The sequence below is a fragment of the Zingiber officinale genome, chromosome 5B (genome assembly GCF_018446385.1).
Source record: "Zingiber officinale cultivar Zhangliang chromosome 5B, Zo_v1.1, whole genome shotgun sequence".
Classification (NCBI taxonomy): Eukaryota; Viridiplantae; Streptophyta; class Magnoliopsida; order Zingiberales; family Zingiberaceae; genus Zingiber; species Zingiber officinale.
This window is the reverse complement of record NC_055995.1, coordinates 44,118,349-44,190,437: the sequence shown is the minus strand read 5'-3', so window position 1 is coordinate 44,190,437 and position 72,089 is coordinate 44,118,349.

Sequence of the window (72,089 nt, the reverse complement as noted above, 5' to 3'; positions counted from 1 at the left end):
TAGAACTGGTGGAGCTTCCAACCTTCCCTGACGATATAGGGTCCCTCTAGTGCTGCTTCCATGTGATATAACTGTGCAGGCTTGCCTCCATATTGTACTGGCTGTGGCTGAGGTGCTTTGAACTTGTTAGGACATTCCTTAACCATGTGTCCTTCCTGGCCACAGGAATAACATCCAGTCTTACCCAAAAGACAGGCTCCTGGATGCATTCTCCCATATTTGGGACAGGGAGGGAACTTGGTCTGCTTGTTTGCTGGTCCTCCCTTCTGGTTACTTCCTAAGTTCCACTGCTTTCTTTTGTCGCCCTTGCCTTTCCAGTTCTGTTTACTTGACTGGGATTTCTGGCTCCCCACTGTCTTGCCCTCTATCTTCACTGGCTTGTGCTGCGCTCATTGCGCTTTGATGTCGTTCAGGTAGTGCTCAGCAATTAATGCCCTACTGATAAACTCTTCACCAGTCTGGGGCCGGTGAGCTCCACTACTCACATTCAGTGCTATCTGTGGTCTCAGCATTCTGAGCATCAGTCTGACTCTCTCCTTCTCTGTACTTACTAGCTCTGGGCAGAGACGAGCTAGTTTGTTGAACTTCTTGACTGCTTCTTCCACTGTTAGGTCACCTTACTTGAACTCTATAAATTCTTCATAGTGCTTGTTGGTGATCTGTAGGTGGAAGTACTCTTCATAAAACTCTGACTGGAAATCAGCCCAACTCATCTGATTGACTGCCCTCATGGTCTTTATCCTCTCCCACCACATACGAGCATCTCCTGACAGGCAGAAAGAGGCGCACTTGACCTTCTCGACTTCTGGCCAGTCAAGGAGATCCATTGTGCTCTCCAGTGTTTTGAACCAAGCCTGGGCATCCCAGGGCTCAGTAGTGCATGAGAAGCTCTCTGGTTTCAGTTTCAGCCACTGTATGAGGTAAGCTTCTTGTCTCTTAGGTGCTGTGACGACTCCCAGGGTAGCTGCTGGAACTTCGGTTACCACTGGAGTCTCCACAGTTACTGTTGGAGGAGTGGGAGGAACTAGTTGCTGATTTGTCATCAGATTGACAATCACTTGTTGCTGCTCTGCTACCTGTTTCTGGAGTTGAGCAACAACTTCGAAGAGATTGGGCTCAGTTGATCTAAGCTCTTCGTTCTCCTGATCTTAGTTCTCAGTACGAACGGTACGGGGATGTTCTCTTCTTTCCATCTAATTATGCAAAGAAGAAGACTTGATTTTTTTTTCTACCCTTTCTAAACATACATATTGGTATATGAATAAAGAAAAACAAACTTCTATCTTACTTAAGTACTCATAAGCAATTACTCTGTACTACAGTTAATAATAAGGAAAGCAATAAAAGAAAGAATTGAAATACTTTCTTACTTGAAGACGACAAGGATGATGCTGATGTGTGTGTGATGCTGAAGAATGGGATCTGCTCTGATACCAACTGTAACAACCACCCTTCTTACTACTACTCTCTAAGGTGACCGTTACCAAACTACTACTCTACTTACTGGTGTCACTTATGCTATTATTAGCAACACTTAGATTTATCACGGCCCTAGAGGAATTCCTACCGAAAAATTTCGGCAGAATCTCCCCTGTACCGGTGACCAAATCAACAATACAAACAGTGTATACTCAGCCACAAGCGGCTGGAACATATAATTACACAACCACGCAGTAATAAAACCCACTATTACTCAAGGAAAGCTATTCTAGCAATAGTAATCAAACATAACTCCAACAATAAGACGTATCAAACTACGAGTGCGGAATAAAACTTAATTACAATCTCACAAAACTTCATAATAGTATTTAAGAAGAAAACTAGAACATAAACTGAAACTCTAAATAGGTAAGTCATGAACCTTTGCTAGCAAACTCTGGATCTCTCCATAGTCTAGTCATCACACACCTTCATCACCACCACCTTGTCGCCTTCCTTTCATACTTTAGCTTTTCCTTTATCTGCAGTAGGAGGAAAAATAAATCTATAAGCGAAACGCTTAGTAAATACTAATCTATCTCACAAAAACTCGAAATGCATAGAAATAATGCAACAATACTAAAACTGAAATGCTAAAAGAAAAGCTGCATGTACTCATCTAATAGCAAAGTACTCATGGTGTACAGAAATAAAACTGAACACTGGAAATAATACTAAACATGCTCACTAAACTGATAAGAAAATAATGAAACTAATACTGTATATATGCTTAGAATTAAAGGAACTAAACTTCTGTTGATTCTAAACATAAATGGTACTTGTTTCATTTTCTTATAGCCTTATACTAGAAATTAAACTTTTAATTTCTCTTTTACTTTCTTCTTCTTTTTCTTTTTCTTTCTTCTTTTTCTTTGGGCCCAGGCTTAGTACCATCTTATGCGTACTCTCTAATAGTGACTGGGGTAGCGAGCCTTCAGCCCTATGAGGATAAAGACCTCGGTCTTACCAGGGCCAAGACCTCGGAATTGGTCACCTGAATTTGTTTAACGACAACCTCGGAAGTCGGGTACAAGCCTCTTACTTTAAATTACTTGTTATCTTTTCTTCTCTAGACCTTGGTCTTTTCTCACTTATAGATACTCATATCTTCCAAAGGATTTAATAGGACATACTCATTCCACTGGAATACATGACTACTCATGTATGTTAAAATAGTAAAGAAAACTAACTGTATGCTTCAACTTAAAGAGCTATTAAAAGCAAAGGAACACATACATGCATATATATCAAAGGAACTTAAATCTGCATATTAACTTAACAAAAATCCTACTTAAATCTGCATATTAACTAACTGTATGCTTTGGAGGTTGAGTTAAACATTTGTATCAAAGGAACAAAATGTTAGCAGTAAACTACAGCCAAAACTTGTTCTTTCATAAGCACTAAACTGCCCCCTTTTTAGCACAACGTCAACATTAATAAAGGTAGCCAATTCCACAATTTATAGCACTAACTAAAGCATTAAACAAATTATAGAACATGTAAGAAAGAGTTAAACTAGCATGTACAATTGGGAGGAACAAAACTGAACAGAAATCAAATCTGCATTTGCTTAAGGAAACTAAATTAAAAACATAAACGAATCTGCACTTGCTTAAAGAAAAGGCAACTAACTCAAATCTAGCATTACAAATAGCATGTGAAATCTCTAATTTCTCTAGCAATTAAAAGAAAGACTCCTAATAAACTCTTAACAAATTCTTAACAAGAATCCATTTAAATCCTCTAACAAGGTAACAACATGAAGGGAATTACATGCTAATCAACAAGCATATGCTTTCTCATGATCAACTAAATAGCCGAATTGCACAGCAACCCTAAAGAAACTACCCGTGCCCCTTTTCTTTGCCTAACTCAAGTTAAACTTGCTGTAAATTTTATAGCAAGACCTATGTACACCAATTCACAGTTAAAACCTTTGTAGGGCAACCAAAATCTCTAAACTTACTTCCACAGATTTGCAAGAAAAAGAAAACAAAATCTTGAATCTATTCTATTAATCCCTAATATCACAATTAATTCACAGTTAAAACCTTTGTAGTAAGGCTGCCCGTGCCCCTCTCCTAGCACAATTCTACTTGCTGAAATTTTACAATCAAAACCCATGTAACTTATTCAAAACTATACCTTAACAGAATCACAGAAAACAAGCTAAAATACACTACAATACTTATACTTTTACAGCACAACAGGATCTTAAATCTTGCTACAATAGAACTTAAGAGGAAGAAAGCCAAGAACGCATGTTGTACACTACAATCCGAAAGCAAAGAAAACAAATCGAAGCTCGGAGCAACTCCTACCACAGGTGAGTAGTACTTACAGCGCGTTCTTGGATTCAAACCGAGAAGGAAGGGGGTTCTAGGGTTCGGAGGGATGAATATCTCGGCCCCTTCGTGTGCCCGTGCGCTCACCTTGCCGAGAGGAGCTCGGTTATGTGAGGAACCCGCGGAGGAGGGAGCTCGCCGGCCGCCAGAGGCGTGCCCTAGGTTCGCTGCATTTCTGCCCGAGAGGAGAAAATCGCCGCGCCGCGCCGCGCGTGCGTGAGAGGAGAATAGAAAACAGAATTAGGGTTCAGGAAAAAACTTAAACCTTTTCTTATAACTAGGGTTTTTATTATTAAGTATACCTTAAATATAATCCATTCTTTCCTTAATTAACATAACCCGCTGGTACAGCTAGTTATCTGCGTTTCCGCCGAAACCCCTGGTCGCCGGGTCAATCTTCTGCTCGGCCATTTTTCTGCAACCTTTTTAAAACTAAGGTATTTCTGTATCAATTACAACTTAAATATATTTCGTTGTAAATTTAATTAAGAAACAATTGGCTGGTCTGCTGATTAGGCGAGTCTATGCTTAACTTGAGGTTTCTGGTTCAAACCTCGGTTTTGATAATTTTTTATCAAAACTTCTTTCGTTTAGTAAAAATACCAAACGACCTCCAAAAATTGCATAAAAATACTCTAAAAATCTCTAGAATATTTTAAAAGCATTTCTAAATATTTTTAAGGACATTTAGAACTCGAAATAGGGAAAATTGGGTCGTTACACACTAGATCAAATTTCCTTTATGGATGGTTATAGGAAATTATTTAGGAGCGTGTGATCTTCTCCAACTGAAGGGGCACAATCCTATTTAATGGACTAAGTATCAAGTAATGGTATACACTTAGACGCATTCAATAGTATCCTCCCCAACGGACTCACTGCTATTGTTTTGTGTGACCAAAGGAAAACCAACTATTAATTTTATTTGTCATAAAGTTAGGATAACAAGATAATAAAATTAATAGGTAAGACCCTCCTCTTACAATTCTTGAATTTGTATACGTCCACACTAACGTGACATGCAATATTCACGGTGTTTTGAGGTGTTGGTAAAATTAAATAGTATTGTTTAGGAAATCAATATTATTCTAAATTTAGAGTCTTGACCAAAGTTTATTTTGTGATTCTTAGGATGACTTTCAACCCACTGGCCATTATACTGAAAGAGAACAGACTTACTGGTCCAAACTATATAGATTGGAAAAAAACTTGGACATTGTCTTAACTGCTGAAAGCTATAAGTTTGTACTATCAGAGGTATGCCTAGATACACCTAATAGTGATTCTACCCTTGAGGAGATTGAGTATCATAAGAAATGGGTAAAAGCAGATGAGATGGCGCGATGTTACATTTTGGCTTCAATGTCAAATGTATTGCAACATCAACATCAAGATTTACCAACTGCTTATGATATAATGAACAATCTCAAAGAACTCTTTGGGCACCAGAGTCGGACTGCTAGGCAAGAGGTAATGAGAAAGTTAATGACATGCACCATGTCAGAGGGGGCACCCGTAAAGGATCATATCCTCAAAATGATGGCTTATCTGAACGAAATACAAGTCCTTGGAGGAGAAATCGATGGGGAAACCCAGGTTTATATTATTCTCCAAACGCTACCCAGAAGTTTTGAGTAGTTCCGCCTGAACTATAACATGAACAAAAGGGAGTATACGTTGGCGGAACTTCTGACAGAACTATAGGTAGCAGAAGGTATATTTCGTCATAGTTCTTAGATTCACTATGCTGAAAATAGTTCTACTTCTAAGTCGAAAGGCAAGAAGAAGAAGAAATAGGTTGTTTCAGCAAATAAGGTGAATAAACCTCTAGGAACAGGACCAAAAGCTGGAATGAAGAAGCCAAAGGGTAAGTGCTTCATTTGCAAGCAGGCTGGACATTGGAAAGCAGACTGTCCTCATAGGAATCAGAACAATAAAGGTATATCTCATACTCTAGTAGTTGAAACATGTTTAGCGGTGTTATCTACCAGCACCTGGTGTGTAGATACAGGAGCCACTGATCATGTCTGCAACTCTTTGTAGGGGTTCCAGGAAACTCGACGACTATTTGAAGGAGAGATAACCGTCTACATGGGCAATGCTACTAAGGTGGCGGCTGTTGCAGTGGGAAACGTCTACTTATCTTTTGATTGGAATAGAAGTTTGATTTTAAGAAATTGTCTTTATATACCCAGTTTCAGAAAGAATTTAATTTCAGTTTCTAAACTGTATTTGGATGGATATTCTGTTTCTTTCAATAATACTGTAGTTATAAAGAGAAATAGAGTTATTATCTGTTATGGTGCATTGGTTGGCAATTTATATACATTAAATCTAATTTCTCCCATAAAGCAACAAATGGAAATTAATAACACATCTTCTAACTCTAATAGGAGAAAAGAACCTTCGGAAATGAACCAAACATATCTTTGACATCTAAGGCTTGGTCATATTAACTTAAGTAGGATTCAAAGGCTTGTAGCTGATGGACTCTTGGGTTCATTAGAGTTGGAAAATTTTTCAACCTGTGAATCTTGCTTGGAAGGTAAAATGACCAAGAGACCTTTTAAGGCCAAGGGGTATAGAGCCAAAGATGTGTTAGAACTGGTTCATTTTGATTTGTGTGGTCCTATGTCAATCCAGGCAAGAGGTGGTTATGAATACTTTGTCTCTTTTATAGACGATTATTCATGATACAGATACATTTACTTGATGCACCGCAAGTCTGAATGCTTTGATAAGTTCAAAGAATATAGGGCTGATGTGGAGAAACGTCTTGGTAAAAGTATCAAGACACTACGGTCTGACCGTGGTGGCTAATACCTCTTTAGAGAATTTAGGAATTACTTATCAGAAGCCGGGATTCAATCCCAATTGGCCGCACCTGGTACACCCCAACAGAATGGTGTGACAGAACGAAGGAATATGACTCTTATGGAAATGGTTAGATCGATGATGAGTTATTCAGAATTATCAAATTCATTTTGGGGATATGCTCTGGAAACAGCAGTGTACATTCTGAATATGGTACCTTCTAAAACAGTTCCTTCTACTCCCATGGAATTATGGAATGGGCGTAAGCCTAGTCTAAATCATATCCGGATATGGGGTAGTCTAACACATGTGCTGAAGGGAGATACTGACAAGTTGGAATCACGTACAGAAGTATGTCTGTTTGTGGGACATCCTAAGGGAACGAAACGGGGTTTGTTTTATAATCCTAAAAATCAGAAGATCATTGTTAGCACCAATGCTCGATTTTTAGAGGAAGATTATGTAATGAACCATAAGCCCATGAGTGAAATTGTACTAGAAGAAATAAGAAGAGGACACGTCTACTTTAGTACCAACAGTATAAGATGAAGTACCACAAGAGACTGCAACACGTGTCACACATGATACACAACCAGAGATAGTGCCTCATCGTAGTGGGAGGGTTGTGAGGCAACCAGAGAGATTCATATTTTTGGGAGAGTCTTCGGATTTGATCCCGGGTAAACATGAACCTGATCCTCGGATATATGACGAAACACTCCAAGATATAGATCCAGTATCTTGGCAAAAGGCAATGAATTCTGAAATAGAGTCTATGTATTCTAAGAAGGTCTGGGAGCTCGTAGAACCACCAGATAGTGTAAAAGTCATTGGATGCAAGTGGATCTACAAAAGGAAAAGAGGGACAGACTGGAGGGTAGAAACCTTCAAAGCAAGGCTTGTTGCGAAAGGGTATACTCAGAAAGAGGGAATCGATTATGAGGAGACTTTTTCGTCGGTAGCCATGCTAAAGTCTATCCGGATACTCTTATCTATAGCCGCTCATATGGATTATGAGATTTGACAAATTGATGTCAAGACAGTTTTCCTTAATGGAAGTCTTGAAGAAAACATCCATATAAAGTAAGTAGAAGGGTTCATTGAAAAAGGCAAAGAGCATCTAGTGTGCAAGCTCAATCGATCCATTTATGGACTGAAGCAAGCTTCAAGATCTTGGAACATCCAGTTTAATGAAGTAATCCAGTCATATGGATTTATTCAGTGTCCGGATGAGTCTTGTGTATACAAGAAGTGTAACGGAAATATGGTGGTATTTCTTGTACTATATGTAGATGACATTTTGTTAATTGACAACAATGTCAAAGTGTTATCGGACGTAAGGGTATGGTTGTCCAAACAAATCGATATGAAGGACTTAGGAGAATGTGCACACATTCTTGGGATCAAAGTCATAAGGGATCGCAAGAAAAGGATGTTGTGCTTGTCTTAAGCTTCATATATAGATACAATCCTTGCTCGTTTTAGCATGCAGAACTCCAAGAAAGGTTTCTTACCTTTTAGGCATGGAGTATCTTTATCTAAAGAGATGTCTCCGAAGACATCAAAGGAGATAGAGGACATGAAGGCAGTTCCTTATGCTTCGGCTGTGGAAAGCCTAATGTATGCAATGCTGTGTACGAGACTTGATATCTATTTTGTCGTGGGCATGGTTAGCAGATATCAGAGTAACCCTGGACAAGGACATTGGACTACTGTAAAGCATATATTGAAGTACCTGAGAAGGACTAGAGATTATATGCCAGTTTACCAAGCAGACGATTTGCTCCTTATGGGTTACACGGATTCAGACTTCCAATTAGATAGGGACAATAGTAAGTCTACGTCAGGCTATGTGTTTACTTTAGGAGGTGGAGCCATTGCATGGAGGAGTGTTAAGAAGAAATGTGTTTCAAACTCAACTATGGAAGCTGAGTATGTGGCAGCCTCTTAGGCAGCCAAAGAAGCTGTATGGCGCAGGAACTTCCTAATGGACTTAGATGTGATTCCTGGTTTGCCCAAAATCATCAAAATTTATTGTGATAATAGTAGTACAGTTGCAAACTTGAAGGAACCATGAGCTCATAAGGCAAGTAAACATATAGAGCGCAAGTACCACCTGATACGAGACATCGTTAAGCGAGGAGAAGTTGTCGTCGCCAAGATTGCATCAGTAGATAACCTGGCAGATCCTTTCACTAAGGCCCTTCCGGTGAAAGCTTTTGATCAGCATGTGGAGGGATGAGAATCAGATGTATGGCAGCAGATATGATAGCTTAGTCTTTTAGTATAAGTGGGAGATTGTTAGAGTGTATACTAAAAGCCTAGCTTTTGTAAACATTTATTTTTGAAATAAAAGAATTACATTGGTCAAATGTCTACATTTATTTGTTAAGTATAGTTGTTCAATTAATTTATATTGTAGATAACATGGTGTGTGGTGTCACACACAGAAGATCATGCTATTAGTTCTTTATAAATTATAAACAGTTGCTCACGACTAAGATGGAAAGAAACAAACCATTGGAATAGTCATAGTGTAATTAGGTATTAGTTTATCTTGACTAATAAATTACACTAATACACTCTAAGTGTATTGAGTAGGACCATTTAAGGTAAGTTCTTTTTATACTGACTTAATAAAAGAACAAGACCTTAGTTATTATGGAAGTGTGTGCTCTTAATCCTAATATAATAACAAGCACATATATTTAGTATTTATTTCTTTGACTTATCAAAGGGTGAGATTTAGCTCGATAAATCAATAGGCCCGATAAGTTGAGAAATGATATTACTTATAGTGTGTGTTGTTGATTATAGAAAGAAACTGTGTCCTAGTCATCTAGGATGAGAATGTCTCTAAGAGGAGCTCATAAGTATTGTCATGTTACACCCTGCAGGTGGGCTTAGTCCGATATGACAATGAGGTTGAGTGGTACTACTCTTGGACTAAGACATTAATTAAAATGAGTTGTCAGTAACTCAATTAATTAGTGGACATTCAATATCTTAAACATAGGGAGACTAACACACTCATGATAAGAAGGAGCCCATAATGTAATTTGGGATTGGTGCGGTAGTGCAATAATAGCTCTCTAGTGGAATGAGTTATTATTGATAAACTTGAGTTATGTGTTCGGGGCGAACACGGGATACTCAAGCTCGTCGGAAGGACAAAACCAATTTCTCCTCTAGGTCCCTATCGTAGCCTCAATGAAGCCTTAAATTCACTCATGACAAGACTATCTTGGTGTGCAAGAAGGGGCTGACCTATGGCTTGGTGACCAAGCCAATGGGGCCGGCCATAATCTCCTTAAGGTGGCCGACCACTTTTAATTTAAAGGGTGTCGACCACATAATTCAAATCATGAGGGGTGTTTTGAATTTTAAAAATCTTTTCTTTGTAGATATCTACCAGTTTTAAAAGAGAGATTTTAAAATTTAAAATTTTCCTTATTTGAATTAGGCCACATGGTTTATAATAAAATTTAAAAGTTTTAAAACTTTCCTTTTTTAACCATCCTCATGGTTTTTAGAAAAAAGGAAGAGAAGTTTTAAATTTGAAACTTTCTATTTTTGTAACCATGTTAAAAAAGTAAATTTTAGAAGAGAAATTTTAAATTTTAAAACTTGGTTTTAATTTTTAAAGCTTTCCTTTTTTAACATCCACATAAGGAAAGAGAGCTTGTAAAATTTTATAAGAAGATTTCTTCTTTTATAAAATTTTATAAAAAATTATTTCTCTTGATGATGATGTGGCCAACCACCCTTGCTTGGTGTCCAAGCAAGGGGCCGGCCATTAAAAGCATCCAAGTATCCATGATTCAATCAATTGAATCAATGATTGATGATTGAATCAATCAAGAGAAAGGAAAACGAAAATAAAAGGGGAAAAGGAAAAACAAGAGGAAGATTTTAATTTTTGTAAAATGTCTTTCCTTATTTGCCTTGGGCAAGTAATATAAAAGAAGGGGAGAGGAGGCCTCATGGATTATCAATTCGTATTCTCAAGTTGGTGCTCCCTCTTGTGGCCGGCCCTATCCCTCTTCTTTTCCCCTTGCTCTCTTTTGTTCTCTTGTGGTGGTGGCCGGATTTTAGAGAAGGAGAAAGAAGGTTTTTGGGTGGTGTTCATCTTGGAGGATCGCCACCCACACGACATCTAAGGCGAGGCGAGGAATACGGCAGAAGATCTCGAGGTTATTAGCATACAAAGAAAAGGTATAACTAGTAATTATTTTTCGCATCATGCTAGTTATTTTTCTTTGTATGAATTCCATACACAAGAGGCATTAGATTCTAGTTTTTCGAATTTGTAATTCGAGTTGTGTTTTTTTTGTTTTTCGAATTTGTGACTCGATTGTTCTTTTCGGTTAAACCTAATGTTATTTTAGGAAATTAAATATTGAATTTCTATTAAAGGCTTTATCGAGGCAGTGGTGGATGATCCCATACCCAAGAAGGCCTAATGGCTCACCGTTTGACCTGGGAGCCGATTTTAGAAATAAATATTTAATTAACTTTATAACATAGGTTGATTTGGATCAATAGTGTTAAGTTTCGCTTGCGATCCAAATCTAAACCATTAAGAATAGATAAGTTAAATTTGGAATCAATAATGTTAAGTTCCGTTTGCGATTCCTAATTTAACTTCTAAAGAACACAATAGGTTGTTTAGGAAAGGTTCGACACGTGTATAAAATTTTTATACAGTGAAACCGATACGATATTCCTAGGACCAACCAACAATTGGTATCACAGCTAGGGTTTGCCTCTGTGTGTTTTGGTTTTCTGTTAATTATGCACATGTCATACATAATTTAGGCAGGATAATAGTAGGATGTGCTAACTTTGTGGTTGCAGGCTTCAACTATTATGACTTATGATTGTTGTGTGTGATTGGACCCTTGGACATGTCAAAGGTATTTTATTGTGTGTGCATGATTGTAATATTAAATACAGCAGGAGCTGTATTAGTTATTAGGATTTTATATTTTTTTTCGATCTAGATTACATGTACATTCTCTTGTGGAATATAGGATCGATAAATGTAAAATTCTATTTTTGTCGTGGATCGTATCCTTACGAGGCGTGGTACTATTGGAGCATGAGAGACACAGTGAAATAAGAAGCAAGATGGATGCGACGACAGGATCCGATTGCGGTGGCCAAAGATGGCAGCAGCTAGGGTTTGCAGCACACGGAGGACAATGATAGAAAATGCCATAATAGTTGGAAAAATATTTTTTCCATATTTGTTGCTTTATTTGCTGTGATGTGTGCTCGCATAGTTTAAAATTTCTCACCTTAAATAACTAAGTGGGAGAAAGATTTTTAAATAAATTCCACGATCTCCATTGCTGGTTTGTAAGTGATGCAACAAGCTTGCGTGTTGGCTCTGAGTGCCTCCCTCCACAACGGATGGGTTTGTTGCGAATCAATAGATCAAACTTCCTTTAAGGATGGTTATAGAAAATTATTTAGGAGCGTGTGATCTTCTCTAACCGAAGGGGCACAATCCTATTTAATGGACCAAGTATCAAGTAATGGTATACACTTAAACGCATTCAATAGTATCCTCCCCTATGGAGTCACTGCTATTGTTTTGTGTGACCAAAGGAAGACCAACTATTAATTTTATTTGTCATAAAGTTAGGATGACAAGATAATAAAATTAGTGGGTAAGACCCTCCTCTTACAAATGTTGAATTTGTATACGCCCACACTAACATGGCATGCAATATTCATAGTGTTTTAAGGTGTTGGTAAATTTAAATAGTATTATTTGGGGAATCAATATTATTCTAAATTTAGAGTCTTGACCAAAGTTTATTTTTGTGATTCTTAGGATGACTTTCAACCCACTGGCCATTATACTGAAAGAGAACAGACTTACTGGTCCAAACTATATAGATTGGAAAAGAAACTTGGACATTATCTTAACTGCTGAAAGCTATAAGTTTGTACTGTCAGGGGTATGCCCAGATACACCTAACAGTGATTCTACCCCAGAGGAAATTGAGTATCATAAGAAATGGGTAAAAGCTGATAAGATGGTGCGGTGTTACATTTTGACTTCAATGTCAAATGTATTGCAACATCAGCATCAAGATTTACCAACTGCTTATGATATAATGAACAATCTCAAAGAACTCTTTGGGCACCAGAGTCAGACTGCTAGGCAAGAGGCAATGAGAAAGTTAATGACAGCCACCATGTCAGAGGGGACACCCGTAAGGATTCATATCCTCAAAATGATAACTTATCTGAACGAAATATAAGTCCTTGGAGGAGAAATCGATGGGGAAACCCAAGTCGATATTATTCTCCAAATGTTACCCAGAAGTTTTAAGCAGTTCCACCTGAACTATAACATGAACAAAAGGGGGCGACCATTAAAAGCATCCAATCATCCATGATTCAATCAATTGAATCAATGATTGATGATTGAATCAATCAAAAGAAAGGAAACGGAAAATAAAAGGGGAAAAGGAAAACCAAGAGGAAGATTTTAATTTTTGTAAAAAGTCTTTCCTTATTTGCCTTGGGCAAGTAATATAAAAGAAGGGGAGAGGAGGCCTCATGGATTATCAATTCTTATTCTCAAGTTGGTGCTCCCTCTTGTGGCCGGCCCTCTCCCTCTTCTTTTCCCCTTGCTCTCTTTTGTTCTCTTGTGGTGGTGGCCGGATTTTAGAGAAGGAGAAAGAAGGCTTTTGGGTGGTGTTCATCTTGGAGGAGCGTCGCCCACACGACGTCCAAGGCGAGGTGAGGAATATGGCAGAAGATCTCGAGGTTATTAGCATACAAAAAAAAGGTATAACTAGTAATTATTTTCCGCATCATGCTAGTTATTTTTCTGTGTATGAATGTCAAACAAAAGAGGCATTAGATTTTAGGTTTTCGAATTTGTAATTCGAGTTGTGTTTTTTTTTGTTTTTCGAATTTTTGATTCGATTGTTCTTTTCGGTTAAACCTAATGTTATTTTAGGAAATTAAATATTGAATTTCTATTAAAGGCTTTATCGAGGCAGTGGTGGATGATCCCATACCCAAGAAAGCCTAGTGGCTCGCCGTTTGACCTGGGAGCCGATTTTAGAAATAAATATTTAATTAACTTTATAACATAGGTTGATTTAGATCAATAGTGTTAAGTTTCGCTTGCGATTCAAATCTAAATCATTAAGAACAGATAAGTTAAATTTGGATTCAATAATGTTAAGTTCCGTTTGTGATTCCTAATTTAACTTCTAAAGAACACAATAGGTTGTTTAGGAAAGGTTCGACACATGTACAAAATTTTTGTACAGTGAAACCGGTACGATCTTCCTAGGACCAACTAACAACAACGGTAAACTTAGTTCTGATTTTATTATATGAAAAGTATTATTAGTTGAAAATTTAACTTTAACTTACTCAGCATCAGTCAATTATGTGACAGTGGTTTCTCAATAAACTTTACCAAATCTGAGTGTATAGTTAAATATGTTGAGAACCCTGAAATCATTCTTAAGGGCATTAGGAGAAATAACATTTATACAATTAACCTACCAACATCCTCAATAAAGTGTTTTCTGACAAAACAAGAGGAAACTGAGTTCAATTAATCTAACCAAAATCCCAATTCACCACTCAAGAACTAAACATATAGACGTAAAACACCATTTCGTAAGGGATCACGTAGCTAGGGGTGATATTGTACTTAACTATGTTGAGTTCAAATCAAACCTAGCTGACACATTCACAAAGCCCTTACCTGAACTTGAGTTCAGTGCACTTAGAAGACAAATAGAAATGTGCTTAGTAGAATAGACCTTATGTTCCTTATCTTTAATCAGCTTGGTTCTTGTATCCTTCAAAATTTTAGGAAAAATAATGTTCTGAAAATCCTAATTTTATTAGACTTTCAAAATTTGGACTTAGCCTAGGGCTTACCTTTAGAAATCATGTTCCCCTAGTGTCAGCCAAAGCATCTCACAAGCACACTAGGCTTACCTTGTTTGTGGTTGAAGAACTTAGAACGGTGTGAGATGCATAGGATACAGCCTAGACTTCAGAATGCTTATTTCTGTGCATCCCAGTAAGTCTGAGCGTTAAAAACCAACATTACATTAATTAAGTTAAGTTATCCAGACCTAGTCAAATCTAACTAGATCAATTGACTTAACTTGACTAACCAAGTGAAAGATGTTGCTCTCTAGGTAATCAGCTATTAGCTAACTAGTTAGACATGTAGCAACGAAAATTAAGTGCTTAATTTAAGTTACTTATGCTTGGACTTTAGGACTTAACAAATTTTTCTAAAAGTACAAATGACCTTAGTTGCAACTTTACAAGCTTATTTTTTCTTTTCTCAAAAGCTTTTTAAAACTTAGTCTTTTTCAAAGCCTTTTCAAAATCCAGATTTTCAAATTACTTTCAAATCTTAGCTAGATATCCCTCAAAAGGCTTGTTAAAATAAGCTAAGTGCTTTTAGCTCTCTAAAAAATTGATAAATATTAGTTACAAGGTTTCCAAATTTAACTAAGTATTTTAAAGTTCTTTTTCAAAATTCAATTCTTTTTTTCAAAATTCTTTTTAAGAAAATATTTTTAACAAATCCTTTCAAATTTAACTTTTCAAATTAAGGATTTTCAAAATTTACCTAGTTTTTTTTCTAACAGTTAAAAGTTTCACTTAGCTAAAAGTTTTGCAATAATATTAACTCCTAAAAGCTAAGTGTTAATGACTTTATTCTTTCTAAACATTTTTGAAAAGATAAAAACAAGCTAAGGCCATTGATCACTGTTCCTTGTATCCCCCTTGTTTATTTTGATATATGGCAAAGGGGGAGAGTAGGGAAAAATTCAAAATTCAATTCGTAAAATTTAAATTTAAAAGAGCTCTTATTAAGGGGGAACCTTACATCGTTAAAAGTTTAAGTATGTTTCAGCTTAAGTTATGCTTGCACTTAAACTTACTTTCTTAAGCTTGTTTATGTTTCTTACTTAAACTTTGAAGATCATTTATGCATCTATTTTACTTAACTTTGAATTTCAGTTACCATAATAAAAAAGGGGGAGATTGTTGGTGCAGGAAGCATCCGACGATCGAACCCAAGATTTGATAATGGCAAAAGAATCAGAGTTAAGCTTATTTGTGATCTAACATATCTGATGGAGAATGTAGGAAAGTCCTAAGTGTTCTTAGGCAAAAGTCCTAGCTGCGGTTAGGCAAGATGAAAACCCTAGGGGATGGTAACCCTAGGTCCTAGGGGGTGGTAACCCTAGGTGGAGGAAAATCCTAAGGTGTGGTAACCTTAAGTCCTAGGGGGTGGTAACCCTAGGTGGAGGAAAATCCTAAGGGGGGGGGGGTAACCTTAGGCCCTAGGGGGTGGTAACCCTAGGTGGAGAAAAACCCTAGGGGGCGGTAACCCTAGGTCCTAGGGGGTGATAACCCTAGGCAGAAAGTCCAGTCGGTCTGGAGGACTGGACTAGCATCAGGTAATCTCTCCTGAGGGGAGTAGGTGAGGACGCGCTCCCCGCAGATTGAACAGTAGGTGTCGGGTCGACCTAGGGTTTCTTGTCGAAAATCTGAAGTCAGACCCGGACAGTCTGACGACTGTCGATCACTTTATTTATCATGTTTATGTCTGTTCTAACTTTGTCTTGCAGGATATGTTGTTGTTTAGGGACTAACTGTTAGACTGTATACTAAAAGCCTAACTTTTGTATAAACATTTATTTAGAAATAAAGAATCACAATGGTCAAATATCTACATTTATTTGTTAAATGTAATTTGTTCAATTAATTTATATAGTAGACAACATGGTGTGTGGTTTCAAACACAGAAGATTATGTTGTCGGTTCTTTATAAATTATAAACAGTTGCTCGCGACTAAAATGGAAAGGAACAAACCGTTGAAGTAGTCGTAGTGTAATTAAGTATTAGTTTATCTTAACTAATAAATTACACTGATACACTCCAAGTGTATTGAGTAGGACCATTTTAGGTAAGTTCTTTTTGTACTGACTTTATAAAAGAACTAAACCTTAGTTATTATGGAAGTGTGTGCTTTTAATCCTAATATAATAACAAACACATATATTTAGTATTTATTTCTTTGACTTATCAATGGGTGAGATTTAGCTCGATAAATCAATAAGCCCGATAAGTTGGGAAATGATATTACTTATAGTGTGTGTTGTTGATTATAGAAGGAAACTGTGTCCTAGTAATCTAGGTTGAGAATGACCCCAAGAGGAGCTCATAAGGATTGCCATATTAAACCCTGCAGGTGGACTTAGTCCGACATGATGATAAGGTTGAGTGGTACTACTCTTGGATAAAGATATTAATTAAGTGAGTTGTCAGTAACTCATTTAATTAGTGGACATTCATTATCTTAAACACAGGGAGACTAACACACTCATAATAAGAAGGAGCCCAAAATATAATTTGGGATTGGTGCGGTAGTTCAATAATAGTTCTTTAGTGGAATGAATTATTATTGATGAAATTAAGTTATGTGTTCGGGGCGAACACAGGATGCTTAATTTCATTGGGAGACCAAAACCAATTCCTCCTCTCGGTCCCTATCGTAGCCTCTTAATTATAGAGTACTATACCCACCTATACCCACCTTTTTACCCATCCTATAGGGGCCGACCAAGCTAGCTTGGAGTCCAAGCTAGGGCCGGCCAAAGGCATGGTTCATGGGTTCATGAGGTGGCCGGCCCAAGCTTGAACCCAAGCTTAGGTGGCCGGCCCTATTAAAATAAAAAGTAATTTTATTTTTTAAAATTTTCTTATGTGGATTCCATGTTTTTAAAAGAGAGTTTAAAATTTAAATCTTTCCTTTTATAGCTTTCTACAAAAGATTAAGAAAAGATTTGAAATCTTTCCTTATTTGTAGATTGAAAGGTAGATTTTAATTTTGAGAAAACTTTCCTTTTTTAACCATGTTCATGATTTAAAAGTGAGTTTAAAAATTAAATATTCTCTTTTATTAGTTTCTACAAAAGATTAAGAAAAGATTTGATATCTTTCCTTATTTGTAGATTAAAAGGAGATTTTAATTTTTAAAGATAACTTTCCTTTTTGGAAATCATCCACATGTTTAAAAGAAAGATTTTAATTTATAAAATTTCCTTTTTACAAACCACCATGAAGGAAAAAATTATTGGAGAAATTTTTTATAAATTTCCGGAAACAAATTAGGAAGTTTTAATTCTTGTGTAAATTAAATTTTCCTTGATTGGGATTAGAATAGTGGCCGGTCATATGGTTTGAGAAAAGGAAATTGATTTTAAATCAATTTGTAACGCCCGAAAATTCTCAAATTAATTTTAGAAATATTCTATTATTTTTCTAGAATTTTAGAATATTTTTATAGAATTTTTGGAGTAGCAGAAGTAGCAAAAATTAAATAAAAACGTAAAATAGTCTAAGCGGGAATTGAACCCAAGACCTATTAGACTCTACGCCTTATAGATGACTCCAGTAACCAAAGGGCCCCAGCAAGGGTGTGCTGAAAGGAAAGGAGAACAATTATATTTAAGATTGAGTTGGGGTGTATTAATCACTTAATATAAATAAGGGATTTAAGTGGGGATTATTATTTTTGATCGATAATTCCCTCACCCTCAAACCCTCACCGCCGAACCCCTCTTCTTCTCACCCTCTCGACGCCAAGCCCAAGGAAAACCTAGGGTTTCACCCTAGGGCCATACTCACCTTCCGGCGACAATTCTGGCACGAGGACGCTCCCCTTCGCGAGAAGAAAGTATAGACGTGAGAAGATCGTCGAAAAAGATCTTCTTCTCCGGAAAACTAGCGATCAGATTCGTAAGAAAACTAGCGCAGGATGTAAGTAACCCCTCACCTGCAGTATAAGTAGCTAATCGCATGCTTTTATGGTCCTAGTTTGCTTTTATGATCTTAGTGTAGCCATATACGATGTTAGAGCACACCAGGTGCTCGATAAAATGTCTAGTATAGTTATAAGCTCCAGTAGGCACTTTAATAACTTAGTTAAATGCCATAGAGGCATTGTTAAATAGCATATATAGCCTTGCTTCGGTTTATATGGGACTACGATCCAGTGGGTGGGCTCTCATAGTCGCCTCTAGGTTCAGATAACCTAGCTCTAAGTTCAGATAACCTAGTAAGAGCAAGATAAGGTATATTAGCTATGAATCAGTATTTTACTTTATCAGTGGCACTGTACTGGACTTCAGTTGTCCATGGGTTGGGCTTCCATGGTCGTCCCTAGTTTTAGATAACCTAGTAACCCTACTAGATTCGGGACTTGCTACCTCGGGCCTAGTTAGGGATGTACGCACAGCAAGTACAGTTGCCGGGCCCATCAGCAGCATGTTTAGTATTTTTATCTATTTACGAAAATAATTTTCAAACTTCAGAAAAAAGATAAGGGAATTCAACTTAGCTTCAGTTCAGTTTTCTATTGATGTAGCAGATAGCTCTACGTTTAGTTCTTGATTGCCATGATTTATATGCTCATGTGCCATGTTTTAGCATTTCTAGTATGATTCTCAGCTTGCATATCAGCATAGCATCTTTTTAAAAAAAAAACATGATTTCTGCGAATGCATGTTTTTGTGAGGTAGATGGTTTCTTACTAAGCTCCCAGGCTTATAGTTTCATTTTCCTTATACTGCAGATAAAGGCAAAGGAAAGATGGATTAGCGAAGGCTGGAGGACAATGCGATAAAGATGTGTGTGGGAAGGAACTTGGAATAAAGATTTTTGGGAACTAGCAAACCTTCGAACTTAACATTTCTTTATGTTGTTACTTTTCCGCAGTTAGGATGCTAAATGTCTTGAATCATGAAAGTTATGCTTAGATTGCTTATTGTTTGGATGTTAGATAGCTAACCATGAGTAATATCATGTCTAGTAGTATTGTTTCATAGTTTAGTTGGACTTCTGAAGTTTCTGTACAAGGTTGGGTCTGATGCCTGTAGAAATCAGAAACCCAATCGATCAGTCGATCGATTGAGCATTCCTCAATCGATCAGCCAATCGATTGGAAGAAGTCCTCGCGTACAGAACACCATTGAGTCGATCAGTTGATCAATTGAGGAGCCCTCGATCGATCAGCCGATCGATCGGGAATTTAAAACCCGCGAATAGAGAGCTTCTGAATCGATCTCTGGATCGATTGGCCAGGCTGGATCGATCAGCCGATCGATCCAGAATTGACCCCGGGTATAGTAGCATGTTGAATCGATCAATGGATCGATCAGACAACTCCAATCGATCAGCCGATCGATTGGAATGTCTGATTTCAGCCAGAAGTGCCTAACTTCAGTTTTCGACCAACTAAGAGGTTAAGCTCCCTTCTTTAGCATATGTCTAATTTCATAAATGTATCCCAAATATAAATTTCAGATTTCATTGCAATTAGTAGAAATTTTAAATTAGTTTCAGCTCATTTCCGCACAAGAATAGTTAGCATAATGTAACCCCCGGCTTTACGGCTTAGACAGTAGGAGGTGGGGCGTTACAGAGTGGTATTAGAGCAAGTTCCATACTTCCTCACACACACATCCGCATTGAACCTGCAGCTTCCAAGTAAGAATACCTCTCACCTTATTTATGTTTTGTTTGCTTCCATGTTTATAGATAACTAAAGCATTCTTATATATATGATAGCATCTAACATGGTAACAGTAGTCATGTAAATATGATTGTATTAGTTATGTATGTCCTTTATTCTCTAGAAAATGGTACGAGGACGCCCAGCTAGAAAGACACCAGCTACTGAGCCCCAGCACGAGGCAGGCAACTTAGTGCCTCCCCCAGACCTTGCAGAGGTAGTGGCTCAGTTACAGAAGCAACTAGCTGAACAGCAGCAGGAGATAGCCACCCTAAGGGCTAATCAGCAGAACACTCCCACTGTCACTCCAGAACCTAACTTAGCAACCCCAGTGGTGATAGAGGTTCCACCAGGCCAACCTGTAGCACCAGTAGCTCCAGCAACAGGGGCAAGAAGAGAAGCCTATCTGATCCAGTGGCAGAAAATCAAGCCCGAGAATTTCTCAGGCACCGGTGAACCATGGGATGCCCAAGCCTGGTTCAAAACACTAGAGAGTACGATGGAGCTTATGGACTGGCTAGAGTTTGAAATGGTGAAATGTGTCTCATTCTGCCTGACAGGAGACACACGTATGTGGTGGGAGAGAATTAAAGCGAAGTGCCCGGTGAATCAGATGACATGGGCCGACTTTGAGAGAGAATTCTTTGAAGAGTTCTTTCACATGCGGGTCACAAATCGCCACTACGACGAGTTCACTGAATTTCGTCAGGGCAACCTTACAGTTGAGGAAGCCGTGAAGAAATTCAACAGATTGGCTCGTTTATGCCCTGAACTAGTCAGCACTGAAAGAGAACGAGTCCAGTTGATGCTCAAAATGCTAAGGCTGGAGATAACAATGAATGTGGCCAGCGGCGTTCATAGGCCGCAAACTACAGAAGAACTAGTAAGCAGTGCTCTGACCACCGAACATTACCAGAACAACATCAAGCAGCAGAAGCAAGCCTTTTCAGAGCCTAAAGGCCAAGGAGGCTCAGGTACTCAGAAACACTAGGGCTACAGCTCTAACTGGAAAGGGAACCCTAGCCATAAATGTAAGCCAGGGAGCTACCCAAAAGGAGGACCAGCTAGTAAACAACCTAGTTATCCCAAATGTTCCACTTGTGGGAAATTCCACCCCAGAGTTTGTCGCAAGGGCACACGAGGATGTTTCGAATGTGGCCAGAAAGGGCATATGGCTAAGCAATGCCCGAACAAGACTAGTGTTCCCCTACCACAGCCAATTCAGTACGGAGGTAACCCAGCACAGTTACACCAGATGCAGGCTGCTATAGATGGTCCACACATCAGCCAAGGCAGACTAGAAGCCCCCTCAGCCACAACGAACGCGAGGATCTACTCACTCACTAGAGAGGACGTAGCGAATGCCTCGACAGTTGTTACAGGTCAGATCAGTATTTTACAGCAAAGTGTAACTGTCTTATTCGATACTGGTGCAACCCATTCTTATATATCCAGGACATTCGCCGAAAAGTTGGCAATATCTCCAGAGGTACTCAGTGGTCAGTTTCTGACAACCCTACCTTCAGGAGAAATTATGGCATCCATGCACCGGCTCCGAGCAGTGCCAGTCATTATAGCAGATAGAGAGCTTTTTGGTGATATGATAGTGTTAGATATGGCGGATTACGATGTCATTTTGGGAATGGACTTTCTGATCAAGTACGGTGCCTCCATAGAGTGCTGTAAACAGAGAGTTCTATTCCAACCTGAAGCGAGAGTGCAGTTTGGGTACATCGGAGAACCAAAGAGAAAGGTCAAGAAGTTTCTCTCAACTCTGAAAGTACAGAAACTACTTGATTCAGGATGTACGGGATTCTTAGCACATGTAGTCAGTACCAGTCAGAACAAGGACCAAAAGCTAGAAGAGGTCCGAGTGGTATGTGACTACCTAGAAGTCTTCCCTGAGGAGTTACCAGGCTTAGCACCAGACAGGGAGATTGAATTTGAGATAGAACTCATTCTCGGTACAAATCTCATCTCCAAAGCACCCTATCGCATGGCTCCAGCCGAACTGAAGGAACTTTAGGAGCAACTACAGGAGCTGCTCGACAAGGGCTTCATACGCTCTAGTCACTCACCATGGGAAGCGCCTGTATTGTTCGTGAAGAAGAAGGACGGGAGCATGCGCCTGTGTATAGACTACCGGGCACTAAACCAAGTCACGATTAAGAACAGGTATCCTCTCCCCAGGATAGATGACCTGTTTGATCAGTTAAAGGGAGCAACAATGTTCTCTATGATAGACCTCAGATCGGGATATCACCAGGTTAGAGTTAAAGAAGGTGATATACCAAGACGACTTTCAGGACCAGATACGGACATTATGAGTTCGTAGTCATGCCCTTTGGCGTGACAAATGCTCCAGCTACTTTCATGGACCTCATGAACAGGGTATTCAGAGAATACTTAGATAAGTTTGTTATCGTGTTCATCGATGACAACCTTATCTATTCTGGAACTCAGGAAGAATACGCAGAGCACCTGAAGATAGTACTGCAAACCCTTCAATAGAACCAGCTGTACGCCAAGTTCATGAAATATGAATTCTAGCTCGATCAGGTGTCCTTTCTGGGTCACATCATCTCCAAGGATGGTATCATGGTAGACCCCAGTAAGATAGAGACTATGAGTAACTGGAAAAGACCCAAGAATGCTAGTGAGATCAGAAGCTTTCTGGGACTAGCAGGCTATTACAGAAAATTTATAGAGGATTTCTCCAGGATAGCCTCTCCACTGACAGCTCTCACCAGGAAGAACAAAAAATTTCAGTGGACAGAGGACTGTGAGAACAGTTTCATGGAGCTCAAAAGAAGATTGACCAGTGCTCCCATTCTGACTCTACCAAGAAACACAGACAACTTTGATATTTACAGTGACGCCTCTAAGTTGGGACTAGGAGCAGTACTGATGCAAGAAGGTAAGGTGATTGCCTATGCCTCCAGATAACTCAAGGATTATGAGAGGAACTACCCTACTCATGACCTTGAGCTTGCAGCAGTCGTCTTCGCCCTCAAAATTTGGAGACATTACCTGTATGGAGCTCAGTGCAGAGTGTATACAGATCATCAGAGTCTGAAGTACTTCTTCACTCAGAAGGATCTAAATATGCGACAGCGCAGATGACTCAAGTTGGTCAAAGACTATGACATAGACATCCTTTACCATCCAGGAAAGGCCAATAAGGTGGCAGACACCCTTAGCAGGAAATCCAGTGCTACCTTACTATCCCTAGCAGCCATGTCACCGCCCCTACAAAAGGAGATTACAGATTTCAGTCTCGAACTTATAGTCAGACAACTCTCTGCTATGACATTAGCATCTACCCTGCTTGGTGGCATCCGGACAACTCAGGATCAGGACCCTGAAATTCAGAGGATCAAGCAAGGGTTAGCAGAATCGGGAGGTGGAGAGTTCCGAGTATCTGATAGTGGGGTACTGTATTTTGGTGACAGACTATGCGTTCCGGATCAGGAGGAACTACGGAGGAAGATCCTAGACGAGGCTCACAGAACTCCTTATGCGATGCACCCTGGTTCCACCAAGATGTACCAAGACCTAAAGAAACATTTTTGGTGGCCTAGGATGAAAAGAGACATCGCTAGATATGTCAGTACCTGTCTGACCAGCCAGAGGGTTAAGGTAGAACACCAGAGACCAGGAGGAGTTCTGCAGTTTATTCCGATCCCAGAATGGAAGTGGGACGATATTCCATGGATTTCATAGTGGGACTACCCAGAACCACGAATGGTTTTGATGCCATCTGGGTAATAGTCGATAGATTGACTAAGTCAGCTCACTTCTTAGCTATCAGGATATCCTACTCCATGGAGTAGCTAGCTCAGTTGTATCTCAAGGAGATCATCAAACTGCATGGAGTCCCACAGACCATCATTTCAGACAGAGACAGTAGACTCACATCACACTTCTGGGGGTGTGTGCAGTCAGCATTGGGTACTAAGTTAAAGTTTAGCACAGCTTTCCATCCTCAGATAGATGGTCAGACGGAGCGAGTAAATCAGGTACTCGAGGATATGCTCCGAGCATGTGCCCTAGACTTCAAGGGAAGTTGGTGCAAATATCTGAGTTTAGCAGAATTTGCATACAACAATAGTTATCAGGCCACTATCGGCATGGCACCCTACGAGGCTCTCTACGGGCGGAGGTGTAGATCTCCAATCTGTTGGTATGAAAGTGGTGAACAGAAGGAGCTAGAACTTCAGACAGATCTAGTAGTAGATACCACAGCAGCTATATAGCAGATCCGCCAGAGGATAGAGACAGCTCAGAGCCGCCATAAAAGCTATGCTGATACACGGCGATGACCCTTAGAGTTTTCACTTGGGGATACAGTATTCCTCCGAGTGGCTCCCATGAAGGGAGTAATGCGTTTTTGGAAGAAGGGAAAATTAAGTCCCAGATATGTGGGACCATACCTCATCACTAAAAGAGTTGGCAAGGTAGCATATGAGCTAGAGCTACCCCAGGAGATGTCAACTATCCACAACGTATTTCATGTCTCTATTCTAAAGAAGCATATCCCAGATGCCACCCAGGTGATTGAGCCCCAGTCGGTACAAGTCCGCGAAGACCTCAGCTATGACAGTCGACCTATTCAGATAGTAGACCGAGCAGTTAAGAAATTGCAAAACAAGGAGGTACCATTAGTAAAAGTTATATGGCAGAATCACACAACAGAAGAGGCAACTTGGGAGACAGAAGCTAGTATGAGGCAGAAGTACCCAAAGTTATTCTAAGTTCGAGGATGAACTTTTTATAAGGTATGGGGGATTGTAATGCCCGAAAATTCTCAAATTAATTTTAGAAATATTCTATTATTTTTCTGGAATTTTAGAATATTTTTATGGAATTTTTGGAGTAGCAGAAGTAGCAAAAATTAAATAAAAACATAAAATAGTCTAAGCGACAATTGAACCCAAGACCTATTAGACTCTATGCCTTATAGATGACTCCAGTAACCAAAGGGCCCCAGCAGGGGTGTGCTAAAAGGAAAGGAGAACAATTATATTTAAGATTGAGTTGGGGTGTATTAATCACTTAATATAAATAGGGGATTTAAGTGGGGATTATTATTTTTGATCGATAATTCCCTCACCCTCAAACCCTCACCGCCGAACCCCTCTTCTCCTCACCCTCTCGACGCCAAGCCCAAGGAAAACCTAGGGTTTCACCCTAGGGCCATAGGAGCACCTTCCGACGATAATTCCGGCATGAGGACGCTCCCCTTCACGAGAAGAAAGTATAGACGTGAGAAGATCGTCGAAAAAGATCTTCTTCTCCGGATAACTAGCGATCATATTCGTAAGAAAACTAGCGCAGGATGTAAGTAACCCCTCACCTGTAGTTTAAGTAGCTAATTGCATGCTTTTATGGTCCTAGTTTGCTTTTATGATCTTAGTGTAGCCATATGCGATGTTAGAGCACACCAGGTGCTCGATAAAATGTCTAGTATAGTTATCAGCTCCAGTAGGCACTTTAATAACTCGGTTAAATGCCATAGAGGCATTGTTAAATAGCATACATAGCCTTGCTTCGGTTTATATGGGACTACGGTCCAATGGGTGGGCTCCCATAGTCGCCTCTAGGTTCAGATAACCTAGTAAGAGCAAGATAAGGTATATTAGCTATGAATCAGTATTTTACTTTATCAGTGATACTGTACCAGACTTCAATTGTCCATGGGTTGGGCTCCCATAGTCGTCCCTAGGTTTAGATAACCTAGTAACCCTACTAGATTCGGGACTTGCTACCTCGGGCCTAGTTAGGGATGTGCGCACAGCAAGTACAATTGCTGGGCCCATCAGTAGCATGTTTAGTATTTTATCTATTTACGAAAATAGTTTTCAAACTTCACAAAACAGATAAGCAAATTCAACTTAGCATTAGTTCAGTTTTCTATTGATGTAGAAGATACCTCTACGTTTAGTTCTTGATTGCTATGATTTATATGCTCATGTGCCATGTTTTAGCATTTCTAGTATGATTCTCAGCTTGCATATCAGCATAGCATCTTTTAAAAAAAAAACATGATTTCTGCGAATGCATGTTTTTGTGAGGTAGATGGTTTCTTACTAAGCTCCCAGGCTTACATTTTCATTTTCCTTATACTGCAGATAAAGGCAAAATAAAGATGAATTAGCGGAGGCTGGAGGACAATGCGATAAAGATGTATGTGGGAAGGAACTTGGAATAAAGATTTTTGGGAACTAGCAAACCTTCGAACTTAACATTTCTTTATGTTGTTACTTTTCCGCAGTTAGGATGCTAAATGTCTTGAATCATGAAAGTTATGCTTAGATTGCTTATTATTTGGATGTTAGATAGCTAACCATGAGTAATATCATGTCTAGTAGTATTGTTTCATAGTTTAGCTGGATTTCTGAAGTTTCTGTACAAGGTCGGGTCTGATGCCTGCAGAAATCAGAAACCCAATCGATCAGCCGATAGATTGAGCAGTCCTCAATCGATCAGCCGATCGATTGGAAGAAGTCCCCGCGTACAGAACACCATTGAGTCGATCAGTTGATCGATTGAGGAGCCCTCAATCGATCAGCCGATCGATCGGGAATTTAAAACCCGCGAATAGAGAGCTTCTGAATCGATCTCTGGATCGATTGGCCAAGCTGGATCGATCAACCGATCGATGCTAGAATTGAGCCCGGGTACAGTAGCATGTTGAATCGATCAGTGGATCGATCAGACAACTCTAATCGATCAGTCGATCGATTGGAATGTCTGATTTCAGCCAGAAGTGCCTAACTTCAGTTTTCAACCAACTAGGAGGTTAAGCTCCCTTCTTTAGCATATATCTAATTTCAGAAATGTATCCCGAATATAAATTTCAGATTTCATTGCAATTAGTAGAAATTTAAATTAGTTTCAGCTCTTTTCTGCACAAGAATAGTTAGCATAATGTAACCCCCGCTTTACGGCTTAGACAGTAGGAGGCGGGGCGTTGCACAATTAAATTTTCTTTTTCATGGCAAAGGAATTAAGGAAGTTTTTATTAAAATTTCCTTATTTGCCAAGACCAAGGAATATAAAAGAGGGGGTAGAGGTGCCTTCATGGGGGATAACCTCTATTCTATTTTTCTCCTCTCTTTTTCTCCTTGGGTGTGGCCGGTCCCTTCTTTTTCTCTCCTCTCCTTATTGTGGCTGAAACTTTTTCATTGGTGGAGTTCTCTTTGTAGCCGGATCAAGCAAGGAGAAGAAGGAGAGAAAGGAAGCTTAGTCTCTAGCATCCCTTGGAGCATTGGTGGTGGTCGAACCTCTCCATCAAGAAGGACTCTTGGTGGCCGAAACCTAGAAGGAAGAAGGTGTTTGGTGGTTCTCATCTCGGAAGACCGTTGCCCACACAACGTCCGAAGTTAGAAGAGGAATACGGTAGAAGATCAAGAGGTCATTAAAGTTCACAAAGAAAGGTATTAATAGTATTTATTTTCCACATCATGCTAGTTTATTTCTTTGTAAGAATTCCAAACACAAGAGGCAATTAGATCTAGTTTTTCGAATTTATTTTTCGAGTTTGTGTTTTCTTTATTTTTGAATTTGTGATTCGATTGTTCTTTTTGGTTAACCTAGAGTTATTTAAGGAAATTAAATATTAGCTTTCCTTAAAAGGCTTTGTCTAGGCGGTGGTGGTTGCTCCCATATCCAAGAAGGCCATGTACCTCGCCATACAGTCCTAGAAGCTAATTTTAGAAATTAATATTTAATGGAATTAATAACATAGGTGGATTTGAATCAATAGTGTTAATTTCCGCTTGCGATTCAAATATAAACCATTAAGAACAGATAAGTTAAATTTAGAATCAATGATGTTAAGTTCCGTCTGCGATTCCTAATTTAACTTCTAAAGAACACAATAGGTTATTTAAGGAAAGGTTCGACACTTGTATAAAATTTTTGTACAGTGAAACTGGTACGTTTTCCTAGAACTAACCAACAATTGATATCAGAGCTAGGGTTTGCCTCTGTGTGTTTAGAATTCAAATAGGTTATGCACATATCATACATATTTTAGGCAGGATAATAGTAGGATGTGCTAACTTTTTGATTGCAGGCTCCAACTATTATGGCTTATAGATGTTGTGTGTGATTGGACCCTTGGACATGTCAAGGGCATTATTGTGCGTGTGCATGATTGTATGTAGCTAATACAGCAGGAGCTGTATTAGTCCTAGGATTTTAGAATTTTATTTTCGATCTAGATTTCATGTACATTCCCTCGTGGAATATAGGATCGACACATGTAAAATTCTATTTTTGTCGCGGATCGGATGCTTGCGAGGCGTGATACTTTTGAAGCACTAGAGGCACAGCGGAATAAGAAGCAAGATGGATGCGACATCTCGACCTGATGGTGGTGGCTAAAGATGACAGCAGCTAGGGTTAGAGCATACTGAAGATAGTGATGGAAAAGGTCATAATAATTGAAAAATTAATTTCCAAATTTATTGCTTTTATTTACTGTGATGTTTATGTGATGTATGCTAGCATAGGTTAAAATCCTCTTTTTAAATAACTAAGTGGGAGGGGGATTTTAATAAATTCCACGATCTCCATTACTGGTTTGTAAGTGATGCAACAAGCTTGCGTGTTGGCTCTGAGTGCCTCCCTTTACAACGGATGAGTTTGTTGCGGATCACTAGATCAAACTTCCTTTATGGATGGTTATAGGAAATTATTTAGGAGCGTGTGATCTTCTCCAACTGAAGGGGCATAATCCTATTTAATGGACTAAGTATCATGTAATGGTATACACTTAGACACATTCAATAGTATCCTCCCCAACGGAGTCACTGCTATTGTTTTGCGGGACCAAAGCAATACCAACTATTAATTTGTCATAAAGTTAGGTAAAACCCTCCTCTTATAAATGTTTAAATTTGTATACATCCACACTAACGTGGCATACAAAATTCACAGTGTTTGAGGAAATTTTATTTGTGATAAAGTTAGGTTGACAATATAAAAAGGGTAATACCTCGTCTTACAAACAATTGAATTTGTATATTTCCACACTAACGTGGCATACAAAATTCATAGTGTTTGAGGAAATTCAAGGTTGACAAGATAATTAATAGGTAAGACCCTCCTCTTACGAATGTTGAATTTGTATACATCCACACTAACGTGGCATGCATAATTCTCGGTGTTTGAGGTGTTGATAAATTTAAATAATATTGTTTAAGGAATCAATGTTATTTTAAATTTAAAGTTTTGACCAAATATTTGATCAAAGACAGACCAACTATTAATTTTATTCGTCATAAAGTAAGGTTGACGAGATAATAAAATTAATGTATAAAATCTCCTCTTTAATTTTGTATACGTCCACACTATCATGGCATACAAAATTCACGGGGATTTTTAAGGAGTTGGTCTTGACCAAATATTTTTGTGATTCTTAGGTTTTCATTGATGGATCGAAAGCGCTAGAGGGGGGGGGGTGAATAGCGCTCGTGGCTATTTTATCGATTTACGGAAATCGTTCGAGTAACTACAGTAACGCAGTAGAAATGAAACATAAAGTAAATACAAGGACACAATTGATTTACTTCGTTCGGAGCCTATTTCGACTCCTACTCGAAGGCCCGCGGTCCTTGACCGCTTTCGGTGGGTAACAACTATATATCCGGAATTATTACAAACTAAAAGTAATTACAGTTAAGTGCAAATAAGAAAGTTTTACCAACGAACAAGAAAGTAGTAGAGCTTTGGCGTTTCAGTTCGTTGTAGCAACAGAGCGTAGTTAAAGCGTACGGAGCATACAAGAGCGCAGAACTTCTGTTCGGAATTCGATGATCTGAGCTGCACCTCGAGACCTCCTTTTATAGCTCTGTGAAGTCTGATCCGGATCCCCAAGTCTCGGGATCAGATTTGACCCGAAGCGGATCGGTCGACCGATCCCCATGTTCGGTCGACCGATCAGATGACCTCCACCGCATCTGATCCGTCCATCCGTCGCTCTGCTTCGATCTGGTCAAACTTTATCCCTGTGTTCGGTCGACTGATCCCAAGGTTCGGTCGACCGATCAGTCTCCTCTGACTCGCACACCTCGGGTTGATCCAATCGATACCTATCCCAGGTTCGGTCGACCGATCCCGAGGTCCGGTCGACCGATCCCTAGTCGAACCCGGCCCATCTTCTGGAGATCTGATCTGGTAGCTTGAAGGTTCGGTCGACCGATCCTGGTCAGTTCTAACCCTGCATAAAACTGTTAGTTACCTTCAAAACAGAGTTAGAACACAAAAAGATAACACGATAAATATAATTGTCAGTCATCGAACTGACCGGGTCTGACTTCAAGTTTCCGACCAGAAACCCTAGGTCGACCCGACGCCTACTGTTCCCTCTATGGGGAACGCGTCCTCACCTACTCCGCTTAGGAGATTTACCTGATGTCAGTCCGGTCCTCCTGGCCGACTGGACTTTCCGCCTAGGGTTACCACCCCCTAGGACCTAGGGTTACCGCCCCCTAGGGTTTTCCTCCACCTAGGGTTACCACCCCTAGGACCTAAGGTTACCGCCTCTTAGGGTTTTCCTCCACCTAGGGTTACCACCCCCTAGGACCTAAGGTTACCGCCCCTTAGGATTTTCCACCTGCCTAACCGCAGTTAGGACTTTTCTGCACACTTGTTTAAGCTCATTAGATAACAAAACAACTTAACTTGAACCCTTTGACATAATCAAAACATTGGTTCAATCGTCGGATGCTTCCTGCACCAACAATCTCCCCTTTTTGATTATGGCAACACAGTTCAAAGTTAAGTAAAAGTATGACAAAATTAAAATATGAAATTATTAAGAAATTTGAAATTTAAACATGAATGTATAAAAATTTGTAAAACTTATGCTCCTCTTTATGTTTAAATTCTTAATTGTTAATTTCTTTAACTATTCTTTAACTTTGACTTTTCTCTCCCCCTTTGACATGAATCAAAAAGAATATCAGGAAGAGAAAAGAATAATTAGTTTAAGCTCCTCCTGAAGAGTAGCCATTTATTTAATGTCTTAGTGTTTCGAAAAGAATTATTTTACTTAAGTTAGGAAATGCCTTGGAAACTACTTAGTGTTTTCAACAAAAATGCTAACTTAGCAAAATTTAGCATTTTGAAAATCATTACTTTGAAAAACACTTAGCTCAATTTGAAATTGTTTTGAAAATACATAATTCATTTAAAAAAAAACTAATTGTTATTTGAAAAAAAAAATTTGACAAACACTTAAAGGTAAAAACTTTGCTTGAGTTTTTAACTTTAAAAGGATTTTTATAAAAGCTTAACTTAAGTACTTAGCTTTGAGAAACTGTTTCTTGAAAAAAAACTTAGTAAAGGATTTGGATAATTTTAGTGCTTAGTTTTGAAATTTGATTATCTAAAAATCCAAACCTTTAAAAATACTGTTAATTCTATTTTAAAGCTGAGTCAAACATAATTTTTTATAGCAAGTCAAAAATAATTCTTAAAACCAAGTCAAAGATAATTTTTATTTTAAAGGAAAACTAGCTTGAAAAGAAAAATTCACTCCCCCTTGATTAATATCTTAATAAATTCTTAGGGTCTTATAGTCCAAGCATGAGTCACGTTAAATTGTTGTTAAATTATTTAAATTGTTTTGGTCAGGTATCAGAGCCCTAAAGTGTAAGCAAGCTTAAGCTTAACATTTCCTTCACCAACTGTCTAACCGTTAGCTACTTGTTGATTGCCTAGAGGGCAACAACTTTCACTTGGTTAGTCAAGTAAAGTCATTTAGTCCAGTTAGATTTGACTAAGGCTGGAAGACTTGACTTAATTACTGTGAATAAAGTATTTAACGCCCAGACTCATATTGATGCGCAGTAATAAGCATTATTGAGTCCAGGCTGTACCCTATGCATCTCACACCATTCTATGTTTTACAAACACAAGTAAGGTATACCTAGGTGTTTGTGAGATGCTCTGGCTTAAATCTAGGGGAACAAGATTTCTAGGGTAGATCCTAGGCTAAGTCATATTTTTGAAAATTCTAAGAAAATGGGATTTTAAAGTCATTATTTTTCCTAGATTTTGAAAAGAATAAAAGAACGAGTTTTGAAGTAAGACAGTGAGTTTTGAAAAATTAATATCTATTCTACCCAGCACATTCCTATTTGCCTTCTAAGTGAGCTGAACTCAAGTTCAGGTAAGGGCTTTGTGAAGATATCAGCTAGGTTTGATTTTGACTCAACATAGTTGAGTTCAATATCACCCTTAGCTACGTGATCCCTTACAAAGTGGTGTTTCACTTCTATATGTTTAGTCCTTGAGTGATGAATTGAGTTTTTTGTTAGATTTATTGAGCTTATATTATCAATTGAGATTTTAATTTTATGATACTCCAGTTGATAGTCTTTAAGGGTATGCATCATCCACAGTAACTGAGATGTGCATTCACCTAAGGCTATATATTCAGCTTCAGTGGTAGACAAAGCAACACAGTGTTGCTTTCTACTTGACCAACTTACTAGGCATTGTCCTAGAAATTGACAGCTACCACTTGTGCTTTTTCTATCTAGTTTGCATCCGCATAGTCTGAGTCAGAGTAGCCGTTTAGGTCAAGGGTGCCAGATCTAGGGTACCATAGTCCTACATTTAGGGTTCCCTTAACATACCTAAGAATTCTTTTAACAAGGGTTAAGTGAGATTCTTTTGCACAAGATTGGTATCGTGCACACATACCTACTGCAAAAATAATGTCTGGTCGACTTGCAGTTAGGTACAGTAGACTTCCTATCGCACTCCGATAGTATTTCAAGTCTACTGATTTACCTTCTAAGTCTGAGTCAATTTTAGCATTTGTAGCCATTGGTGTATTGATTATTTTTGAGTTTTCCATGCCAAATTTTCTAATTAATTCCTTAGCATATTTAGTTTGATAAATGTAAATTCCATCTTTAGTTTGCTTAATCTGTAAACCTAAGAAGAAATTAAGTTCTCCTACCAGACTCATTTCGAATTCATTTTCCATAAGTTTGGTGAATTCTTTTAGAAATCTAGAGTTTGTGGAACCGAAAATAATATCGTCAACGTAAATTTGGGCTATAAAAATGTCATTTTCTAAGGTTTTTACAAAAAGGGTTGGGTCTATTTGACCTTGTTTAAATCATTTTGATATTAAGTAATTGGACAGACGTTCATACCAAGCCCTAGGTGCTTGTTTTAGTCCACATAGGGCCTTTTTTAATTTAAAGACATAATTTGGTTGTTCTAAATCTTCAAATCCTAGGGGTTGCCCTACATACACTTCTTCTTTAATAAATCCGTTTAAAAATGCGGATTTTACGTCCATTTGAAATAGCTTGAATCCTTTGTGTGCTGCATAGGCTAGCAACATCCTAATGGATTCAAGTCTTGCTACTGGAGCATAGGTCTCGTCATAATCTAACCCTTCTACTTGACTGAATCCTTTAGCTACTAACCTAGCTTTGTTTCTAACTATTTCTCCTTGATCATTTAATTTGTTTCTAAAAACCCATTTAGTGTCAATTATGGATTTGTTAACGGGTTTCGACACTAATTCCCAGACCTGATTTCTTTCAAATTGGGCCAATTCTTCTTGCATTGCTAGAGTCCAATTTGGGTCTGGTAGGGCTTCTTCTATGGTTTTGGGTTCGATTTTTGAAATCAAGGCTATTTGGCTCTGGTTTCTATAAGATGATCTAGTTCTGACTCCTACAGTTGGGTCACCCAAAATTTGGTCAGATGGGTGATTTGTGCTTGTTCTAGTTGGTCGCATATCATTTGAGTTAGTGATTTGTTCTTCAGATTCACTAAGTTCAGGTTGAATTTCGTCATCTTCTCTATTTATTGGGTTAATATTTTCTGTATTTTCAGTTTCATTTATTGTGTTGGGTAACTTATTTTCTTCATCAAATATTATATTTATTGTTTCTTCTACCTTTAGGGTATTTTTGTTATACACTCTATATGCTCTACTAGTTGTTGAATATCCTAAAAATATTCCCGGGGTTGTTTTTGATGTAAATTTCCCTAAGTAGTCTTTAGTGTTCAAAATGAAGACTTTACACTCAAATACTTTTAAATAGTTTAAGTTGGGAATTTTATTATAATAAATTTCATAGGATGTTTTATTTTGTAATTTGTTAATTAAAATCCTATTTTGAATGTAACATGCTATACTAACTGCTTCAGCCCAGAATTGATTAGATAGTTTATATTCGTTTAACATGGTTCTAGCAGCTTCTTGTAGGGTTCTGTTTTTACGTTCTACTAAACCATTTTGTTGAGGGGTCCTAGGGCAGGAGTATTCATATTTGTATCCATTTATTTCACAAAATTCAATGAGGTTGTGATTCTCAAATTCTCCTCCATGGTCACTCCTTATTCTTTTAATTTTAGTATCTTTTTCATTTTCTGTTAATTTGCAAAAATTATTAAATATTTCAAAGGTTTCATCTTTTGTTTTTAGAAATTTTACCCAGGTGAACCTGGAGAAATCATCTATTATAACTAAGCAATACTGGTTCTTGCTTAGTGACTTGGCTCCGTGTGAATCAAATAGGTCTAGGTGAAGGAGCTCAAGTAAACAAGTAGTTCTACCTAGATTGGTTGACTTGTGGGTTGACTTGGTTTGTTTTCCTTGTTGACACGCATTACATATTGAATTTTCAATAACTTTTAATTTGGGCAATCCTCTAACTAGTCCATTTTGACTCATTTTTGAAATGAGTCTTGTGTGAGTGTGACCCAATCTCTTGTGCCACAACTCAGTTTCCTCTTGTTGTGTTAGAAAACACTTTATTGAGGGTGTTGGTAGATAAATGGTGTAGACATTATCTTTTCTAGTGCCCTTAAGTATGATTTTTGGATTGTCAATATGTTTGACTATACATTCGGACTTGGTAAAATTAACTGAATAACCAGTATCGCATAATTGGCTTATACTTAATAAATTAAAATTAAAATTTTCAACTAATAATACTTTTCGAATAATAAAGTCGGAATTAAGTTCAATATTACCTTTTCCGATTACTTTCAGTTTTCCATCGTTGCCGAATGCAACTGACCCTAGATTCTTTAGTTTTATATTAGTGAACTTCAACCTATCTCCAGTCATATGTCTGGAGCATCCACTGTCCAACATCCATTGATCCAATTCCTACACATAAAGTAGTTGATGGATCAAAAGACAGTTTGATTGAAGTATTTTTAAAAAATGTTAAGTTTGGAGAATATTTTAAGTTAATTTTTTTTTGAAAAATATTTAAGTTAACTTTTTTGAAAAATATTTAAGTTAATTTTTTAAAAATATTTAAGTTAATTTTTGAAAAATATTTAAGTTAATTTTTTGAAAAAATATTTAAGATAATTTTTTGAAAAATATTTAAGTTAATTTTTTGAAAAATATTTAAGTTAATTTTTTTGAAAAATATTTAAGTTAATTTTTTGAAAAAATATTTAAGATAATTTTTTGAAAAATATTTAAGTTAATTTTTTGAAAAATATTTAAGTTAATTTTTTTTTAATTTAATTAATTTAATTTTGAATTAATGAATTTAGTTTTGAATTAATGAATTTAATTTTGAATTAATGAATTTAGTTTTGAATTAATGAATTCCTTAGTCATCTCACCCAATCTAAATTTTCAATCAGGGACTCCTATAATTTTTGTGAGATGAATTGAGGTTCAATTTTAGAATTATGTTTAACTTTGTGTTAGATTCAGTTTTAGCTTTGGGTTCAACAAGTAAGCATTCTTTGGATAAACTTCTAGGTTATGGTGAGTCACAAGGAACTCATTAAAGTAATCATGCCTTCGAGGTTTTCCAAATAGTCCTACCCATTGAACTTAATACTAAACCTTGGTCTAACTAGTTAGGATCCATTTAAGGGTAGCTTCGGTCAGTTCCACTTGGCCAAATGCACCCGGTCGAAGCCATATCTTCCTAGACATGCGATGCCCAAGCTTCCCTAACGTACTATCATCCAAAAAATTCACCAGTACCTTGGCTCAAGTTAAACCTAGTCCATTTTATCTAACCTTAATTACCCTGCCGGGTAGACTATTCTTGTTTACCCATTTCGGGTAGATTAAGTTTGGTTACCCAGTCGGGTAGTTTAGATGCGGGTGCCAGTTATTCTGGATCCTCCTTCTATTTTCAATTAAATTTAGAATGTTTAGCTTAATTTTTAATTTAGAATTTTTAATTGAATTTTTAATTTTAATTAATTTAATTTTTCATTTTTTAATTAATTTTAATTTTGAATCTTTGATTTTAATTTTTAATTTTGAATTTTGAATTTGGAATTTTGAATTGAATTTTTTAATTTTAATTTCGAATTTTAATCGTTTTAGCTCCCCCTGGATCATAGCCTCGATATGGTCTATCGAGGTAATGTATTTGATCCTTGGGAACCCAATATTGTCCGGGTCCAACTTGATTGATCAGGTTGGACTTGGCAACCCATGCTTGGATCATTTTTCTATTTGTTCTTTGTATGAGAGATAAATATGGCCTGTATTTCTTTTTAGATTTGTATCTAGTCCAGTTCTATTGTAGATTGCCCTTTGTGTTCCAAGAATCAAGTCAAGATTCTTGGATCCTAGGGAAAATCGTTCTAGGGTTGTCTTCAAATCCTTGACTTGATTTTTCAGGTTGGAATTCTCTTCCTCAAGTCTTTGAACTTGAGTTGAGGTTCCAGTCTGAGCTGGATCAGTCAAGGATTCGTTATTAATCGTTTCTTTAAGGAGTGTTACCTCCTTTAGAAGCGACTTGATTCGAATTTTTGACTTAGCTACTTTATGCATTAAATAATTAATTAAGCTATATAAACGGGTTGTACTTACAGAGGGGTTTGGCCCTTTGGAAATGGATGCGGATCTGTGGCTTCTTTCGGACTCGTCTTCCGATTCGTCCTCGCTTCCGGATTCGTTGGTGTAGTCCCGGGCTGTCAGTGCGAGAAAATTCGTCTGCTCGAGTTCTTCGTCGTCGGATTCCTCGGAGGAAGACTCGTCCCACGTTGCTTTCAAGGCCTTCTTCCTCCTTGGTTTCTTTGGATCTTTTTGGTTCGGGCAGTTTGCCTTGATGTGCCCCTTCTGATTGCACTCGTAGCAGGTCACTTCGAATTTGGCCTTCGAGCTTGATTGGGCTTCTTTGGACTGGATGGCCTTTCTCACATCCTTTTCGTTGAAGCCCTTCTTTTTGTAGAGTTTCTTTACCAGGTTGACTATTTTGGTTGTAAGCTCGTCATCGTCTTCCGAATCTGGTTCTTCTTCTTCTGACTCAGGTTCGGTTCTGCGCTTTATCTTTGATTCGCGTACTCTTCCTGTTCCTGCAACCAAAGCCAACCCTTTATCGGTCGGGCGTGCATTAGTCTGTTCATGTAATTCTAATTCCGAAAAGAGTTCATCTAACTTAATAGTAGATAAGTCCTTAGAAACCTTGTAGGCATCTACCATGGATGCCCACAAGGTGTTCCTTGGAAAGGCGTTTAAAGAATACCTTATGATGTCCCGGTTGTCTACCTTCTGTCCAATTGCATGAAGACCGTTGAGCAGATCTTGAATCCGGGCATGGAGTTGGGCAGCTGTCTCACCTTCCTGCAGTTTGATATTAAATAATTTATTGAAAATTAAGTCTCTTTTACTTACTTTGGTGTCGGACGTCCCTTCGTAAAGTTCAATGAGCTTCTCCCTCAGCTCCTTGGCATTGCTGAAGGGGCCAACGCGGTTGAGTTCTTCTTTTGATAGACCACACTAGAGGGTGCAAGTCGTCTTGGCATTAGCTTCCACCTTCTTAATCAGAGATGCGTCCCAGTCCTCGTAGGGTAGTGGTTTGTCGGCGCTATCAGTTGGTAGTTGGAGGCCGGTTTTGACAATCATCTAGACTTCAAAATGAGTCTGGAGATATGCCTCCATCCAACCCTTCCAGTACCCGAAGTCATCTCCAGTGAATAGCGGGGGCCGGGCTGTACTGTGGCCTTCTTGAAGGGCCATTTAGATCAACTATATAAAACAAATAAACAACAAGAAAATCCCAGGACTTGGTCCTGGATTAGTAGTGCGGTATGAAAAAATAGATCACGAACTCGGGTAGTGTTGCACCAACCTCGAGCAGAAAACTGATTCGAGAAAAAGAATTAGAATATGGCTATAAAGCCAAATTCTAATCGACTCCGAAAAATCTAAAAATATCATGAAAAAATTATCTTGAATGGTAGTTGCACCGATTCAAAATGACCCCGCTCTGATACCAATTGATGGATCGAAAGCGCTAGAGGGGGGTGAATAGCGCTCATGGCTATTTTATCGATTTACGGAAATCGTTCGAGTAACTACAGTAACGCAGTAGAAATGAAACATAAAGTAAATACAAGGACACAATTGATTTACTTCGTTCGGAGCCTATTTCGACTCCTACTCGAAGGCCCGCGGTCCTTGACTGCTTTCGGTGGGCAACAACTATATATCCGGAATTATTACAAACTAAAAGCAATTATAATTAAGTGTAAATAAGAAAGTTTTACCAACGAACAAGAAAGTAGTAGAGCTTTGGCATTTCAGTTCGTTGTAGCAACAGAGCGTAGTTGAAGCGTACGGAGCATACAAGAGCGCAGAACTTCTGTTCGAAATTCGATGATTTGAGCTGCACCTCGAGACCTCCTTTTATAGCTCTGTGAAGTCTGATCCGGATCCCCAAGTCTCGGGATCAGATTTGACCCGAAGCGGATCGGTCGACCGATCCCCACGTTCGATCGACCGATTAGATGACCTCCACCGCATCTGATCCGTCCATCCGTCGCTCCGCTTCGATCTGGTCAAACTTTATCCCTGCGTTCGGTCGACCAATCCCAAGGTTCGGTCGACCGATCAGTCTCCTTTGACCCGCACACCTCGGGTTGATCCAGTCGATACCTATCCCAGGTTCGATCGACCGATCCCGAGGTCCGGTCGACCGATCCCTGGTCGAACCCGGCCCATCTTCTAGAGATCTGATCTGGTAGCTTGAAGGTTCGGTCGACCGATCCCAAGGTTCGGTCGACCGATCCTGGTCAGTTCTAACCCTGCATAAAACTGTTAGTTACCTTCAAAACAGAGTTAGAACACAAAAAGATAACACGATAAATATAATTGTCAGTCATCGAACTGACCGGGTCTGACTTCAAGTTTCCGACCAGAAACCCTAGGTCGACCCGACGCCTACTGTTCCCTCTACGGCGAATGCGTCCTCACCTACTCCACTCAGGAGATTTACCTGATGTCAGTCCGGTCCTCCAGACCGACTGGACTTTCCGCCTAGGGTTACCACCCCCTAGGACCTAGGGTTACCGCCCCCTAGGGTTTTCCTCCACCTAGGGTTACCACCCCCTAGGACCTAAGGTTACCGCCCCTTAGGGTTTTCCTCCACCTAGGGTTACCACCCCCAAGGACCTAAGGTTACCACCCCTTAGGGTTTTCCTCCACCTTGGGTTACCACCCCCTAGGACCTAAGGTTACTGCCCCTTAGGATTTTCCACCTGCCTAACCGCAGTTAGGACTTTTCTGCACACTTGTTTAAGCTCATTAGATAACAAAACAACTTAACTTGAACCCTTTGACATAATTAAAACATTGGTTCGATCGTCGGATGCTTCCTGCACCAACATTCATATGTTAGTTAATCCCCTAGTTGTGATACTATAGAAAAGACTTAGTAGTCCCAATTATAATGATTGGAAATAGGACTTGGACATTAAGGTAGACTGTCTTCTTAGAACTAAGAACAATATAGGTGTATTTAATTCATTAGTTGAAATATGTTTAGTGGTGTTATCTACCAGAACCTGGAGTATAGATACAGATGCCATTAATCATGTCTGCAATTCATTGCAGGGTTCCAGGAAACCTGACAACTATATGAAAAGAAAAACACTGTCTACATGGGCACTACTGCAAAAGTAGCAACTGTTGTAGTGGGAGATGTTTATCCTCTGATAGAAATATAATATGGATTTTTAGAAATTGTCTTTACGTACTAAGTTTAGAATGAACCTGATTATGGTTTCTAAACTATTAAAGAATAGATATTCTGTCTATTTTGATAACAAACTTGTTATCAAGAAAAATAGGGAAGTTATCTGTTCTGGTACGTTGGTTGACAATTTATAATCCAATAACACCCACGATACAATAAATGGAAATTAATAACACATTTTCTAAATAAGAGAAAGTAACCTTCGGAGATGGACCAATCATATTTTGGCATCTAAGGCCAGCTTATATTAACTTGAGTAGGATTCAAAGGATAATAGCCAATGAACTCTTGGGTTTATTGGTAGTGAAAATCTTTCCAACCTGCGAGTCTTACTTGGAAGGAAAAATAACCAAGAAGCTTTTAAGTCTAAGGGGTAAAAATATGATGGAATTGGTTCATTCTGATTTGTGTAGACCTTTGACTATCTAGGCAAGAGGTTGTTTCGAATATTTCATCTCTTTTATAGAAATTTATTCAAGATAAGGATACATTTACTTGACGCACCACAAGTCTAAGTGCTTTGATTAGTTCAGAGAGTACTAGGCTAATGTGGAGTAACGTCAAAATAAAAGTATCAAGACACTACGGTAAAATCGTAGTAACAAATACCTCTTAGAAGAGTTTAGGAGTCACTTATCAGAAGTCGGGATTCAATCCCAACTAACTGCACCTGGTACACCCCAACATAATGGTGTAGTAGAAAGAAGGTATAAGGCTCTTATGGAATAATTAGATCGATAATGAGTTATTCTGAAAATTACCAAATTCATTTTAAGGATATACACTGGAAATGAAAGTGAACATTGTACCTTCTAAGTCAGAACTCTCTACTCCCATAGAATTACAGAATGGGCGTAAGCCTAGTCTGAAGCATATTTGGATTTGGGTGGTCTTGCACGTGAGAGACACTGATAAGTTGGACACGAGTTCACTTGTTTGTGAGTTATCCTAGAAAAATGAAAAAAGGTTTATAGTCCTTAAAATCGGAAGGTCATTGTTGGCACCAATGCCCGATTTTAGAAAAGGACTATACTATAAACCACAAGCCCATGAGTAAAAATTGTTCTTAAGGAAATTAAAGGACACGTCTAACCTAGTACCAACTGTACAAGATGAAATATCACAAGAAACTGCAACCCGTATCACAAATGATACATAATTGCAGAAAGTGCCTCGTCGTAGTGGGAGGGTTGTTAGGCAACCTAAAAGATTCATATTTTGGGAGAGTCTTTGGACTTGATCCCTGGTGGACATGAACCTGATCTCCGGACATATGACAAAGCACTCCAAGATAAAGATGCAACATCTTTGAAAAAAATACAGAATTAGAATATATGTATTCTAATAGAGTCTGGGATCCTATAAAATCACCAAATGGTGTAAAAGCCATTGGGTGAAAATAAGTCTACAATAGGAAAAGAGGGATAGACAGGAAGGTAGAAACTTTCAAAGCAAGGCTTGTTGAAAAAGGAAACTTTTTTACCGGTAGTCATGCTTAAGTCTATCCGGATTCTTTTATCTATGAGATTTAGCAAGTGGATGTCAAGACAGCTTTTCTTAATGGAAATCTTGAAGAAAACATCCATATAAAGCAACCAGAAGGGTTCATTGCAAAGAGCAAAGAGCATCTTGTGTGTAAGCTCAATCAGTCTATGGACTGAAGTAAAGCTTCAAGGTCTTGGTACATCTGGTTTAATAAAGTAATCCAAACCTATGGATTTATTTTATAACCGAATGAGTTTTGTATATACAAGAATAGTAATGGAAACGTGGTGGTATTTCTTGTACTATACGTAGATAACATTTTTGGTAGTTGGAAACAATATCAAAGTGTTGTCAGAAGTAAGGGTATGGTTGTCCAAACAATTCGATATGAAGGACTTGGGAGAATGCATAAATTCTTGGGATCAAAGGGATCGCAAGAAAAGAATATATTTTACTTATCCTAAGCTTCATATATCGAAACAATCCTTGCTCATTTTAAGCATGCAAAACTCCAAGAAAGGTTTCTTACCTTTTCAGCATGGAGTAACTTTATCTAAAAGAGATGTCACCGAAGACATCAAAGTAGATAAAGGACATGAAAGCAAGTTCCTTATGCTTCGGTTGTTGTAAGGAAAGGTTTGACACTTGTATAAAATTTTTGTACAATGGAACCGGTACATTTTCCTAGGACTAACCAACACTAACATGTCTTGCAGGTACAAAAGGAACAAGCTAAGCCTCGGATGAATAGTGTCCGAGGCGCCTCCATGGAGCTTGGAGGTGCCTCGAGTGCAAAATAGAAGTTGGCTGCGAAGAGGAGCTGGAGGCGCCTCGGATGGAGCTAGAGGCGCCTTGGAGCAGAGCTTGGAGGTGCCTTGGACTGGCCATGGAGGCGCCTCAAGCAGGATAAGCGACGAAGGTTTCTGCGCTGATCCACGTTGCTAACTCGGGAGGCTTGGAGGCGCCCTGGATGGTGTTGGAGGCACCTCCAGCAGTGCATAAAAGGGGTGTTCGAGCAGCAGTGAAGATCATCAATGTTGAAGTGCTTCTACTACAACATACTGCTCCAAAAGACGCCCTGAAGTGCTGCTACAAGTTCACGACGACCCGGACCTCCGAGATTTCAATTCTGTCGTCGGTATAATTGTTATTATTACTACACTTATTGTAATACATATTTGTACTATCTTTGCGCGATATAGTTGTTGCCCACAGAAAGCGATCAATGATCGCCGACCTTGGAGTAGGAGTCACCCTAGGCTCTGAACCAAGTAAAACCTTGGTGTTCTCTTGTGTGTGTGTTGTCTTTCTATTAATTCCGCTGTGCATAATTCTTGATCATTTTACGAATTCGAAACACGTGAAAGTCACGAGTGCTATTCACCTCCCCTCTAGCGCGATCTCGATCAAATAGCTACTACCCAGGGAAAGCTAATGTGGTTGCCGATGTACTTAGCTGGAAGTCCAGAGGGACTTTGTCTTGCCACCGAGTTTTAGTCATGGACTTGATTCAAGATTTCTCCGAGTTGGGTCTTGAGGAGCAGAGACAGACAGAGCAGGGTATCCTTGTTACCATGGTTGCTCTGTCATTGATCTAGACGAGGATTTGAGAGGCCTAGGTCGATGATTAGCGCTTACAGTCCATTGGCAGCCAGATAGCTTCTGGGCAGTAGACAGAGTTCACCCGAGATGACGAGAGTATTATTTATTTCCGAGGCAGATTATGCATACCTCAATCTCATCCGGTTATGGAGGAGTTACTTCAGGAGGCTCATCGCTCCCGATTTGCTATCCACCCAGGCGGAACCTGCATGTATCAAGATTTGAGGCGTTCATATTGGTGGAACGACATGAAGAAAGACATCGCGGAGTTTGTAGCTAGATTTCTAGTCTGTCAGCAAGTGAAGGTTGAGCACCAGAGACCTGCCGGATTATTTCAGAGGATTCCTATTCTGGAGTGGAAATAGGAGAACATCACTATGGATTTTGTGGTAGCATTTCCTAGGACACGATGAGGCTATGACGCGATTTGGGTAATTGTTGACTGATTAACCAAATCCGCGCACTTCTTAGTGATTCGGAAGACCCATTTTTTGGATCGATTGGTAGAGCTGTATTGTCGGGAGATCATTAGATTGCATGGTGTTCCTTTGAGCATTATATCAGATAGAGATCCACGATTCATGTCTCAATTCTGGCAGAGTTTGCAATAGGATTTGGGCACACAACTCTGTTTCAGTGCAATATTCCATTCGCAAACAGGTGGACAGTCAGAGAGGACCATCCAGACATTAGAGGACTTGCTGAGATCTTGCATTATGGATTTCAGAGGCAGTTGGAAGGACCACCTACCATTGGTAGTGTTCGCCTACAACAACAGCTATCATTCAGCTATCCAGATGGCACCGTTTGAAGCGTTGTATGGTAGGCCTTGTCGGACACCCACCCTTTGGGAGGAGGTTGGGGAGGCCCAACTGCTAGGACCTCAGAGATCTCAGCAGGAGACAGAGTTGGTCCGCACTATCAGACGGAGGATGTCTGAGATGGAGGATGTCTGAGGCGCAGGATTGTCAGAAGAGTTATGTTGATTAGAGATGGAGACCCCTGGAGTTCTCTACTATCGACTATGTATTTCTGAGAGTCTCACCCACGAAAGGGGTGAAGAGATTTGGCCTTCCAGGTAAGTTAGTTCCACGATACATTGGGCCTTTCCATATCTTGGAGAGGGTAGGAGCGGTAGCTTACCGTATGACGCTACCACCGTCTCTGGCAAGCATTCACAATATATTCCATGTGTCCATGCTGAGAAAATATGTACCTGACCCATCACATATTTTGTTAGATATATCAGTTTCCATTCAGCCTGACGTTACCTACGAGGAGGTTCCGGTATGGATTCTGGACCACGGAGAGCAACAGTTGCTGAACAAGACTATTCGACTGGTTAAAGTCAGATGGCAGTACCATTCTGACGAGGAGGCTACCTGGGAGCTCGAGGATACGATCCGAGCTCGATACCCCCATCTTTTTACTTGAGGTATGTGGGTTAGATTTCCATTTAGCATTTATACTGTTTATCTGTTGCTAGTACTTGCTATTGGTAATAAAAAAATTTAGGGGAAAATTTTTTTATTAGTGGGGGAGAATGTAAATACCATAACAAATTAATAATAAAATAATAAGGCTTAATGGATGAATAATCTTAACGGAATTTTTAGAAATTTTTAGGAATTTTCTAAAAAATTTTCGAAGCTCGTATGATGTATTTTGAGGGGATGAATTTATAGACTTGAGAAAAGCCTGTTTGGAATACCCAAAAATGAGAGTTGATTGAGGAATAAACTTAGGTTTTGATTTTCCTAAACCTAAGTTCAAGTTATAAATACCTAATAGCTCTCTCGTTCCTTTCCTCTTCCCCGATCTCCGCCAACTCTCCTCTTCGACTCCACTGCTCGACGCCACGTCGCCTGACGGACGTCGCACCACTGCCGGCCAAGCTTCTTCTTTCCTTTCTCTGAGTCACCCTCTCTACACGGGACAACCTTCGACCAAGGCCAGAGAGCCATGCCCTAACTTTGATCCGCCACCGCCGCTGCGGGGGTTGCGCTGACCATCGCTGGAGCAACCGAGCTTTCCATCTCCTCTCCTGATTTTTGCGAGCCACAGTGCCGAGCCACTCCTCACAATAGGTATGAGTCGACGATCCTCCTCTTATCTTCGGATCCCTGGTGTCGACCCTTTCCCTTGTGGATCTAGGTAGAGCATCGACTGTTGCCACCCGAGGAGTTTTTCCGGTAGATTGTCACTCGACCTACCTCCAGACAACTGTTGTCAGTCCACTTCGAGTCGGTGACCCTCAGGTATGAGCAAGGACATGCGGTGGTGCCCTAGGTCTACCACCCACAACCTTCCTTCATCCTTTTCACTGGTGACAACCAGAATCTCCTCACCGTGTGCCATTATTCTTTTCCCTTGTGCCAGATCTATACTCGGGGATGTTCCAGATCTTTGCTCTGTATAGATTTGAGGTGTTTTAGGTTGGAGGACAACAACACCAGTTTGCTTCGGCCACTATTTTTCTGACAGTCATCTCCTCAGACAGTGAATCAACAGTGGAGGGAAATGGAATTGAGTAAGTTTTAGTGTTGATTCTTGATGGTTATTTGGTAGTTGATCGATGGATTAGATTAGTGGGGTTTAATCAATGGTTAGGGTTAATCGATTAGGATTTTCCCTAACTAATTTTGGAGATTTTATTTAACTATTTAATTCATAAGAACTTAGCTAAATAAAATACTTTGATTCAGAACTCTGTTGAGACGACATCACAACATGAGATCTATCTAATACGATCTTCGTTTTGAGGTGGGTACCTTTGACTTATCTTCTTTTGATATGGTCATTATGATATGCATAGTATGTTATAGCTAATAGTAATTGTTATGTTTTATATCTGCCTTGATATGTCACTACTTGATACCTAAGGTATTCCTTTATTTTATCTAATATGCATTTAGGCCTATATCATCTTGATTCTTACCCTGTGCACTTATGTTCATAGAAGTAATGACATACAATGTATTACTAGGTACAGGACTAGCTACTAGTTATACCTGGCATGTGTACTTAGACATTATGATACCTAGTTTATTGTTATGGATTCATTGTTCTTTTTGGTACATATCGGATGGAGGCGCATATTGTCAAGTGTTACATGCTTAGTGTCATGCACTATCTTGTATGATTGCATGCTGTATGATTGTCGGCTCCTTTGTAGTTGAGCACATCACCAGTTACATGATCTGCACACAAAACCACTCATGGGTTAGTGGTACATCAGGCAGGATGTGTACAGTTGCTTTGTCAAGGCTCCGCTCGACCGCTCATGGGTAGTGGTGATGCAATTGTCATAGCCCTACTCACTCGAATTCATCATCGCGATGACGGTGGCTAACTGGCGTCAAGGGTGACCATGTCATTTGCACAATATGCATGGATTGCATTTATTTGTGTGTGATTGCTGCATTTTGGATGTTGCATTTTAGTGGCTGCATATGATTGACATGCATACAGAAGACATTATGTATTTGGCCTGATGATCCTACATCTATTTGTATGGTTCACATTCTTATGTCAGGATAGGAGGTCTTGGTAAGTACAGTTCTTCCGTTGTTCAATTTGCTTTACCTATTATTGTTCAGAAGACTGTACTATATGATTATTACTGATAGTTATACTACTATGTGTTAGATCAAAAGCGCTAGAGGGGGTGAATAGCGCTCGTGACTTTCACTTTCATTTCAGAAGATTAAGAGTAAAATGCAACGGAAATATATAAGATAATTGTAAACACGCGAACACCAAATTTTTTACTTGGTTCGAAGCTTAGGGTGACTCCTACTCCAAGGCGTATGCTCGTTGAGCATTTACTTTGGGCAATCACTATAAGTTTGCAAAAGTTACAGTTTAGAGTACAAAAATTAAGTACAGTAAGAAAATATACCAACAACTTAAGAATAGGAAATTTGAAGCTTCAGGTCGTCGATGTCTTGCTATAACTTTATCGGATGGTTCTTTGAACAGTGCAAGAAAGATGGATCGCGTTTTCATTGTTGTACAAAGTTGTTGCTCGAGATTGTCTTATAAGGCTCGTGGAGGGCACCTCCAACACCCTAGAGGACGCCCTCATCCGCGCCGAATCCACAGCATGGATGAGCTCTGACCAAGTCACTGCCTATCCACCTGAGGGCGCCTCTAAGCCCATGGAGGGCACCCTCGTGCCAGGTCCAGGGCGCCCTCAAGCTCCACAAGGGAGCCCTTGCGCCTTGCTACAAGGCTGTCTCTGTATGCGACCCGAGGCACCTCCAAGCTCCATGGAGGGTGCCTCGGGTACTGTTCATCCGAGGCAATGATGTCCAATTCGCTTCCTGCAAAATACGTTAGTCTAACAAACCAACATACCCTACAAAACAAAGTTAGCGCAATATATACATGTAAAATAAAGTATTTGACAGTCATTGGACTGTCCGATTCTGACTTCGGATTCTTGTCCAGAAATCCTAGGTCGAACCGACACCTACTGCTCCCTCACCGGGGAACGCACCCTCACCTACTCCACTTAGGAGAGTATACATGTTGTCAAACCGGTCCTCCAGATCAACTGGACTTTACTCAACGCCCGAGGCTCCAGGACTTTCTACTAGGCGTCCGCTCCACAACCCGCCCAATCTTCCACCTAGTTCGTGACATCAGGACTTTCCACCTAGAATCCTAGACTCTAGAACTTTTGCCCGAAGTCCTTGACCCGCCAAGACTTTCCGCACCTAGGGTTGTCACACCCTAGGGTTTTTCACCTGCCTAATCGCAGCTAGGAATTTTGCCTAAGTACACTTAGGACTTTCCTACAAACTCATTCAAACATGTTAGACCACCAATGATCTTAACTTTGAACCCTTTGCCATTATCAAAACTTAGGTTCGATCGTCAGATGTTTCCCGCACTAGGAATCTTCTCTTTTTTTATTATGACAACAAAAGTTCAAAGTAAAGTAAAAATATAGTAAGATCATAGCATACATGCAACATCAAGTAATGCAATATCAAACTGTTCTAGTTATTCATCTTAACTTTTTATTCATTTTCAATTTAACTTTCACTTTCCTAATTCTCCCCCTTTGTCATATATCAAAAGTACTAAATATAGAAAAGAATAATTAGCTTCCCCTAAAGGATAGTTTGTACTTGAAATATTAGCTTTGATAAAGAAACTTTAGCAAAAATTTGACTTTTTGAAAATGATTTAGAAAGAAAGTTATATGCACTTAAAGAGTTCTAAAACTTAGTGAAGTTCATTAGCTTTTAAAAGGTGTGAAAGAGAAGCGCAAATAAGTACTTTAAAAGATATTAAGATATTTTGATAAAATACTAAAAAAAACTTTGATTATAATTTTGACTTTAGCAGAAATGAGCTTAAAGAATGCTAAAATTTAGCACTCTAGCTTGAAAAGAAAAATCCCATAAAAAACTTAAAGTCAAAAGAAAATATCAATTTTTTTTTTCAAAAACTCTCTTGTTTACTTCCCCTTGATTAATGCCAAATAATTTTGTTATGAAAAAACCCTAGAGTCCAAGTATGAGTAAACAAACCATTTACTTTCAAACAACTGTCTAACCTTTAGTTACTAGCTATTTACCAAGAGGTATTAGCTTTCACTTGGTTAGTCAAATTAAGTAAATGTTCCAGTTAGTTTTGACTAAACATGGATAACTCAATTTGATTGATATGAAATTTGTATTTATTGCACAGACTTATGTCGATGCACAGACATAAGTATTCTGAAATCCAAGTAGTACCCTATGCATGAAAACTAATAAAATTGAATTTTGAAAATATTTTTCTTAGAATTTTAAACTGAGTAACAGACTGAATTAGCAATTTGAAGAGGAATTAAGTAAACTCTATTCTACTAAACACATTCCTATCTGTCTTCTAAGTGCACTGAACTCAAGTTCAAGTAAGGATTTTGTGAAAATATCAGCCAGGTTTGATTTGGACTCAACATATCTATGTGTTTAGTCCTTGAGTGGTGAATTGGATTTTTGGTTAAGTTAATTGAACTTATATTATCAATTGAAATTTTTATGTTTTTATATTCTAGTTGATAATCTTTTAAAGTATGCATCATCCATAGTAGTTGAGATGCATATTCTCTAAGAGCTATGTATTCAGCTTTAATAGTGGATAAAGCAACACAGTGCTGTTTTCTGCTTGACCAATTTACTAGGCACTGACCTAGAAATTGACAGCTACTACTTGTACTTTTTCTATCTAGTTTGCACCCGGCATAATCTGAGTCAGAATAGCTAGTTAGGTCAAAGGTGTAATTTCTAGGGTACCAAAGTCCTACATTAAGGGTTCCCTTAATATACTTGAGAATTCTCTTAACATTTGTTAGGTGTGACTTTTTTGCACAATATTGGTATCTTGCATATATACCTACTGCAAACAGAATATCGGGTCGACTTGCGATTAGGTAGAGTAGACTTCCTATCACACTTCGATAGTATTTCAAGTCTACCAGCTTTCCTTTTAAGTCAAAGTCAATTTTAACATTAATTTCCATTGGAGTATTTATATTTTTTGAATTTTCCATGTCAAATTTCCTGATTAGTTCTTTAGCATATTTAGTTTGAAAAACATAAATTCCATCTTTGGTTTGTTTAATTTGTAAGCCTAAGAAAAAGTTGAGTTCCCCAACTAGGCTCATTTCGAATTCACTTTCCATTAATTTTGTAAATTCTTTTAAAAATTTAGTGTTTGTCGAACAAAAATTTATATCATCTACGTAAATTTGGGCTATAAAGATATCTTTTTCTAGAATTTTTACAAATAAGGTTTGATCTATTTAACCTTGTTTAAATCCTTTAGTTATTAAATAATTTGATAGACGTTCATACCAAGCCTTACGTGCTTGTTTTAGTCCATAAAGGATCTTTTTTAACCTAAAGACATGGTTTTGGTGGTCCAAGTCCTCAAATCCTGAGGGTTGGATAACATAGACTTGTTCCTTAATGAACCCATTTAAAAAGGCGAATTTTACATCCATTTGGCATAGGTCAGCAGCATTCTAATAGATTCAAGTCTAGACATGGGGGCATAAGTCTCATCATAGTCTAGCCCTTCTACTTGACTAAATCCTTTTGCTACTAATCTAACTTTGTTTCTTACTATTTTTCCCTTATCGTCTAATATATTTCTAAATACCCATTTAGTGTCAACTATGGTTTTATTTATAGGTTTAGGTACTAGTTTCTAGACCTGGTTTCTTTCAAATTGAGCTAACTCCTCTTGCATTGCCAATATCCATTATAGGTCTGGTAGGGCTTCTTTTATAGTTTTGGGTTTGATTTTATAAATGAGGGCTATTTGACTTAGGTTTTTATAAGATAACCTAGTCTGAACTCCTAGGGTTGGGTCACCCAAAATTTGGTCAGATGGATGATTGGTACCTATTCTTGATGGTCTTAAATTAGGGTCAATAATTGGTTCTTTTGTTTATCTAGGTTTAAATTGAACATCTTCATCATCTTCAGTATTTGGATTAATAGTTTCATTTATTGAGTTAGGTAGGTTATTTTCTTCATCAAAAATCACATTAATTGTTTCTTCAACTTTTAGGGTACTTTTGTTATAAACTCTATAGGCCCTACTGGTTATCGAATACCCTAAAAAGATTCCTGGGGTTGATTTTGATGTGAATTTACCTAAGTAGTTCTTAGTGTTTAGAATATGAACTTTACACTCAAACACCTTTAAATTGTTTAAGTTGGAGATCTTATTATAATATATTTCATATGGAGTTTTATTTTGTATTTTATTGATTAGAATTCTATTTTGAATGTAATAGGCTATATTAATTGCCTCATCCCAGAATTGATTGTTTAAGTTATATTCATTTAACATGGTTGTAGCGGCTTCTTGTAGGGTTCTATTTTTGCGCTCTACTAGATCGTTTTGTTAAGGGGTTCTAGGGCATGAGTATTCATGTTTATATCCATTAATTTCACAAAATTCAATAAATTTGAGGTTATCAAATTCTCTCCCATGGTCACTTCTAATTCTTTTAATTTTAGTATCTTTTTCATTTTCTACTAAGTTACAAAATTTTTTAAAGATTTTGTAGAATTCATCTTTAGTTTTTAGAAATTTTACCCAAGTAAACATTAAGTAATCATCAATTATTACTAAGCAATATTGATTTTTACTTAGTGACTTGACCCCAGATGAATCAAACAAGTCTAAGTGAAGGAGATCAAGTATTGAATTAGTTCTATTCAAGTTGATTAACTTGTGGCTTGACTTGGTTTATTTACCCTGTTGACAAGCAGTACAAATTGAATTTTCAGTAAATTTTAATTTGGTCAAACCTCTAACTAAGTCATTTTGACTCATTTTTTAAATGAGTTTGGTATGAGTGTGACCCAGTCTTCTGTGCCACAACTTGATTTCCTTTTGTTGTGTCAATAGATTCTTTAGTGAGGAGGTTGGTAGGTCAATTGTATAGATATTCTTTGTAATGACCCAAATTTCCTCAATTAGAGTCCTAAAAGTAATTTAAAAATATTTAAAAATGCTATAGAAATATTCTAGGGATTTTTAGAAATTTTTAGAGTATTTTTATGTAATTTTTGGGGGTCATTTGGTACTTTTACTAAACGAAGGAAGTTTCGACAAAAAAATGTCCAAGCCGAGAATTGAACCCACGACCTTTGACTCAGTCAAAACCTAGCAGACCAGGTGGGCAAACAAAATTTTCTGACTAGAAAAGGCAGCGAATTTATTTAAGATAGTTAACAGAATATTGGATTATAAAAGAGATAATTTGATCTTGGATTTGTCTGTTTACAAAAAGGTAGCGAATTTATTTAAGATAGTTAACAGAATATTGGATTATAAAAGGGATAAGTTCATCTTGGATTTGTCTGTTTAGAAAAGGTAGTGAATTTATTTAAGATAGTTAACAGAATATTATAAAAGGGATAAGTTGATGTTGGATTTGTCTGTTTAGAAAAGGTAGCGAATTTATTTAAGATAATTAACAGAATATTGGATTATAAAAGGGATAAGTTGATGTTGGATTTGTCTGTTTAGAAAAGATTGCGAATTTATTTAAGGAGTTAACAGAAATATTAAGTTATAAAAAGTGATAAGTTGATGCTCTGTTTTCCCGTGACTTAAACCATTCTCTCCTTCTCTTCTGCGTACGATGGCGGAGCTCGGGCAGAAAACGAAAGGGAGTTAGGGCATCATCTCCGGCGGTCGGCCAAGGTCCTAGAAGCCCTTTTTGTTCGGTTGTGAGTCCAAGAATCAAGGTAAGTGCTTCTCACCTGCAGTAGGAGTAGTTTCAGACCTTTGTTCTTCTTGAATTCGAAGCATAAGAAGCGCTTATAGTGCAGATTTTTAATTAAGCCTATCGTTCAGATTTTAATTAAGCTTATAATGCAGATTTTTTTATGTAAAGCTTATATTGCAGATTTTAATTAAGCGTGCAGATTTTTAATTAAGCCTATAGTGCAGATTTTAATTAAGCTTATAATGCAGATTTTTATATAGAGCTTATATTGCAGATTTTAATTAAGCGCTTATAGTGCAGATTTTTAATTAAGCCTATAGTACAGATTTTAATTAAGCTTATAGTACAGATTTTTATGTAGGCTTATAGTGCAGATTTTAATTAAGCTTATATTGTAGATTTTTAATTAAGCCTATAGTGCAGATTTTAATTAAGCTTATAATGTAGATTTTTATGTAAGCTTATAGTGCAGATTTTAATTAAGCTTATAGTGCAGATTTTAATTAAGCTTATAGTGCAGATTTTTAATAAAGATTATAGTGTAGTTTGGTTAAGTATTATAGTGCAGAATTTATGTTTACATAGTATGCAGAAATAGTGTAGCATAGAATGCAGACTCTTGATTAGAATAGTATGCAGAATTTTGATTAGCATAGTATGCAGATTTTTGTTTATGCATTTCAAAGTTAGAATTTGTTTAAACATTTCAGTTTTTAAAGAAGCATTCTTTTATTAGAGGTATTAACAAGTATAAGAAAGATAAAGAAAAGAAAGAAAAAGGCCAAGGCCTTAAGTAGATCCTAAAGTCAAGACTTTAGGGATTTTGTCACACAAGGTGCTCGTTAAAATACCGAGGCATTATATATTAGAAGTATTAAAAGATAACAAGTATTTTACTTTTATCAGTGGCACTGTACTGGACTCTCAGTTGTCCTTGGGTTGGGCTCCCATAGTCGTCCCTAGGTTTAGATAACCTAGTATGCAGGACTCTCAGTTGTCCTTGGGTTGGACTCCCATAGTCGTCCCTAGGTTTAGATAACTTAGTAAACCCTACTAGATTCGGGACCAGCTATCTCGGGTCTAGTTAGGGATGCACGCATAGCAAGTACAGTTGCCGGGCCCAAGAAGAAAGTTGATTATTATTTTGAAGTATTAAAGTATAAGTTTTTAAACAAGTAAAACAAGCTTCACATAAGTTTAAAATCCTGCAAGTTTAGTTTTCTTTTATGCTAGCGTGTTTGTTTAGATTTGCTTTACACGTTTAGCATTTCAGTATGTTTCTTTTGCTTGTAGATGAGCATGAGTAGTATTTCTTTCTGAGCATTCAGTTTTAGATTTCTTCCAATTACATGCATATTCGAGTTTTGTGAGTTAGATAGCGCTTACTAAGCAATTTTGCTTATAGTTGCATTTTCTCTTACTGCAGATAAAGGAAAGGAAAAGTTATAGCAAAGGAAGGCGACAAGGAGGTGCGGATGGATGTGTGATGCCTGGACTATGGAAGTCTTGGGACTAGAAAGGAGTTTCCTTTATTTATTAAGATTGCCATTTATTATGAATGTATTAGATGAGTCATTTAGTCTTCCGCTGCTAGTTAATTGTATGTTTTAAGTTCTCCGAGAGTTTTAGGAATTACTATCAACATGTGAACAAGGATAGTTAAGTAAAGTTAGTAGTCTAGTAGCACTCCGCCCTCATAGACTAGTAGCGAGGAGGGTGGGGTGTTACAAGTTGGTATCAGAGCAGTTCCTATTCTCCAGCATCACACATCAGCACCATCCTTGCCGTCTTAAAGTAAGAAAGTATTTAATTTTTTTTTTGTATGCTTTCTTTATTATTTACAGTAAAGAGAAATCCTTAGAAGTATTAGATTATATGTACAGAATAGGGAGATGTTTAGAAGTGCTTATAAACCAAGGACCTAAGCCTGGAGAGCTTGCCAATTTATGTTCTGGGATGGTGGTATGATTCGGGGACCTAAGCCCGGTGAGCGCGCCAGAATTAAACAAGATATGTTCTGGGATGGTGGTATGATCTAGGGACCTAAGCTCGGTGAGCGCGCCAGAATCAAACAAGATATGTTCTGGGATGGTGGTATGATCCGGGGACCTAAGCCCGGTAAGCGCGCCAGAATAAAGGGGAACTCCGGTCCTAAGTTCGGACCCCTACTAACCTAGCGCTAGAGTAGTTGTCTGATCAACAACTTATGTTATGGTACTACTAAGTGCAACTAGGCCACCACAATAGTATGTTTATGAGTATGCATGCAAGTATGCTCAAGTCATGTTATGTTTATATTTACGTTTATGTTTAGGTCTTCGTTATGTTCATGTTATGTTTTTGCCTATGCATATGGACATGCTTGTGATCGAGTCTATCATTATGTTTAGTTCATCTACCATGCTTACATTTATGCTATCATGCTTATGTCACTGCTTATGCTTATGTTCATTGTATGTAGGTTAGGAGGTCCTAAGATACCTTTGATGTGGTTTTCCTTAGTACATTAGATTATGGACGCTAACTAATGCATGTACAAGGTAGAGAACATGCTATAGAATTATTCTAAGTTCGAGGACGAACTTTTTATAAGATATGGGGAATTGTAACGAACCAAATTTCCTCAATTAGAGTCCTAAAAGTAATTTAAAAATATTTAAAAATGCTATAGAAATATTCTAGGGATTTTTAGAAATTTTTAGAGTATTTTTATATAATTTTTGGAGGTCGTTTGGTATTTTTACTAAACGAAGGAAGTTTCGACAAAAAAATATCCAAGCCAAGAATTGAACCCACGACCTTTGACTCAGTCAAAACCCAGCTGACCAAGTGGGCAAACGGATTTTTCTGTTTAGAAAAGGCGATGAATTTATTTAAGATAGTTAACAGAATATTGGATTATAAAAGGGATAAGTTGATCTTGGATTTGTCTGTTTAGAAAAGGTAGCAAATTTATTTAAGATAGTTAACAGAATATTATAAAAGGGATAAGTTGATGTTGGATTTGTCTGTTTAGAAAAGGTAGCGAATTTATTTAAGATAATTAACAGAATATTGGATTATAAAAGGGATAAGTTGATGTTGGATTTGTCTGTTTAGAAAAGATAGCGAATTTATTTAAGGAGTTAACAGAAATATTAAGTTATAAAAAGGGATAAATTGATGCTCTGTTTTCCCGTGACTTAAATCATTCTCTCCTTCTCTTCTGCGTACGATGGCGGAGCTCGGGCAGAAAACGAAAGGGAGTTAGGGCATCATCTCCGGCGGTCGGCCAAGGTCCTAGAAGCCCTTTTTGTTCGGTTGTGAGTCCAAGAATCAAGGTAAGTGCTTCTCACCTGCAGTAGGAGTAGTTTCAGACCTTTGTTCTTCTTGAATTCGAAGCATAAGAAGCGCTTATAGTATAGATTTTTAATTAAGCCTATAGTGCAGATTTTAATTAAGCTTATAATGTAGATTTTTTTATGTAAAGCTTATATTGCAAATTTTAATTAAGCTCTTATAGTGCAGATTTTTAATTAAGCCTATAGTGCAGATTTTAATTAAGCTTATAATGTAGATTTTTATATAGAGCTTATATTGCAGATTTTAATTAAGCCCTTATAGTGCAGATTTTTAATTAAGCCTATAGTACAGATTTTAATTAAGCTTATAGTGCAGATTTTTATGTAGGCTTATAGTGCAGATTTTAATTAAGCTTATAGTGTAGATTTTTAATTAAGCCTATAGTGCAGATTTTAATTAATCTTATAATGCAGATTTTTATGTAAGCTTATAGTGCAGATTTTAATTAAGCTTATAGTGCAGATTTTAATTAAGCTTATAGTGCAGATTTTTAATAAATATTATAGTGCAGTTTGGTCAAGTATTATAGTGCAGAATTTATGTTTACATAGTATGCAGAAATAGTGTAGCATAGAATGCAGAATCTTGATTAGAATAGTATACAGAATTTTGATTAGCATAGTATGAAGATTTTTGTTTATGCATTTCAAAGTTAGAATTTGTTTAAACATTTCAGTTTTTAAAGAAGCATTCTTTTATTAGAGGTATTAACAAGTATAAGAAAGATAAAGAAAAGAAAGAAAAAGGCCAAGACCTTAAGTAGATCCCAAAGTCAAGACTTTAGGGATTTTGTCACACAAGGTGCTCGTTAAAATACCGAGGCATTATATATTAGAAGTATTAAAAGATAACAAGTATTTTACTTTTATCAGTGGCACTGTACTGGACTCTCAGTTGTCCTTGGGATGAGCTCCCATAGTCGTCCCTAGGTTTAGATAACCTAGTATGCAGGACTCTCAGTTGTCCTTGGGCTGGACTCCCATAGTCGTCCCTAGGTTTAGATAACCTAGTAAACCCTACTAGATTCGAGACCAGCTATCTCGGGTCTAGTTAGGGATGCGTGCATAGCAAGTACAGTTGCCGAGCCCAAGAAGAAAGTTGATTATTATTTTGAAGTATTAAAGTATAAATTTTTAAACAAGTAAAACAAGCTTCACATAAGTTTAAAATCCTGCAAGTTTAGTTTTCTTTTATGCTAGCGTGTTTGTTTAGATTTGCTTTACACGTTTAGCATTTCAGTATATTTTTTTTGCTTGTAGATGAGCATGAGTAGTATTTCTTTCTGAGCATTCAGTTTTAGATTTCTTCCAGTTACATGTATATTCAAGTTTTGTGAGTTAGATAGCGCTTACTAAGCAATTTTGCTTATAGTTGCATTTCCTCTTACTGCAGATAAAGGAAAGGAAAAGTTATAGCAAAGGAAGGCAACAAGGAGGTGCGGATGGATGTGTGATGCCTGGACTATGGAAGTCTTGGGACTAGAAAGGAGTTTCCTTTAGTTATTAAGATTGCCATTTATTAAGAATGTATTAGATGAGTCATTTAGTCTTCCGCTGCTAGTTAATTGTATGTTTTAAGTTCTCCGAGAGTTTTAGGAATTACTATCAACATGTGAACAAGGATAGTTAAGTAAAGTTAGTAGTCTAGTAGCACTCCGCGCTCACAGACTAGTAGCGAGGAGGGTGGGGTGTTACATTCTTTTTCCTAATTCCCTTAAGTGTGATTTCAAGATTTTCAACGTTTTTAATTAAGCACTCATATTTTGAAAATGAGACTAAGTACCCCTGAGTCACATAATTGACTAATACTTAGTAAGTTAAAATTGAATTGATCAATGAGTAAAACTTTTCGAATATAGAAATCAGAACTTAATTGGATATTATCTATTCCGATTACATTAAGTATTCTGTCGTTGTCGAATGAAACTGACCCTAGGTTCTTGAATTTTAGCTTAGTAAATTTCAATTTGTCTACAGTAATGTGCCTGGAGCACCCGCTATCTAGCATCCATTGATCCACATAAAGTATTCGATTTGGTTTAATTTGATGGATTCAAGAGATAGTTTGATTGAAAATAACTCCTTAATATCCATCTCACCCAGTCTAGTTTATCAGATATAGTATTTCTATGAGTGATTGTGAGATGGTTTTGTGTTTAATTGAGTTAAGATTAGATTATGAATTGGTTAGGTTAAATTAGATTTATTGAATGATTTATTAATTGGGTCAATTGATTAATTAAGTTAATTGATTTGTTAATTAGGTTAATTGATTTAAATTAATTAGGTTAAATTAAATTAAATTAATTAGATTAAATTGAATTAGATTAAATGAATTAAATTAATTAGATTAAATTAAATTAAATTAATTATATTAAATTAAATTAATTAATTGAATTAAATTAATTAGATCGAATAATTAGTTAGATCTAAATTTTACCTAAATCCAACTCACCCTTTTCTAAATTATCAATCAAGGAACCTTATAAATATTTGTGAGATAGTTAAATTAATCTTTGATTTAGGTTATCATCTAATGATTAATTTACATTTGAGTTAGACTCAGATTTTACAATTGGTTAATTAAATATCTATTTCAAGGATAGGCTTCCAGGCTGTGGCTAGGCACTAGTCATTCGTGGGTATGAGATCATCCACCACTTCTAGACAAAGCCTTTCAAAGAAATTGGATATTTAATTTTCCTTTTGAAATCCCTAGGTCTAACTGATCAAGTGTAAATTATGCCTAGGTCCTTATCTATCTTAGTCTAAGCATGTATAATTAAAAGAGCAGTACATCAAGCATCAAGCAAATCTATCTATTGATAAAAATAATCTTTCTGTTGGCTCCCCTAGATCATAGCCTCGATAGGGTCTATTAAGGTAATGGATTTGATTCTTGGGGATCCAATATTGACCAAGTCTAACTTGATTAACCAAGTTTGACTTAGGGACACATGCTTGGACTAATTTTCTATCAGTTCTATTTATAATTGATAAATAAGACTTGTATTTGCGTTTAGTCTTAAATCCAAGTCCAGATCGATTGTAAATGGCTCGCTGTTTTCCAAGAATCAAGTCAAGATTCTTGGAATCCAGAGTAAACCGTTCCAACATGTCCTTTAGTCCCTTGACTTGATTTTTTAGGCTAGAATTCTCTTCTTCAAGCTTTTAGACTTGAGTTAAGGTTCTAGTCTGAATGGGATCAGTCAAGGAGCTAGGGTTAGTCACTTCTTTAAGGCTTGTTACCTCGTTTTGAAGTGATTTGTGTTGGTTGGTCCTAGGAAGATCGTACCGGTTCCACTGTATAAAAATTTTGTACAAGTCTTGAACATTTCCTAACAACTTATTGTGTTCTTTAGAAATTAAATTCGGAATCACAAACGGAACTTAACATTATTGATTCCAAATTTAACTTATCTATTCTTAATGGTTTAGACTTGGATCGCAAATGATGCTTAACATTATTGATCCAAATCCACCTATGTTATAAATTCAATTAAATATTAATTTCTATAATTGGCCTCCAGGACTGCATGGTGAGGCACTAGGCCTTCTTGGGTATGGGATCATCCACCACCGCCTAGACAAAGCCTTTTAAAGAAACCTAATATTTAATTTCCTTATATAACTCTAGGTTTAACCAAAAAGAATAATCGAATCACAAATTTAAAAAAAAAACAAAAGAAACACAACTTCGAATATCTAATTCGAAAATCTAGAATCACTAGCCTCTTGTGTTTGGAATTCATACAAAGAAAACTAGTATGATGCGAAAATAATTACTAGTTATACCTTTCTTTGTAAGCAATAACCTCTTGATCTTCTACCGTATTCCTCTTCTTATCTCAAGCGTTGTGTGGGCAACGATCTACCGAGATGAGAACCACCAAGCCTCCTTTCTTCTAGCAAGATTCGGCCACCAACCAATGAGCTCCTAGGGATGCAAGAGCAAAGCCTCCTTTCTCTCCTTCTTCTCCAAGCTAGAACCGACCACCAAAAACCCCTCTAATATTAATGCCGCTGGCCACTATGGAAAAAGAGAAAAGGAGAAGAGCAAGGACTAGGGTCGGCCACAACCAAGAAAGAGAGGGAGGAAAATAGAATAGAGTTGTATCTCATGAAGGCACCCCTTCTCTCTCTTTTATAATCCTTGGTCTTGGCAAATAAGGAAAATTTAAATAAAAACTTCCTTATTTTCTTTTCCATGAAAAGGAAAATTTAATTGATTAAAACAATGTCCTTTTCTTATATTAAGTGGTCGGCCACCTCATAGCTCCAAGTAAGGAAAGTTTTAATAACACAAGAATTAAAACTTCCTAATTTGCTTCTGAAATTTTAATAAAAATTTCTCTAATAATTTTTCCCTTCATGGTTGGTTATAAAAGGAAATTTTATAAATTAAAATTTCTCTATTAAAACATGTGGATGATTTCTAAAAAGAAAGTTTTCTCTAAGACTAAAATCTTCCTTTCTTCCTTTCAATCTACAAATAATGAAAGATATCAAATCTTTTCTTAATATTTTGTAGAAACTTATAAAAGGAAATATTTAATTTAAAACTCTATTTTAAATCATGAACATGGTTACAAAAAGGAAAGTTTTATCTAAAATTAAAATCTTCCTTTTAACTACAAATAAGGAAAGATATCAAATCATTCACTTAATCTTTTGTAGAAGGAAAGATTTAAATTTTAAACTCTCTTTTAAAACTATGATATCCACATAAGAAAAGATTATAAATAAAATCCCTTTTATTTTTCTAGTGGCTGGCCACCTAAGCTTGGGATCCAAGCTTTGGCCGACCACCTTAAATTGGCTCCACCCTTAGCTTTGGCCGGCCCTAGCTTGGGTCCAAGCTAGCTTGGCCGGCCACCTCAAGGTGGGTAGAAAGGTGGGTATGCGGTGGGTATAATTCTCTATATACAAGAGGCTATGATAGGGACCGAGAGGGACCGAGAGGAGGAATTGGTTTTGGTCTCCCGATGAAATTAAGCTTCCCGTGTTCGCTCCGAACACCCAACTTAATTTCATCAATAATAATTCATACCACTAAAAAATTATTATTAAACTACCGCACCAATCCCAAAGTACATTTTGGGCTCCTTCTTATTATGAGTGTGTTAGTCTCCCTGTGTTTAAGATGTCAAATGTCCACTAATTAAATGAATTACTGACAACTCTCTTTAATTAATATCTTAGTCCAAGAGTAGTACCACTCAACCTTATTGTCATGTCGGACTAAGTCCACCTGCAGGGTTTAACATGACAATCCTTATGAGCTCCTCTTGGGGACATTTATCAACCTAGATTTTTAGGACATTGTTTCCTTCTATAATCAACAACACACACTATAAGTAATATTATTTCTCAACTTATCGGGCCTTTTGATTTATCGAGCTAAATCTCACCCTTTGATAAGTTAAAGAAATGAATACTAAATATATGTGCTTGTTATTATATTAGGATTAAGAGCACACACTTCCATAACAACTAAGGTCTTGCTCTTTTATTAAGTCAGCACAAAAAGAACTTACCTTAAATGGTCCTGCTCAATACACTCAGAGTGTACTAGTGTAATTTTATAGTTAAGATAAACTAATACCAATTTACACTATGACTATTCCAATGATTTGTTCCTATCCATCTTAGTCGTGAGCTTCTGTTTATAATTTATAAAGAACCGATAACATGATCTTCTGTGTGTGACACCACATACCATGTTATCTACAATATAAATTAATTGAACAACTACACTTAGCATATAAATGTAGACATTTTTGACCAATGTGATTCTTTATTTCAAAATAAATATTTACAAAAGTTAGGCTTTTAGTATACACTCTAACAATTTGACCCAGATATTTGATTTAGCTAACTTTCGCATTAAATAATTAATTAAATTGTAAAGTTTATTTATTTGACAAGTACTTGCAGCGGGTTTAGGCCCTTCAGAAACGGATACAGATCTGTGGCTTCGTTCGGACTCAGCTTCTGATTCGCTCTCAGTTTTTAATTCACTGACTTGTTCTCGGGCTGTTAGTGCAAGGAAGCTTGTCTTCTCGAGCTCTTCGTCGGAATCTTCTAACGAAGATTTGTCCCAAGTTGCTTTCAATGCTTTCTTTTTCCTCTACTTCTTTGCTTCCTTTTGGTTTGGATAGTTGACTTTTACGTGTCCCTTTTGGTTGCAGCCATAGTAGGTTACTTAAAACTTGACTCTTGGACTGGCTTGCACCGTCTTGGACTAAATCACCTTCTTAATGTCCTTCTTTATGAATCCCTTCTTCTTTCTGTAGAGCTTACGTACTAGGTTGATGAGTTCGACTGTTATCTCCTCGTCGTCATCTTCTGAGTCCGGTTCTTCTTCGGGCTCTGGTTTAGTTTTACGCTTTGTTTTTGCTTCCCGGGTTCTGCTTGTACCTGCAATCAAGGCAATACCCTTATCGGCTGAGTGTGCATTAGTTTGTTCATGCAATTCAAATTCAGAAAAAAGTTCATCTAACTTAATTAAAGAAAGATCCTTGGATATTTTGTAAGCATCTACCATGGATGCCTATAAGATATTCCTTGGAAAAGCGTTTAACGCATACCTGATTATGTCGCAGTTCTCCACCTTCTGTCCGATGGCGTGGAGGTCGTTGAGGAGGTCTTGTATACGCACATGAAGTTGACTCGCTGACTCACCTTCCTGTATTTTCATATAATACAATTTATTCAAAAGCAAATCATGTTTGCTTACCTTTGTATCAGAGGTTCCCTCGTGCAGCTCAATCAGTTTTTCCCATAGCTCTTTCACGCTTGAGAATGGGCCGACTCAGTTTAACTCTTCCTTTGTCAGTCCACATTGAAGAGTGCACGTTGCTTTGGCGTTTGCTTCGACCTTCTTTATTATGCTTGGGTCCCAGTGTTGGAGGATCGGTGGCCGGCTTGAAGGGGGGTTGGATAGACGACACCCCCAAATACTCGCTTTCACCCTACACTTGTTAGTGTGCAACGGAAATACAAACTAATACAAACAAGTAGAAAGCTAAACACTATAAGAAAGAGCAAGCAAACCGCTAACACGTTCGTTTAACGTGGTTCAGAGATTAGGGCTCCTACTCCACGGCTTGTCCTTGAAGTGGATGATCCCTATCCATCGGTGGATTAGCCCCCGGCAAACTCCGGCTATCTCAAGTCGCTCCTTGTGGGTGGAGAAACCTCACCACAAACTCACCAAGACCTCTTGGATTACACAAGCACTTGAGAACTCTTGTGACTACTAATTAGGCTTTTACCCAGTCTAATTTCGTCGCCTTGGCCGGCCATACCAAGCTCCTTCTTATAGAGCTTGGAACAAATCAGAACCTGATTTGCCCGTTACCAGTCGACTGGTCCTTGCACCAGTCGACTAATGCCAGCCCAACGGCTCTCTCAACGGCTATCTGCTACAGTGCATCAGTCGACTGGTCCATACACCAGTCGACTGCTACAGTACGCTACAGTAACTGCTACAGTAACTGCTACAGTGCCGCTACAGTAAACCCCTAAACCTAGGATTTTACTCCGAGTACAATCTCTCATGCACTCGTACCCTCACGACTCATTTGACTCTTCTTTGTAGCCTTGACCTCTTGCCTTCAAACTTACTTCCTTTGGCTCTCGTCCCTCGGATGCATTCAAGCCCGCGGCTCGTCCCCAATGCCATCCTTCGTGTATGCCTCAAAGTCGTTTCCCTCAGCCCTTGTCCTTGCTGCCTTGTCCACGGTCCCTCGGATGCTCCATCCTTCACCGGACCCGAAGCCGTCAACCTGAGTCACATGTGTGTAACGACCCGCCTTCTGGGTACTAGGCTGTAAGGCGAATCGCTATAGTTATTGCTAAACTATACTGTGCGGAAAGCTAGGCTAATTAAAATTTTTCTACTAAACTGATCAAAACTTAATGCTCTGGGTGTACCTAGGAGTTGTACACTTGCTAGGGGAGACAACCTATGCCTCCCGGATGACCTGCTAGCTGTAATCAGGCATTTCAATCGATCCACAGATCGATTGGGCTGTCGGATCGATCACGGGATCGATCCAGCTTGATACTGGCACGGTAGAAGTCTCTGGATCGGTCGGCGGACCGATCCAAAAGCTTTCTCTTCTTCTTTCGCTTCTGTACGCACCTGAATCGGTCTGTCGACCGATCAGTGAGCCTCCGTGCGTCTGCTGCGTTGGGCGCAGCTGGATCGGTCTACCGACCGATCCAGGAGCACCCTGATCGGTCGGTAGACCGATCAGTTCACCTCCCATGTCTCTGTTCGCCTCTGGATCGGTCGGCTGACCGATCCATGAGGATACAGTAGCATACTGTATCTGTCTGGATCGGTCGGCTGACCGATCCAGTGACACAACCAGGCCCTGATCGGTCTGGAGACCGATCAGAGTTCTGATTTCGAATCTGAACTCTGATTTCAGCCCCTGGGTTGTGCCAAGACTCCGCCTATCAACTATCCCATGCATGATAGCTATTCTAACAACATGTAATAACAATTTTAGACTTAAGCTAGAGTAAGGTTCACTGGTTCATGGCATTTTAAGTCACTAAACACATTTAACAATTGAAAGTGTATGAAAGTAAAAATTGCTAGAGTTCTCATTGGTTAAACTTGCTAAGTCCCCTAAGGACCTTTGATTCCGATTCCTGCCACACACACCATCTTTGCATTGCCCTCCAGCTTCCTCTGTTAGTCCATCTTTCCTTTACCTTTATCTGCAGTATAAGGAAAAGTAGAATCTGTAAGCTTAAAGCTTAGTAAGAAACCATCTACCTCACAAAATCATGCATTCGATGCAATATGCTTTTAAATCATGCTGTTTGAAAATATGCGCTGAACTTGCTAAGACATGGTATACTGAAATCGTAAGGCATAACATATAAGCATGGCATAAGCACTGAATCATGGCAAAGCAACCAAATAAACACTGAACTGAATATAGGCTAAACTAACTGAAACTAAATATGTAACTGGAAACAAACTCAACTAGCATAATTGATTTTGAGTTTTGAAATCTAATACATAATAAGTGAAAATACATAATCATACTGTTTGGGCCCGGCAACTGTACTTGCTGTGCGCGCATCCCTAACTAGACCCGGGTTTGCAAGTCCCGAATCTAGTAGGGTTAACTAGGTTATCTAAACCTAGGGATGACTGTGGGAGTCCAACCCAATGGATATCTGATCCAGTACAGTGCCACTGAAAATAAAATACTAAATATAGCTAACTATTTTAACTTGTTGTTTCTAGGTTATCTGAACCTAGAGCTAGGTTATCTGAACCTAGAGGCGACTGTGGGAGCCCACCCATTGGACCGTAGTCCCATATAGCTAAAATAAACTGATTTACTGTTTTAAACGCTTCTAATGCATTTAACTGTACTATTAAAATGCCTAAGTTGCATTTTTTTACTGATCTAGTTATTTTGTCGAACACTTAGTGTGCCCCAACTCTCCTCTTTATTAGGGAGATCACCTTTAGGCACCCGACAACGTCTACAACCCCAACTGAAGAGGGTAAGCGTGTCCGGCCCATCTAAAGGTGCTCAACTAAATCCCTAAATCTGAGAGGAGGGTTAAAACACCCTACATGTCAACAAAATCTGCATATTACTAATCTAATGCATAGAAAATCCAAACGGAGCTATTATACTGCAGGTGAGGGGTTTCTTACCTCTTGATCGTAATTTCTTACGATTCTATTCGCTAGAGTTCCGGTGGAGATGATCCTCTCGACGATCCGATCACGTCTTCGCGTTCCTCTCGCGGAGAAGAACCTCTTTCGTGTTGGAGTCATCGCCGGAAAGTGATCCGAGAGCCCTTGGGACTTGGGCGCTGAGAGAGGAAGAGGAGAAGGGGTGTTCGGCGTTGAGGGTTTGGAGAGGGAAAGTGGCGTGAGGTTTTCGTGAGAAGGATTTGCCGAACCAACTTAAAAATAAACCAAACCCCAACTTAAGTTCTTATTTATATTAAGTGGGTAACTAGGCCCAATTCTAATATAAATATAATTGATTCCTCTTTCTTTCAGCACGGCCCTGCTGGGTTCACCGGTTACTAAACTTACCCGTAAACCATAGGTCTCGGGTTCGATTCTCGCCTAAGCTATTTTACGGTTCTAATTATTTTTGCTACTTCCGCTACTCGGAAAATTCTGGAAAAATATCTAAAAATTCCAGAAAAATCATACTATATTTCTAAAATAGTTTTGAGAATTTTTGGGCTTTACAATCCCCCATACCTTATAAAAAGTTCATCCCCGAACTTAAAACAATTCTGGGTACTTCTGTCTCATGCTGGCCTCTGTCTCCCAAGTCGCCTCTGCTGCTGTGTGATTTTGCCAGCTGACTTTGACTAATGGTACTTCCTTGTTCCGTAATTTCTTTACTGCTCGGTCTATTATCTGAATAGGCCGACTGTCATAGCTGAGATCATCACGGACCTGTACCAACTGGGGCTCAATCACCTGGGTGGCGTCTGGAATATGCTTCTTCAGCATGGAGACATGAAATACGTTGTGGATGGCTGACATATCCTGAGGTAGCTCTAGCTCATATGCTACCTTGCCCACTCTCTTCGTGATAAGGTATGGTCCCACATATCTGGGAGCTAGCTTGCCCTTCTTCCCAAAACGCATGACTCCCTTCATGGGAGCTACTCTGAGGAAAACTGTATCCCCAACTGAAAACTCTAGGGGTCTGCGTCGTGTATCAGCATAGCTTTTCTGGCGGCTCTGTGCTGTCTCTATCCTCTGGCGAATCTGCTGTATGGCTGCTGTGGTATCTGCCACTAGATCTGTCTGAAGCTCTAGTTCCTTCTGTTCACCACTCTCATACCAACAGATTGGTGATCTGCACCTCCGCCCATAGAGTGCCTCATAAGGTGCCATGCCGATAGTGGCCTGATAACTGTTGTTGTATGCAAATTTTGCTAAACTCAGATATTTGCACCAACTTCCCTTGAAGTCTAAGGCACACGCTCGGAGCATATCTTCGAGTACCTGATTTACTCGCTCCGTCTGACCATCTGTCTGAGGATGGAAGGCTGTGCTGAATTTCAATTTGGTGCCCAATGCTGACTGTACACACTCCCAGAAGTGTGATGTGAATCTGCTGTCTCTGTCTGAAATGATGGTTCGTGGGACTCCATGTAGTCTGACGATCTCCTGGAGATACAACTGAGCTAGCTTCTCCATGGAGTAGGATATCTTGATAGCTAAAAAGTGGGCTGATTTAGTCAACCTGTCGACTATTACCCAGATGGCATCAAAACCATTCGTGGTTCGGGTAGCCCCACTATGAAGTCCATCGAGATATCCTCCTCTTCCATTCGGAATCAGATAGGATGCGAACTCCTCCAGTCGTGATGTTCGCCTTGACCCTCGGCGGTGAGGCGGATGCTAACATATCTGGCGATGTCTCGCTTCATCCGGGCCACCAAAAACTTTTCTGGTCTTGATACATTTTGGTGGAGCCTGGATGCAAGGGAGTCCTGTGAGCTTCATCTAAAATCTGTCTCCGTAGCTCCTCGATCCGGAACACGTAGTCTATCACCAAAATACAACACCCGCTATCGGACACTCTGAATTCTCTACTTTCTACTAGCCCTTGCTTGATTTTCTGAATTTCGTGGTCCCGATCCTGAGCTGACTGAATATCACCAAGCAAGGTAGACTCTAAGGTCATAGTAGAGAGCTGTCCGACGATGAATTCGAGACCAAAATCCGTGATCTCCTTCTGTAAGGGTGGTGACATGGCTGCTAGAGATAATAAGGTAGCGCTGGATTTTTTGCTAAGTGCATCTGCTACCCTATTGGCTTTCCCTGGGTGGTAGAGGATGTCTATGTCATAATCTTTGACTAGCTCTAGCCACCTGCGCATATTTCAGATCCTTCCGAGTGAAGAAGTACTTCAGACTCTGATGATCTGTATACACTCTGCACTGAGCTCCATACAAGTAATGTCTCCAAATTTTGAGAGCGAACACTACTGCTGCAAGCTCAAGATCATGAGTAGGGTAGTTCTTCTCATAATCCTTGAGTTGTCTGGAGGCATAGGCGATTACCTTGCCATCTTGCATCAGCACTGCTCCTAATCCCAATTTAGAGGCGTCACTATATATATCGAAGTTGTCTGTATTTTCTGGCAGTGTCAGAATAGGTGCACTAGTCAATCTCCTCTTGAGTTCGCTGAAGCTGTTCTCGCAGTCCTCTGTCCACTGAAATTTCTTGTTCTTCCTGGTGAGAGCTGTCAGTGGGGAGGCTATTCTGGAGAAGTCCTCTACAAACTTTCTGTAATATCCTGCTAATCCCAGAAAGCTCCTGATCTCGCTGGCGTTCCTAGGTCTCCTCCAGTTACTTACTGCTTCTATCTTGCTGGGATCTACCATAATACCATCCTTTGAGATGACGTGGCCCAGGAAGGACACCTGATTTAGCCAAAACTCACATTTCGTGAACTTGGCGTATAACTGGTTCTGCTGAAGGGTCTGCAATACTAGTTTCAGGTGCTCTGAGTGTTCTTCCTGAGTTCCTGCGTAGATAAGAATGTCATCGATAAACACAATAACAAACTTATCTAAATACTCCCTGAATACCCTGTTCATGAGATCCATGAATGTAGCTGGAGCATTTGTCACGCCAAAAGGCATGACTACAAACTCGTAATGTCCGTATCTGGTCCTGAATGCTGTCTTCGGTATATCACCTTCCTTGACTCTGACTTGGTGATATCCTGATCTGAGGTCAATCTTAGAGAACACTGCTGCTCCCTTTAACTGGTCGAACAGGTCATCTATTCTGGGAAGAGGATACCTGTTCTTGATCGTGACCTGATTCAGTGCTCTGTAGTCTATACATAGCCGCATGCTTCCATCCTTCTTCTTCACGAATAGCACAGGCGCTCCCCATGGTGAGTGACTAGGGCGTATGAAGCCCTTGTCAAGTAGCTCCTGTAGCTGCTCATGAAGTTCCTTCAGTTCTGCTGGAGCCATGCGGTAGGGCGCTTTGGAAATAGGATTGGTGCCGGGGAAGAGCTCTATCTCAAATTCAATCTCCATGTCTGGTGCTAGAAGACTGCTGGGTAGTCACATACAACTCGGACCTCTGCTAGTTGTTGGTCCTCGTGGCCGGTATTGACTACATGTGCTAGGTACCCGTACATCCCGAATCCATAAACTTCGTGCCTTCATAGAGAGAAATTTTACGCTTTTCTCCTTGGTTCTCGATGTACTCAAACCGTGCTTGCCGGGTTGGAATCGACTTTACATTTCTGGCGACTCTATGGAAGCACCGTATTTGATCGAAAGTCCATCCCAAGGATGGCGTCGTAGTCGATCATTTCCAGCAGGATCGATCACGAAGAGTTCCCTCTGCTATAATGACCGTAGCCTGCTTTGAGCGGTCGTGGATGTCATGACCTCTCCTGAAGGTAGTGCCGTCAGAAACTGACCACTGAGTACCTCTGGGGGTATTTCTAATTTCTCGGAGAACACCCTGGCTATATATGAATGGGTTGCCCCAGTATCAAATAGAACAGTAGCACTATGCTGAAAAATGCTAATCTGACCTGTGACGACTGTCGAGGCATTTGCTACGTCCTCTCTGGTGAGTGAGTAGATCCTCGCGTTCGCCATAGCTGGAGGGGCTTCTAATCGGCCCTGGCTGATAAGTGGACCTTCTAGAGCGGCCTGCATCTGATGTAACTGAGCTGGCTGGCCTGCATACTGGATCTGCTGTGGCTGAGGAAGACCGGTCTTGTTCGGGCACTGCTTGGCCATGTGCCCTTCTTGTCCACATTCAAAGCATCCTCGTGTGCCCTTGCGACAAACCCCTGGGTGGAATTTCCCACAAGTGGCACACTTTGGATAACTGGGTCGCTTGCTAGATGGTCCTCCTTTTGAGTCACTCCCTGATTTGCGCTTGCTGTTGGAGTTCCCTTTCCAGTTAGAGCTGTGGCCTTGCTGTTTTTGAGTGTGAGAGTTTCCTTGGCCCTTGGACTCTGAGGAGACTTGCTTCTGCTGCTTCATGCTGTTCTGGTAATGCTCTGTGGTCAAGGCACTGCTCACTAACTCCTCTGTGGTTTGTGGCCTATGTATGCCACCAGCCACGTTCACTGCTATCTCTGGCCTCAGCATCTTGAGCATCAACCTGATCCGTTCCTTTTCCGTGCTGACTAGCTCTGGGCATAGACGAGCCAACCTGTTGAATTTCTTCACGGCTTCCTCAACTGAGAGGTTGCCCTGACGAAACTCAGTGAACTCGTCATAGTGGCGGTTTGTAACCCGCATATGAAAGAACTCCTCAAAGAATTCCTTCTCAAAGTCGGCCCATGTCATCTGGCTCACTGGGCGCTTCGTTCTGATTCTTTCCCACCACATGCGTGCGTCTCCTGTCAGGCAGAAGGAGGCACACTTCACCTTCTCGTGTTCCGGCCAGTCCAGAAGCTCCATCGTGCTCTCCAGTGTTTTGAACCATGCTTGTGCATCCCATGGTTCACTAGCGCCTGAGAAGTTCTCTGGCTTGACTCGCTGCCACTGGATCAGATAGGCTTCCTTTCTTGGCTCAGCTGCTGGGGCTACTGGTGCTGGTGCTGGTGCTGTAGGCTGAGCTGGTGGAACCTCTAAGACTACCGGAGTCGTCAAATTCGGTTCCGGGGTGACTGTGGGGGTGTTCTGCTGATTAGCCTTTAAGGTGGCTATCTCCTGTTGCTGTTCAGCGAGCTGCTGCTGTAACTGAGAACTGCCTGCCTCTTGCTGGGGCTCAGTAGCTAGTGCCCTTCTAGCTGGGCGTCCTCGTGCCATTTCTAAAGACATAGAGAACATAGGTATAACTAACACTATCACAGTTATCTAACTACTGATATCATGTTTAAACTATCACATACTAACAAGCAGTAGGTATATAAACATGAACTGTAATAATAAACAAGAAGCATAAATAAAGTAGAGGTGTTCTTACTTGGAAGCTGCAGGTACAATGCTGATGTGTGTGTAGGAAGTATGGAACACTGCTCTGATACCACTCTGTAACGACCCGCCTTCTGGGTACTAGGCTGTAAGGCGAATCGCTACAGTTATTGCTAAACTATACTGTGCGGAAAGCTAGGCTAATTAAAATTTTTCTACTAAACTGATCAAAACTTAATGCTCTGGGTGTACCTAGGAGTTGTACACTTGCTAGGGGAGACAACCTATGCCTCCCGGATGACCTGCTAGCTGTAATCAGGCATTTCAATCGATCCACAGATCGATTGGGCTGTCGGATCGATCACGGGATCGATCCAGCTTGATACTGGCACGGTAGAAGTCTCTGGATCGGTCGGCAGACCGATCCAAAAGCTTTCTCTTCTTCTTTCGCTTCTGTACGCACCTGGATCGGTCTGCCGACCGATCCAGGACCTCACTGATCGGTCGGACTGACCGATCAGTGGCTGCTGCGTTGGCGCGGTGGATCGGTCTACCGATCCAGTCGATCGGTCGACCGATCCGATCGTTCACCTAAGCTCTGCATTGGATCGGTCGGTGACCGATCCATGAGGATCTGATATCATGTCTGTCGGATCGGTCGGTGGCCGATCGATCTGACAAGCCACGATCGGTGCAGGCCGATCGAGTTCGATTCGAATCTGAACTCTGATTTCAGCCCCTGGGTTGTGCCAAGACTCCACCTATCAACTATCCCATGCATGATAACTATTCTAACAACATGTAATAATAATTTTAGACTTAAGCTAGAGTAAGGTTCACTGGTTCATGGCATTTTAAGTCACTAAACACATTTAACAATTGAAAGTGTATGAAAGTAAAAATTGCTAGAGTTCTAATTGGTTAAACTTGCTAAGTCCCCTAAGGACCTTTGATTCCGGTTCCTGCCACACACACCATCTTTGCATTGCCCTCCAGCTTCCTCTGTTAGTCCATCTTTCCTTTACCTTTATCTGCAGTATAAGGAAAAGTAAAATCTGTAAGCTTAAAGCTTAGTAAGAAACCATCTACCTCACAAAATCATGCATTCGATGCAATATGCTTTTAAATCATGCTGTTTGAAAATATGCGCTGAACTTGCTAAGACATGGTATACTGAAATCGTAAGGCATAACATATAAGCATGGCATAAGCACTGAATCATGGCAAAGCAACCAAAT